Source organism: Semicossyphus pulcher, unplaced genomic scaffold, assembly GCF_022749685.1.
Source record: "Semicossyphus pulcher isolate SPU_LCO1_2020_fin unplaced genomic scaffold, fSemPul1.0.p SCAF_18, whole genome shotgun sequence".
NCBI classification, from domain to species: Eukaryota; Metazoa; Chordata; class Actinopteri; order Labriformes; family Labridae; genus Semicossyphus; species Semicossyphus pulcher.
This window is the reverse complement of record NW_027211691.1, coordinates 1,107,770-1,179,858: the sequence shown is the minus strand read 5'-3', so window position 1 is coordinate 1,179,858 and position 72,089 is coordinate 1,107,770. Positions and strand designations below refer to the sequence as shown.

The window sequence follows — 72,089 nt, the reverse complement described above, 5'->3', positions numbered from 1 at the left end:
GCAGAGAGACTTTGGAAAGATAGAAACTTTGTCTGAGTGTTGTGAATGAAACAATAATACTGTGTTTTCAGGAGTCAGTGTCATGCCTGTAAACGGTGTACCTGTGAGCAGGCAGGAGCTGTGTGTGCGTCTGTTTTCAGTTTCACGTGGAAAACAAAAAAACTTCTCTCCAGCCTTTTCTTTGTAATTTGAACAAATGGCTCCGAGCGTGCCGCCTCTCTCTCTCTTCACTCTCACTCCAAACAAACACTCGATCACAGCAGGTCATTTGAGAGAATATAGAAAATCAGGAGCTGGAATAGAAGAACACCAGGCGGGTCCAGGAGAAATGTGGCTGCACAGAGAAAGTAAATTACTGCACTTCATCACAGAGTAAGTCCTGGAACACACGGGAGAAACCAGCCTGTGCAAGAAGGCCACAATCTGTGATGATGTGACCACGCTCACCTTTCTCTGTGGATCCTCACATGATGTCAGCCGTCAGAGAGACCAGGACCTGCTGCTGCAGGTTACAGGATGGGGGAAGCAGGTGTGTCGAACCAGATGGACAGTTTTTCACATCGATGGTAAGAAGTCAAAGATTTATTTAAGCTAGCTGGGTAGCACATGGCCTGTACAGAGCTGAATGAATCTTTATTCAGTCCTGCTATTTTCTTTCCTCTGACTCGGCATCGTCACAAATCGGTTGTTTTGTGACATGCAGGGAGGAGAGTCTGTGTTTACAGGGCTGGCACAGGAGCTCCGGACCAGCGAGAGGGGAGGGTGACATGCTGAGGGACGAGGGGACCCGACAGGAGATGCTGACCAGGCAACACAGCAAACAATCCTGTAGCTCCATTTATATTAGACTTGAAGTATTATAGATAACGCCTGACTACTAAACTTGTCGCGGTTGCTGCCGTGTTGGTGCCAGTCAGAAGGTCAGTCTGACAAATGATGTAGGATTCTAAATTTAGCAGCGGCCATACAAAGGAGTTAGCAGAGCCTCCAGCCTCGTTCTCAAACAAAGTACAGCAGCAAAACCAGCAGCAAGCCAGAAGCACAATTCAACCCCACAGTGTATCATACAGCACGGACTGAGCTCCTGCAGTCTCCTCTTGTTTTTACCTGTTTGCTTCAGGTCAAATCGACACTTTAAATTTCAGCAGATCATCCAAACAGTAAAAGAACGATGAGGACACGACAGCTAACGATGACTCTTCATCACGGTTCCCATTTACAGTCTGACAGCAGGTAGACAGCAGGTGATCGCTCTGTGTGCTGAAGAGGCGTCCAATGACGTTCTGTGAGCACGCTCAGAGCCTGCAGCAGACGGCCAGAGTTAACAGAGAAGGTTCACGACCACTGTTAGCTCTAACCGGGTGATCCAGTTACAGGAAGGAATAGCTTCTACTTTGACAGATTAGACGCACAGATTCGTCTCGTTAACGAACACAAAACATGCCTCGTCGAGTTTTTATAATCACCTATTATCTATTTTTAGCTCTTCAACGTCTCGTCTTCGTCATGGAAAAAGTCGTTGACGTCATTATTTATTATTATTTTCGTTAATGAATGAACGCTGCCTCCGAGCACGCCAGCGTTACCTTCACTGCTGCGTGTGGCGGTTCCATCGTGAAATAAGTCTGGTTTGAGCGTATCAACGAATTCAGACAAGCGGACATTCTAACAAAGGCTGACTGACGGACGCACGGATGGACTGAACCTCATCCTGCTGAGCGAGCCGCCAGTGAGGGTGCGCCATATTGATTTTAAACACTCAGGTATTCATCGCCTTAGGGGTGTGAGAGTGACGCAGGGGAGGTGTGTGCACAAAGACGGCGGTCGCACAAACAAACTTTGGTGGTGTTGGTGCTGAATTTAGAACGTGTCGGATATTCAAAGTGTTTGAAGAGAGGGGGAGGAAACGTAAAGTGTTTTTTTTGGCTTAAAGAATCTTTGAAATGAGGAAATTATATTTTGGGTGTTAAACTGGAGAAATAAAACGTGTTTTGTGTAACGGCCATCAAGCAGGTGACGAGTACAGGTCAACAGCAGGATGGAGAGGGAGCATTTTATTGGTTTGGTTTATTCCGGTCTGTTCCACATACTTACTCTGTCTAAATGTGCATTGTAAGTTTTAGACAGCATCTGTTCTACTTTTGTTCCTGACTTTGTCCCTCAGCACAGAACAGTCAGACACGCGCAGCAGGATTTAGGAGGCAGATGTTACTGAACAGACCAGGCCAACAAGTTTCACATCGCTGTACATTTAATAATAATAATAATAATAATTAATAACAACACATTTAATCCCAACATTCCAGATTTATGTGACAGATGTAGGGAGGACAGAGGAACCTTTTTCCGTTTTATATGGAAATGTCCGAGAGTGAAGGAGTTTTGGGAAGAAGTGTGACCGGTGGTGCTCGAGTGTTTATGCATCAAATAGTGGTAGAACATGTTTTTGTTCTCAGGATCTATCAAAGGGACGTAATGTGAAACCCAGAGAACAGAACTTTAAATCTACAGCATTAACATGAAATACTGTTAAACATAGTTTCATGTCTCTGTTTACCTGTGGGGAAAATGACACTTAAAGACAAATGAGAAGTCTGTCAAAGAATCTGCGGCTGTTTCTTTATTTTTTTATGTCACATGTTGGACGAGGCTGGGGAGGGACAACTAGCATCTGTAATGCAGGTCATTTATGTAACTGCTATGTATTTGTTGAATATTGAGGTATTATAAATGTGCCTTTGATAATGAATCCCCTTTGATTGTTTTACTTCTTTAAAAAATATTTTTACTATTTTACCATTTGTGTTATGTGAGAATTTTTTTATTTTTAAAACTATTTCTATTTTTATCTTTTATATTTATTTATTTAGTAAACCTAATTATTTTTTAAATAATTGTTTAATTAATTATATATGTATGTCTCTATGTATATATAATGCATATATTATATATATACATATATATATATATATATGTTTTGTTGACAGGATTACAACACAAATGGGTTTTTTCTCCTTTTATATACATTTATCGTTTTCCTGTATTTGTTTATATTTCATTTTTTATTGATTTCACAAAAAATTAAAACTCATTAAACACATTGTTGAAAAAAAAAAGTCACAATTCTTGTTTTATGGAGAAACTTGTGATCGGTCAGCTTTGATGCAAAGACGTCGTGCGCGTGTTTAAGTCCTGCAGACACTTCAGAGTATCCCTTCTGAGAAAGTCCATGTGTTCAGCTCCACTGCAGAAACACTGTCGCCCTCAGGCTGCTTCTCCCTCTGAGTCTGTGCTGTCCTCTGCACTGCACTGTTCTGCTCTGTGAACTATTGATTGAATAAAATCTGAATGAAGGAAGTTAATAAAAATATTCTCCAGCAAAGAGAACAAGTTCAAGAAAAAGCAAAAGGCCTGGAGAGACGGAACATCTTACATCTTACACAGAGACAAAATCACACATTTTTTCATTTGCAAATTCTGAGATAAAAATCTCCACATGTGAGATACGACAAAAGGCAGCACATTTACAGGTGATAAAGATAACGACAGGTGAGCGATCCATCTTTGTCTGATTGTCGACGTGTGGCTGAGCCGGACGAAGACGCAAAAACAACAATAACAATCTGTTTTTTTTGGCTATAAACCTTTTGTAGATGTTTTGCAAAGACTGTATAAAAAGATGGCCGACATGACAGCTCCCAAAAGTGAAGCCAAACCCTCTCTGTCGCCCCCTGCTGACTGGCTGCAGTATAGCTAATAAAGCCCGCCTCCTCCATGTTAACAGATGGGACATGAGTCAAACTATAAAATCAAAATACACGTCAAATACATTTTTCTCCAACATGGTTTCTGTCATTATAGTTAGTTCTTATCCTGCTGATTTATGTCCAAGTGTTCATTTTTCTGACAAGTTTACTTTTAAATAGTTATTTGACGCTATAAAAAGGGGGCGTGGCCTAATGATTGACAGCTCTGTTGACAAATGGGGCTCCTACAGCGTTCTGTTCCCGAGTAGCAGAGTAGAGGAGGAACGGCGAGAGGAGACGTAACTAACACTAACACTACAGTCATTGAACTTTCCATCAGCGTGAATATCTGCTTCAGACCGACACAAGAAGCTGTTCTGCTGCAGACTGAGCCCACCTGAGGGCTCCAACACGCCAAGGACACCTGAGGGCTCCGACACGCTAAGGACACCTGAGGGCTCCAACACGCCAAGGACACCTGAGGGCTCCAACACGCCAACAACACCTGAGGGCTCCGACACGCCAAGGACACCTGAGGGCTCCGACACTCCAAGGACACCTGAGGGCTCCAACACGCCAAGGACACCTGAGGGCTCCAACACGTCAAGGACACCTGAGGGCTCCAAAGCGGCAAGGACACCTGAGGGCTCCAAAGCGGCAAGGACACCTGAGGGTTCCAACACACCATGGACACCTGAGGGCTTCAACACGCCAAGGACACCTGAGGGCTTCAACACGCCAAGGACACCTGAGGGCTCCAACACGCCAACGACACCTGAGGGCTCCAACATGCCAACGACACCTGAGGGCTTCAACACGGCAAGGACACCTGAGGGCTCCAACACGCCGAGGACACCTGAGGGCTCCAACACACAAGGACACCTGAGGGCTCCGACACGCCAAGGACATCTGAGGGCTCCAACACGCCAACAACACCTGAGGGCTCCGACACGCCAAGGACACCTGAGGGCTCCAACAGGCCAAGGACACCTGAGGGCTCCAACACGCCAAGGACACCTGAGGGCTCCAACTCCCCAAGGACACCTGAGGGCTCCAACACCCCATGGACACCTGAGGGCTCCAACACGCCATGGACACCTGAGGGCTTCAACACGCCAACGACACCTGAGGGCTTCAACACGGCAAGGACACCTGAGGGCTCCTACATGCCAAGGACACCTGAGGGCTCCAACACGCCAACGACACCTGAGGGCTCCGACACGCCAAGGACATCTGAGGGCTCCAACACGCCAACAACACCTGAGGGCTCCGACACGCCAAGGACACCTGAGGGCTCCAACAGGCCAAGGACACCTGAGGGCTCCAACACGCCAAGGACACCTGAGGGCTCCAACTCCCCAAGGACACCTGAGGGCTCCAAAGCGGCAAGGACACCTGAGGGCTCCAACACGCCATGGACACCTGAGGGCTTCAACACGCCAACGACACCTGAGGGCTTCAACACGGCAAGGACACCTGAGGGCTCCTACACGCCAAGGACACCTGAGGGCTCCAACACGCCAACGACACCTGAGGGCTTCAACACGGCAAGGACACCTGAGGGCTCCCACACGCCGAGGACACCTGAGGGCTCCAACACACAAGGACACCTGAGGGCTCCAACACGCTAAGGACACCTGAGGGCTCCGACACGCCAACAACACCTGAGGGCTCCGACACACAAGGACACCTGAGGGCTCCAACACGCCAAGGACACCTGAGGGCTCCAACACGCCATGGACACCTGAGGGCTTCAACATGGCAAGGACACCTGAGGGCTCCAACACGCCAAGGACACCTGAGGGCTCCAACACGCCAAGGACACCTGAGGGCTTCAACACGGCAAGGACACCTGAGGGCTCCAACACGCCGAGGACACCTGAGGGCTCCAACACACAAGGACACCTGAGGGCTCCAACACGCCAAGGACACCTGAGGGCTTCAACACGCCAACAACACCTGAGGGCTCCGACACGCCAAGGACACCTGAGGGCTCCAACACGCCAAGGACACCTGAGGGCTCCAACACCCCATGGACACCTGAGGGCTCCAACACGCCAAGGACACCTGAGGGCTCCAACACGCCAACAACACCTGAGGGCTCCGACACGCCAACAACACCTGAGAGCTCCGACACGCCAAGGACACCTGAGGGCTCCAACACACCGAGGACACCTGAGGGCTCCAACACGCCAAGGACACCTGAGGGCTCCAACACACAAGGACATCTGAGGGCTCCAACACACAAGGACACCTGAGGGCTCCGACACGCCAAGGACACCTGAGGGCTCCAACACGCCAACAACACCTGAGGGCTCCAACACCCCATGGACACCTGAGGGCTCCAAAGCGGCAAGGACACCTGAGGGCTCCAACACCCCAAGGACACCTGAGGGCTCCAACACGCCAAGGACACCTGAGGGCTCCAACACGCCATGGACACCTGAGGGCTCCAACACGCCAAGGACACCTGAGGGCTCCAACACCCCAAGGACACCTGAGGGCTCCAACACGCCAAGGACACCTGAGGGCTCCAACACGCCATGGACACATGAGGCCTCCAACACGCCAAGGACACATGAGGCCTCCAACACGCCAAGGACACCTGAGGGCTCCAACACGCCAAGGACACATGAGGCCTCCAACACGCCAAGGACACCTGAGGGCTCCAACACGCCAAGGACACCTGAGGGCTCCAACACGCCAAGGACATCTGAGGGCTCCAACACGCCAAGGACACCTGAGGGCTCCAACACGCCAAGGACACATGAGGCCTCCAACACGCCAAGGACACCTGAGGGCTCCAACACGCCAAGGACACATGAGGCCTCCAACACGCCAAGGACACCTGAGGGCTCCAACACGCCAAGGACACCTGAGGGCTCCAACACGCCAAGGACACCTGAGGGCTCCAACACGCCATGGACACATGAGGCCTCCAACACGCCAAGGACACATGAGGCCTCCAACACGCCAAGGACACCTGAGGGCTCCAACACGCCAAGGACACCTGAGGGCTCCAACACACAAGGACACCTGAGGGCTCCAACACACAAGGACACCTGAGGGCTCCGACACGCCAAGGACACCTGAGGGCTCCAACACGCCAACAACACCTGAGGGCTCCAACACCCCATGGACACCTGAGGGCTCCAAAGCGGCAAGGACACCTGAGGGCTCCAACACCCCAAGGACACCTGAGGGCTCCAACACGCCAAGGACACCTGAGGGCTCCAACACGCCATGGACACCTGAGGGCTCCAACACGCCAAGGACACCTGAGGGCTCCAACACGCCAAGGGGCGGGACGTCAACTCCCGGAGTGATTTTGGCATCACTAAAAGTATCTGTTATACATTTTTTAAGGTTGATTTTGTAGTTAAGATAATTTGAACGTGTTTCACACTTATGCCTGTGTCTCTTCCAGCTCTTTGGTTGACACAGGAAGTCCAGAGGGCGTGCTAGCCGAGTTCACATTAGCACTTGTTGTCAGCCTCGGTAAGAATTTCTTCCCTTCAGCGTTCATTATTTTTAATGTTCTCACTGGGAATGAAATTTTCCTCTAAGAAACTAACCTGGTGATTAAAACTGGTGTTAACGATGAATAAAGCAGCTTCATGGTAAAAGTCTTCTCCGACTGCTGAGCTGCTGCTCACTCGAGCTCAGATGCACAGAGAAATGCTGATCTTTACTCTTTCCGTTCACAAGACCAACTGATGCTTTCTGTTCCATATGCCCGTGCTGAATTGGGTAAAAAGCCTTTGTTCACTCTGCAGCTTTCGCATGGAAAATGTTGCAGAAAGACTGGAAACTAACTGAGTTCATCTCATTGAGCGCTTTTAAGTCCAAACTGAGAGTTCTTGAGGCCAACTCCACAACATGCACTTGTTTTTCATAATTCGCTGGTAAATTTAATCTTTTAATTTGTCTTTTTGTTTGTGTTTTAACTTTGTAGTTTTCTAACCGTGTCTTGTATTTGCTGCTGCCTATCCTGGCCAGGACTCCCTTGAAAAAGAGGTTCTTAATCTCAATGGGATTTCTCCTGGTTAAATAAAAATAAAATAAAAAATAAAGATGTTTCTCTGATTATTTTAGATGAAGACATTCAGGTCTCAGATAAAGCTTAAAGGAACCAAGTGACAGGAGGAAACGGTCAGAATAGATGAACACACACGCAGCGACCTGGCTGTGTTCCAGAGGAAGGTCTTTGTTTGTCTAAAACACTCTCGTCCCTTTGGACACCATTTGTCTCTGATGAGTGTAACACTGTATTAAAACAATGTTCTCTGTAAATGTATTTTATGGTAAAATGCTGGCGGCCCTGCGTACTATGGAAATTGTTTTTGCAGGTACAAAACAGGACTAATTGCCTCCTGACAGCGCGCCGGCAGGTCGAGCCTGTGGCCTGGATCTGGGGGAGAAGTTGTCCTTGTGTTCTTATTTCCTGGTTGAGTCTGCTGCTCTGTATTCCTCTCTATTTTCTGCTCCCTCGCCTGAGCTCTCTGGTAAACCACGGCTTGTTTCTGCAGCACACATGAATGCAAATCAGCTCTCTCAGTTCCCAGACCTACTTTATTTTTCATACTGCGATAAATTTTACAACATAAAGTTATTGGATGCCACGATACAATATGAAAACATCACATGTGTCAGGTTCAGTTTTCAACGTTTGTTTGTGCACGCAGGATGAATGCAACCTGTTCCATCTTACCTGAACACAAGTGTAACTGTGAGTTTTCTTATCAGTGCTTTTCTTATTTCACAATAATATACAAACAAACAAAAAGAGTAAAGCTTAAATGTAAGACATTTTATGATGCGTCCGCCCCATTCATTAACTCTGCAGCTTTGAAGGTATTAGAAAGCATTAGTGCTAACTCTCAGATGTTTGTTTTCCTGTCCTCAGCACTAAAGCTACGCCTTGAGTTGTAGCACTAAGTTAGAAGCAGCTCTGCAGGTACGCTGTGGCCCTGGTTGTCACAACATTGACTGTGGTCAAAGCTATTACAGCAGAGGTCAGAGTATTTGTGGGTTTGGCAGAAGGCTGCCTAAAACAAATGTGCAGTCAGAGTTTGGACCGGGAGCAGAACAAGTGAATTTCAGAAGCTTGTCTGTGCGTGTGGGAGGAGCGGGCTGAAGTCTGCAGGCTGGAGAGAGACTGCGGCAGCAGAGGGACACGTGAATTTGGAGATTTGTGCTGTGAAACTCAGAATGTAGATGAGAGGATGTCACAAGTCTGAAATGTACGATGAGGGGATTTAATTAGGGCTCCTGCTGCGTCTCCTCGAGCCAAACTTTAAAGTTTTTACATTAAATCAAAGCTTGTTTATCAAACTTTGTTGGTCATCCAACAGACATTCAGAGTTTCTCCTGCTGTACTAACCTCCCTAAATAGTGTTCTACAATGTTCCTTATTGGTGGAGTCCCAGTTACTGTGCTGCATTCAGACGACCTCATTACAACAAGTCCGTCAAAGCTCCAATAAGAAACAGTTAGGCATAATGAGATTGGCGCCCCTCACGATGGCAGACAAGATGCCATCATACCTGCACATTTGTACTGGAAAGAAACGGTTAACGTTGATAGTCAAGTACAAATGAACTAAAACAAAGTCCACATTGATTGTTGGTTCCAATGACTGTATATATAGATGGACGCCGCGTCTCCTTCTGCTCCCATTGTACGTAATTGATGCCAAAACAGCCCCTGTGATAGGAGCTGCCATCTTGCGATGGTGACGTCATACGGAGCCAGAGTCTGCGCAGTAGAGATCAGCGAGTGAAGCGGCCGTAGCCACTTCCGCTAACCCAAACACACACTTAACTTACCGAAACAACAGCAAGGATCCCGCACGCCGGCGTGTTTAACAGCAGAACAGCTTCTTGTGTTGGTCTGAGGTTAAAGTTCACAGGTATGGAAACTTCAGTGACTGTAGTGATTGTTTATGTTTCCACTCGCAGATCGTCCTCCACTCTGCTCACCTGGAACTGATCGGCTGCAGGAGCTGAATTGGTCAACAGAGCTGTCAATCATCATTTTGACAGCACCAAATAACTAATTAAAAATAAACTTGTCAGAAAATTGAACACTGTGACATAAATCAGCATGATAAGAACTAACTATAATGACAGAAACCATGTTGGAGAAAAATGTATTTGACGTGTATTTTGATTTTATAGTTTGACTCATGTCCCATCTGTTAACATGGAGGAGGCCGGCTTTATGAGCTATACTGCAGCCAGTCAGCAGGGGGCGATAGAGAGGGTTTGGCTTCACTGTTAGGGAGCTGTCATGTCGGCCATCTTTTTATACAGTCTGTGGTTGGTTCACATCGGACTAGAACTCTGGTCTCCCCGACGGCCACCATAAAAGGACTTAATCGTTCTTACGTCACCAAACGTCTAGACCAGTGGTTCCCAAACTTTTTGTGCCCAAGGCACACCAAAGGACAAGTAAAAATCTCAAGGCACACCTATTGTGCAAATAGCCCTTATAACACGTGTTATCACTCATATCATGTATAATATCTGTAAATGTGCATAATTATTTACTAATGTCAAATAAAATGTGACAAAGACAACTATATTACTCATGAAATATTTATTAACGAAATATTTCAAAAATGAATTTGAAACTTTATCAAATTAGGCTTCATCAAAGCAGCAACTCACTCATTCAAACCAGACAGGTCACAAAATTAAAAATGAGGCAAAGGAAACTCGGCAGAAATTCAGCACAGAGAACTGTCAATGCAAGGAAGCTGCACTGTCCATGGTGCTGAACTACAAAATATAAATGTAACATTTCAGCAATCAGCATTGAAACATGTGCTATTGTAAATATTTTTGCCTACTTACAAATGAGTGAGATACATGTGCCTGTCGGGGCGCGCAGATTTTTTTAATCCTTGGTGGCACTGAGGAGAGGGCCACTCACAAGTCCTGTTCAACAGAGAGCCGTGACCTCCTGTTGTTCTTCATGTAAACCAGCGTAGAGAACGCCAACTCACACAGGTAGGTAGTGGGGAAAAGAAGAAGTTGCTCAATTGCGTGGTGGGAGATGCTTGGGTACTCTGATGCAGAAGCCAACCAAAACTGATCCAGTGGGAGCTCACTAAATTTGAGTTTCAGTGTGCGGTCCACACGGAGCTCTGCGCACTCCTCTCTCTCTTTCATAGTGAGCTTTTCTGTTGAGGATTCCTGGTTGAATGGGTCTCGGATCCAGTCATAGTCCTCGATGTCAGCCACACATGGAAAATAGCGCTCAAACCTCTCGTTTAAGGTCTGAAGGTGTTCGGCATATATAGCGCACTCCCTCGCTGCCTGTGGCGCAGCTGATGCCAGCGGGAACATGTCCATGCAGCCCTGTTCCAAAGCCTCGCGCCACAGGGTAAGTTTGCCCACAGAGGACGCACTCGGGCTGCGGTTTGTTGACATCCCCGGTCCAACTGAAGCCATAAGACAGGTAACTGTCATGATACTGCCTGCTGACAGTTTTTTTCTTCTTTTCTTTCGATGGTGGATTGTCGGCAGTCTCTGCACTGGTGGTTGGTGGTTTGCTCCGCACAAGAAAGCGCTTCATTTTCCCTCTTTTTTTAATGTTGTCCTTCAGCCTTTGATGTGTCACAGTCTTATAATTCCCACTTGCGCAACTGCGTTAACAGCGAAATATGGGGTTCACTGAGGTTATTTTTTAAATAATTGTTTTTAGGTATAGAGTTTGCCTCTGTATTATGAAATGAGCGCATATAAAGTACTGATATAGTAATTAAAAATATATATTTTTTTGTGTAGTTGTATATTGCAATAATAACGTATGATTGTCACAAAATCCCACGGCACACCCGGACTTGCCTAACGGCACACCAGTGTGCCGCGGCACACCGTTTGGGAACCACTGGTCTAGACGACCCGTACAGTTCTATTTCCGGTGCGGACAGTCTTGCATTCCTTGCTGGTCATGCTTTAGATGAATTAGTCTCAAATACAGAGGCTCGACTGTGTTTTTGTATCTACAGTTAAAATCACAGTTAGTCCAGCCTTTAGCTACAGAGAGCACTGTGTGTGTTTGTGCCGTAGTTTGAAAAGAAAGTCATTGATTTTTTTGCTTCCTTACACGACATGAATATTTCCTCACCTTCATATGAGACATTTTATTTACTCTGGTCTGTAGAAGTTAAATCAGCTGTGAGATCATCGATGATCAGTCGTGACCTGAAGCTGACATCCAGCTCTTTTTCTTCTTCAGAGTGCTGCTCAGCTCGAGTCCTCACTACGACCAGGAAACATCACGCCTGAAGTCTTTACACTGGCGCCCTGTCTGTCAGAGACGCTGTTCATTTTGGATTCAGCCTTAAAATGAAATGCTTCTTCGTCTGAGTCATTTTCACCCTTCATAGTTTTAGTCCACAAAAACTCTCTTTAAACTAATTCAGTCTCACGGTTCAATCTGCTGTGAAGCTCCGCCCTTTCATTAATTGGTGTTCTCCTCGGGTTATATAGATCTTCTTCTTGATTTATTCATTTCTCTAGTATGTGTTCTTGTTCAGAGTCGTTTGGACACCTGTGGCCACGTTAATAACAGGTCTGTCCACTCACCTCGTCGTCACTGAGGTCTGACTGACGCTTGGTGCAACAGACTGCACTGATAGAGTTCTGGATCGAGAGGCTTCACCAGACTGCAGCTCAGTCATGCACTGAATGCTAAACACAGTTATTTATCTGGAGGAGATGCCCAAGAACAACTCGAATATCCTTTATGTGCACGGTGTCCAGGTGGAAACTTTGTGTTGGAGAGAGGAGACAAAGAGTTTCCTCACACAGTCCTGACAGTTCATAGAGCCGCTGCAGAAAAGTGGCGTCAACAGGCCTCTCAGGTGATTGACAGGTTTTGGCTGGAAGTCAAAGCGTTTAAAGATTCTGGGGGAAATAAAGAATTTACACAGACCGCTATCAGGCCGATCTGTCTGTGTCCAATACTGACAGAGAGAGAGAGGTTACACCAAAGGACATGAAAAGTTAAAGACCTGTACCAGACTAATAGATGTGATCTCTGGCCGGATCTGGACTACACCACAGCAGTCTACAAGCTCTCCTGACAATGTAATTAATCAGCACATTATGCTCACAGCTGCTGTTCAATGTATAGTTCTCAACTGAGCCAGACAGTGATGTTGAAAGTTTAAATACGTCCCCATCTATCCGTCCATTTTGTTCCACTTATCCGGAGGCGGATCGTGGTGGCAGCAGGCTAAGCAAGTTAACCCAGGTGTTCCTCTCCCGGTAATGTTTTCCAGCTCTTCTGGGGGATTGCGAGGCGTTTCCAGGCCAGATGGGATATATCATCCCTCCAGCAAGCTCTGGGTCTGCCCCGGGGTCTCCTACCAAGGGGAGGCGCCCAGGAGGCATCCTAAACAGATGCCCGAACCACCTCAACTGGTTCCTTTCAATGCATATTTCTAAGGCTGAGCCCAGAGGAAACTTATCCCTGTTTTCTGGGTGAGAACCGTGACCTCAGACTTGGAGGTGCTGACTCCCATCCCAACCCCTTCACACTCAAACTGCCCCAGTGCCTGCTGGAGGTCCCGGTTTGATGAAGCCAACAGAACCACATCATCTGCAAAAAGCAGAGATACAATTCTGTGGCCCCCAAACCGGAAGCCCTCCTCACCCCGGCAGAGAACGGAGGAAGTATGACAAAGACTATTTAAAGTTTCTGGATGTTCATGGATCCGTCCTGATGATGCTCCACTGCCGCAGTGTGTCAAAGAGATGCCAACTCATGACAGTGTAAGGCCAAGAAAACTCCAGCGTCATATTAAGACCAAGCAGCCAAGGTGGTCATCGCGCTTTTGGGGGGCGGGCACAGCTGTTTTTATGTTCTTTAAATGGAGGCTCACTTTCCCACACTTTGAAGCCCCTGAACTACACCACACCGCCAAATGAGCTAAAGTAGCAGTGATGAACGGTAGTGATTTAAATTGGCTGAACCTTAAGATGAATCCTAAAGTCTTTGACTCTTGACTTTCACTCTAACTCTAATACAAGGTTTAGATTTGTCAGATGGATGTCCAATACATTTGGAGACACGTCAGGAGGAATTGTTATACTCTAGACGCTTCTTTGCACCAATATCAGATCAAAGTTTTAATGAATCCTTTGTGAACAAATACCTGCAACAAGAAAACAAAGTCCAAGTAGTTAGCATGCTATTAAACAGCTAAGATGGTGAACATGGTAAACATTAGCTTGGCTTGCGCTGCAGTCGTGTGCTTGGCTTTGATTCTATTAGTATTTGATTTCTCCAACGTTTGTTCTCCTTCATCAGCTGTTGTTTGTTTATACATTTGAATTTGTGAAACTCTTCATGTAGCTGTTCTTCATTTCCTGGGTCAGTTTTTTTTTTAATGTTGCATCATTTTAGAAGATCTTTTAACAGAAGACAGAACAGCAGTTTTAATTTCGTTAACGAAAATTCAGTTGATAAACGTTTGTCAACGACTTTTTTTTTTCATGACGAGGACGAGGCGAGCTAAAAATAGAGCGTTAGGGTTACAGGTGACGATGTCCCAAAGCGGCAGTTTGACAACGACGCACGCAAAACGAACGAAGGTGGCTGTGAACTTTCTCTGTTAACCCAGTCTTTCTGCTTCAGGCTCTGTGCACGATGCTTCGTCCGCACAGAGGAAGGAGTTAATGAGAAGCAATGATACATTTATAAAATTTATTATGGTAAAAAACAACACTGCTGCTGCAAACAAGGCAAGAGAGGAATGTATGTAACGCAGCTTTGTTCTGTGGCTTTAACGTTACGTTCAAAACGTTTCCATAAACACATAAAACCTCTGAGGATCTTTATAACCCGTGGAGAACACGGTCAGAAATCACCAATAAAAGGACGACGCTTTACAGCACACTGAACCTGCGTGAGGCTGATTTAGTCTAAAGAGAGAAAACGTTTTGACCAAAATGTGACTTTTTATGGACTAAAGCTGGACTACAATGTTTTGAGTTTTTTTCGAATATAAAACTATAAAGTGTTAAAACGACTAAAATGTGAAACTAACTAACGTTTTCATTTTAACACTAAATCTAAAATAGCTGCCAAAATTACCGTAAAATCTGGAATATAAGACGCAGTTTGTTTTTAGGGCATCCCAGAGGGGGAAGTAGCTTTTTATTTAAAACAAATTATTTCTTAATATTTCAAACACATTCAAAACACACAAATTACAGCCTACCGTCCTGTTTCGGCACGTCGAGTTTGTAATCCTGCGAGCTCCCGGTGCAGAAGTCGAGCTCCGCCTACATACGATTGTTGTGAGGATGGCTACCACCCTGGCGGTCATGGCGCCGCCTGTCTGTGGTGAAGCTTTAGCTCGATTATAGCGCCATCATCTGGGTAAAATACCGTAAAACAATAAAATACCTCTCTCTGCATTTTATACTGGTATACTCGGCGCACTGGTGGATGCAGGTCACTTTATAGATGGAAAAATGGTGCATCTTACACACTGAATGTCACAGCAGCACTGCAGTACATTACAGTACTTTATTAATCTGTATCTCTATGCAGCATCACTACGTTAGCGTGTCCTCTCTGACATTACTAATGTCAGATAAATACCGTCATTAACGTGCACCTTTGGAGCTCTCCTTCGCTCTCTGACTGTAGCTGAAGAGACATCCCAGCCACCGACTGAGAAATGATCTGCTGCTAATCACATGCAGATATCACACGTAAATTAAACATGTTAATCTGGTGCTGCATGTTTATCAGAGGCGTATTAAATCATAACGTGTGGAGATTGAAACTGACTGTAGTCCAGGTTCCAGGAGTAAGAGCAGCTCTCTTATGTCCTCAGCTCTACCTTCTGGTTTCTATCAATTAGAGGGGAAACAATGTGAGACCACCCGTCCAATTAACACAGGAGTGAGTCAGGATGTGGCCTTTTCCATGCAAATGCAGCACTATTTGCATTCCAGCCCCCAGAATTAGCATTTATAGTGTTTCAGTCCGCTTGTTAAGTTGTGTGTTTAATCATGAGGGATGTTTATGTAAAGGAGACGCTCATTAGACTCTTGTAACTTCTCGTATCAATAGTGTTTTTATCAATGTAAACAAGAAGAAGACACTTCTGTTCTCAAAGTTTGGACCAGGTTAAGTTCAAACCTAAAAGCTGGAGAGTCTCTGAAGTTAGTGAGATTTATGACAATAATTTGGCTGTGAAACTGTGGACACGGTGGATGTAACAGCTGGAATGATTAATTTACTCCAAAAAGTGACACACGGAGCCGAGCGTGTGCAGAATGACGAGCAGGGCGGCGAATACATCACGTCAGATTTCATTATCAATGGAATTACTCTCCTCTCTGTTATTACAAGTGCGATAAAGAGCAGCCTCTGGGTTTCTGAACTCATCCGCTGCTCCTCTGCGCCGCCATACTGAGCAATCAGGCCGCTACATTATATGAGAGCGGCCGACTGAACTGTGTACGCTGCAAATATAAGCACATGATGGTTTTTAGAGACGTCCACCACAGAAACGAGTGCGATACTTGGGATTGCATTGGATTATAAATATTAACAGTTTATTCGTGAGCCTGTTTATTGTTTTATTCCGAGTCCTGTCTGAGTTTTAAACATGCTGTTAATTAAGCACTTGATGAAGTGAGCAGTGGTTAATTAATGTCATCCACTAGAGCCAAATATTCCTCTCCTTCAGAACTGCAGCTGTGTGCACGTCGCAGTGAAGAGCTTTAACTACTGAAAATAACTTTTAATAATGAGGTAAAATGATCAGAATTACGTCGCCTGCATCTTTAAATTTATTCACTCCGACTCCAAAAACACTTTTTAATGTGCATGCAGTTATTTTGAGTTTTATCTGTCAGTCGTGCACACATTTGTGTCCATCCGTCAGTGGAACCACCGAGCTCTTCCTTCCTTTGGTCTAACACTGTGTGTAAACTCTTCACACCTCAGCTGCAGACGCTCATTGTCCCAGTTTCCAGACGACCCTCTCTCACACTGTACAGAACACAGTCTCTGCCACACGTAGAATTAATCTCGTCTCATTGCTTTGTGAAAATAAAGTCGAAGGATATTTTTGATGAAACAATCTCACAGTCACAGAGCTCCCCGCATGTATCCGTTATTATGTAAGATAGTAATAATGAATCAGACCTGAAACACTAAAGAACTACTACATTTTATGAAGTTGGTTAAACTCTAGTCATTAAATGTTTCCATTAGTTTATTGTAATATGAAATGTCCTCCATCATTCATACATAGGCCTACAGACAGGTAAAGCAGTGTAGTGGTCACCTCTCATTATCTGCCGCTGTCTCTCTCTTCTCTGTCTCTCTCCACCATATGTTGCTGTCTGTCTGTCTGCCTGTCTGTCTGTCTGTGTCCTACTAAAGTATTGACAAATTATTTCAGATGCTAACATCTTACCCTTCCTTCTCTTCCTTCTCTTTTGGAACAAACAAAACTGTGTTGCCAACTCCTCAGTAAGGAAAGTAGCTATTGGCTGTCCTAAAAGTCGCTAGAGGTCGCTAAATGACGTCATCGCCTAATTTGCATAACTGCCCATTTGCATGTAATTGTAATGGACGCCGTAGGTGAGAGGACTGACGTCGAGGGAGAGACAGAACGTGAGTAAAGAACACCCTAAATCTGTTAGAACTATAAATGAACTTTCTTCTTCTGATTCTTGTTTGTTTTTGTTTTTTTATTTTGCCATTGAAATCGGCCGTCACCTCTCAGAATAACTTCATGACTAACGCTTTGTCTCGACCCACATTACAGAAATCACTTTTGTCCTGTGTTGTTAAATGTTAGAATATCACTCATTTACGTCCCGCTCTGTAAGCCGGGGCGGGATCAGCGGCGGCTTTGCGCACGCGCGATTCATTAGCAGTGTGGACGCGGAGTGGTGTGGGTCTCCTCTGCGCTCTGACTGCAGCTGGGACTGCTGCACGAGGCAACTGACAGACTGACGCCTGCGAGTGCTTTAGGACGGGGGAGGGGCTCACGGCAGCACCTGCTGCTCGATGAGGACAGTCACTGCAGAACGATACGTGCGTTCACATCAGAGTCTCCAAAACACCAGAAAAAGTCGCTAGATTTGTTGCTAGTCGCTTTTGACAAAAACAGTCGCCAAGACGATTTGGAAAGTCGCCAGATTCAGCGAGAAAGTCGCCAAGTTGGCAACACTGAAATAAAATAGAGTTATGTTTTTTCAAACTGGACCTGAACGCTCCATTGTGTCTCCTCTTGTTCAGCTGCTACCTGTGCAGTGTTGCCAGCTGTTTTCCAATGAAAGTCGCTAGCACTAGCTTCAAAGGTAGCTAGAAGTTGCCAGCAGGCGTCCATCACTAATTTGCATATTGGCGACGTCATCACATATTCATTTGCATGACGCTTAGTGGTTGTGAGGCGCCCCAGGCCAGCCCCGCCCACCCCTGACTGCCTGCACAGCACTGCTGTGAACGGGACAAGAGGAGAGAGGACAGAGAGCAACTGGCAGAACTGCAATAACTCTGAGCGGCACACATGGGAATGAATTACAATATAATATATTTCACTGGTCTGAAAAAGTCACTACATTTGTCGCTAGTCGGTTTTTAGAAAAAAAGTCACTGAGGGGGTCCAAAAAGTTGACAAATCCAGCGAGAAAGTAGCTAAGCTGGCAACACTGAGGTGCAGTTTGTGTGTGTTCAAGAGAGAGAGAGAGAGAGAGAGAGGGGGAGGGAGGGAGGGAGGGAGGGCAGTGAAAGAAAGCAGAGTAGATGGAGAGGTTTGGGGGAAGTTGTCGATCCGGCTGTAGGTTTATGTTACCGGTATATGCTGGGCTACATCCCCCAAAACATTTGAGGCTGAAGCCAGCACCCCTCAGAGCTCTGGGCCTGAGGCGACCTCCTCTATCGCCTGTGCTCTGAGCTGGCCCTGACTATGAACCGACCTGTGAGGTGACAGCGTGCGGCCCTGGGACGCACCTTTATGAACATCTTACATTAAGTCGTCCCTAAACTTCCTTTTCTCTGTAACATCGTGTCGTTGTGGGGTAAAAAGTCATGATTGTAATTGATGATAATGATTCCCTTGTTCCATTCATGTAATGCCCTGTAATGTTATATGTAATTTAGGTATAATTACACAGTTCAGTCTCTCGTGACTTCACAGTAAAGTTTTGTACGTGTCCTCAGAATGATCAGCGTTTAGATCTGCATCTTTCAGGCCGCAGGCTGTGAGACTCCGACAGCACTAATTTCTCCAGGGTTCAGGGACGGATTTTAATTAGCGTAACTGTAATAATTATTGAGCGATTCATTATTTTAATCCCCTCCTGAGAAACTGTGTTGGTTATTTTTCCAGCTCAACGCTGGCTGTAATTCCAGCCCCTGTTGTTGTCATGCCCCTCGAAGGTGGTCCAATAACCTGAGACCCGTCCTCAGAGACTCCTCAGGGTTTCATTTCATTTGCACATGATTTGGGTGTCAATCACAAGGCGACGCTTCCCGACTGCCAAAGAGCGTCTCGTCTGTGAGAATGAAGACAGGCTGACATTAAAGCGGGGGAACAGTCACTTTCTAATTTAACTGCTGGGATACCATCTCCTGCTATGCGCCCTGGGAATCAGCCTGACATGACCCGACTGTTTTGCAAATGTGAAGTCGTCTGGAAGCTCAGATTTTTCATTTCCAGGGGGCATCGTCAGAAATACCTCTGGACCACAGACTGCATTTAAAAAGTGGACACAGATTATTGGTATAAAAGTAAAGCCAAAGCAGAAGTGTCTTAAACCTGCATTCTTTCTAATGTCCAGCAGGGGGCGACGGCGACTGATTCTATAGAAGTCGATGAGAAAATGGTGCTCCTCCTCTCCTGATTTATTCCCTCAGTAAACATGTTCCGAACGAGTTTATGGTCTCAGTCTCTAGTTTCAAGTCTCTCAAGCCACGACAGCAACATGTCAGGACAGTGACGCAGCGATGCTTTCACCCTCTCGTTTAAATATGGTCACTTCAGGCTCCAAACAAACAAGATGGCGATGACTAAAATCCCAAACTCAAGGCTTCAAAGTGGTCTACAAACCAGTGGCTGACGTCCTGGTGGCTACATCCTCTCCTTTTCTTCTCTGGACAGGCCTACATCTACTCAGAGCAACTAAACATGTGACATAGCATAGACAGAGCTAGGCTAGGTAGCTACTTCTAACAGGATATAGTTTCAAAGTCAACATAATACATGTCTGGCATGACACGATGCAGTGGCCAGCCCGCACCGTTTGTACACGAACTTCCTGCCTGTTTGTTCAATAGTGACATGACTGCTGATTCCAAAAGTTCCACAAAAGCATCCGTCCTGGTTGTTTAAGAAAATGCTGCCTCACCACTTCTCCTCTGTACAGCCAACATAACAGACCCCTCTTCCTTAGGGGTAACAGCTTTGATTGGCACGCTCAAAGGCAAGTTGGCTGTCAATCTGTCTTCAAGGGACGAGGACCAAAGGCACGCGCCAAAGTGAATCTAACATGAGCCTGCAGGTGAGTGTGGTTGCCAGGGTACGTGGGAACCATTAAAAGGGGATCCCTGTATTTTTAAGGCCTGGGCCTGTTTTTATGAATAGTGTTTCAGTGTGTCGTTGTGTGACTTTGGTGAGTAGTTTGGATCCAACACAGTATTTGTGTGACACTAAATAACAAACTGATCGAGGCAGCAGGAGACCAGAAACTCCCGTGTTCTGTGAGGTAACATTACTTCCATCTTTGTGACGCTTTCTAGAATATTGTCAGAGACTTGAATAATAACAATCTGAGCCTGTCAGTGGAAAAAAACTGTGAGGGCCTGTGTCCACTAACAGCATGTTTTTGTGCTGGCAGCACTCAGAACCACTATATCAGAGTGCTTCTCACCGGCGCGTACTGTTGCTAGGTTACAAAAGTTGTCTGGTGGCACTTTCACTTCCCTCAGGAGTGACCATTAAGTCTGTTTTATATATTATTATATATATAGTATTTGCTTTTATTTACTGAGATTTTACAAAGAACACTAAAACAAGGTAAAGGTATTTTCCTGTCCTCCTGAAGATGGACCAACCTGAACTCGACAGCAAGCCAAACTCCATTTACAAGTCAGGGTGTCGCCTTCAAGCTCCATATTTACTGCCGACTCACGAGGCACAAAGTTGTGCAAAGGGAGTGAAAGTGAAAAGACAAACAGCAGAACCACCAGAAGGCTAACATCAAACAAATAGCAATCAGAGCAACATGAGTGTTAAACATATAAAAATACATTTAACAGGGTTTATGACGGTGCTGCTTTCATAAAATATCTCTTGATACAGAGAGTCAAACTACTTCTGCATACATTCCAAATGACTGACAATGCTTCCTTTGCAGAACAACAGGATGCGACAGATTAACTTCCCCTGTGCTGGTTTGGCTGAGCCTCCTTTGGCATACATGTGCTTTCTCCTTCCTACGTCCTGTTTACCAAGGAAGGCTATAGGGGGCGCCAGAAACAACAGAATTATAAACTACTGAAAATAAATGTCTGAAGGGCAGGATAGGAACCGTGTCCTGGCGTTAGCAGCTCTACACCTGGAAATTGTACCTAAGAAAAAACGAAAGGATTAGCTTCTCCTCCGCCATTGTTGTTGACAAAGTTGATATCTGATGTCTTGCCCCGTCTGGATTCTGATTGGACGGTGAGGGAGAAGCGACATTGTTCCAAAAGTTGAACTATTTTCAACCGAGAGCGCAGCGACAAAAAACAGCTGACGCTGAGAGCCTGTTTGTGCAGAGGATGCTGAACGCTGAAAACGCTCAACTGCATTGGTGTTAAGAAAATAGGCGCTGCCAGCACTGAAAAGTGCCGTTAGTGGACACAGGCCCTAAGTGTTTGATTGTGCAACGTTTGTACCTTTCATTGACAATCCAGAATATGTGAAACAGGGCCCAGGTTAACGTCCTAATGTTACCCCTTCAGACTAACACGATGTTATGGTCCTTTAACGGAGCTCGATCCTGCAGGTTGCTACGATGTGTCTGTACCTGCAGTATAAGCAGGTTTTCTGGCTTCAATATTACACCTAATACGATGTTTACCTCCTCAGCTGTTACTGTTGTGCTTTCATTTTTCTCAGTAATTCAATTTTCCCTTTTCTAATTTAATTTTCCAGGTGTACGATGCAGGAGCACATTAAAGGCCTCTGACACGCAGCTCAGGAGCACTGATTTGATCTGAGGGTTAAAGTCGAGTCCCTGAGCCTGACATTTTACTGAAATTAATCTGTGAATGTCTTAATGAATAAACCACGGCAAGCCTGTGCAAACACACACACACACACACACACACACACACACACACGGAGAGAGAGAGAAAATCTGCCCCACTGAATAACAGAAAAGACTGAAGCCTCTCGATTCTCTCTCACCAGTTTTCCTCTGTACTTCCGTCCTAAAGCGGGTGTTCAGATAAAGTTTCAGCTGTGTGTCAGGCTAAGTTAAGCTACAGTAAGTGACAGTGACATTGACTGCGGCTCACCCTCCATAAATCCAATAGAGATGGATGTAAGAAAAGCAGAGCGGCAGCTGAGGCAGCAAAGGAAGAAGAAATCCGATGAGGATGTCTCTATACGAAGCATATTGATGTGCTCTGGTTAATCTCTGGCAGCGTGCCATGGAAAAGCAGCGGCTCTGAAACTAATGCACACCTGTGGGAATAAATCAATGCTGCTATGACAGACGCTCATTTTTTACAGGATTGAATTGTAGGAGAATAATACCACGAGCGTACAGTCCCCAGATACATGTCATTAACTCTGTCTTCTTTCAAATGTCTTTAAGCTGAGGCCTAAATGATTCAGCAAACCTCCCTGTCCTCCTGCGTTCACACACACGGCTCTGTGTACTCACTGACTCACGCTGCTGTCTGTGCACATTACTCTGATTTAAACTGTTTAAACCAACAGCATCAGGCTGACACAGAAGAAGGAGATGACACAGGCGATCAGAGGAGATGATAAAGCTGGTGGACATGATTCACAGGAATGAAACACTTTGTGGTGTAAAAGCTTCGATAAATCTCCAGCGACTGTTTGCTGTGATTTGTGTCCATGGAGGTGTTTGTTAATTAATTAACCCCCTCAGCTCCTGTGTGAAGTCCATCCCATCACCTGCAGTATATCCAGTTGGGAGTCCATTCATCACCTGGTAAGGCAACAGGTGAGGTCACAGCAGCCAATAAAACAGTGGTTTATATATAAGCCGAGTGACACTACAAGACAGCCGAGGAGTTATGGATTCACGTCATCACGTCGGACGGACTCATAAGTGTTTGTCGATCTGTATTCCAGAGGGAAACACCAACGAGCAGAGATTGAACGAGTGATGCAACGAAGGCGAAATATGAGGCGATGCTCTGATGAATGAGAAACGAGTTATTTTTTCAGGATTAAAGACAAACTTCACTTCATAATTGATGAAACGCCCTGAAAGCTTCATCTCTCTGCTGTGATCCATCACCTCGGCTCAATAGCAGCTAAACATGTTGCACAGCGCCGGGCCTCGTCTCTGTTCGGAGGCTCTTTGGATTCACTCAGAGGTTTGATTTGTTGCCTCCTGGTGGAGAATCATCCCGATCTTTGATCCAAGTTTCATTCAGGCAAATAAAATGAATCTTATTTACGTTTGACGGTACACTTTTCTGGGATGTTATTCTGGCTCATTACACGATGAGGCTACTCGAGTGCATTTAAAAACATGTTTTTCTTATAGTCTCTTTAACGGAGTCTCACTGTGCAGAGTCGAGTAATTGCAGCAGAGTTTCCCTGCAGCAGAGCAGCACCTTTAATCTGAGTTTACAGCGTGTAACTATGAGCAGGGTTATTGACGTTTCAGCTGTCAATCACAGTATGAAAGCGTTCTGTGATTAACCTTCTGATAAGAACATTTGCACATTATTACATTATTGGTACATATTTTAAAGGTTCGTATTCATTAAGCGAAATGTATTCTGAGAATCTTTAACAAGGTCATTCAAACACCAAGCACACATTCCTCACAACAGAGTTTTTAAGTACATGAAATGAAAATGAAACCGTGTGTGGAGTGAATTTGAAATGCAGATCCTGCTCTCAGCAGCCTTCAGTATCTGGTGCTTTTGTTCCTGTTAAGACGGGTTTTAGTTTGTTCTGTTAAAGCTGACAGTCGGACAGTAGATAGAGTTCAAGAGAGAGGGGGTAACACGTGCAGCAAAGGGCAGAGGGTTGGACCTGGTGCCTCTATACATCGCTAGCTTTAGCTTGTGGAAGACTCTGCTCATGAATGAATGCAATGGCAGAGGGCATAAAGGTAGACAGGCAGAAGAGCCATCCAATCATTGCACCTGGTCCGAATGAAACCCGGGTAATAATTGCTCTAGAGCAGAGGTTCTCAAAGTGGGGTCCTAGGACCCCTGGGGGTCCGCGAACCATAGCCCGAGGGTCCACAAAATAATTCTAATAAATTATAAAATTGTGCTGCATCATTATAAACTGCATGAGGACCATTTGCACCAATGAAACAAGCATATTGTGTCCATTACTTGAAAGTGTGTGTGCAAATGCATAACTGCAATAAACTACCAATACTGTTTAGTTTGTACATTTTGACAACAGGAGTAATTAGTATTAAAATGAGTTTTGTAGCAGGTGATACAAGTCGAACATACTCTGCTCTTTTGAAGGAAAACGCAGTGATTTCCACCCGAAGGCCCAGAAGCAGTGCAGCTGGAGAGCAAGCCTGAAACACCTGTTGTTTCGTCTTCCCCGTCCAATCAGAACAAAGGCAGCTCTGTGTGTGCGGTGTGATGTAATCCTGTATGTTGCTCCCGTGCTGTTTACACAAGTCAGCCTGGCAGAATCTTGTTATCCGTCTGCAGAGGTGATAAGGAGCCAGGTAAGCACCTGCTGGGCCGATCGGAGGATGTGTTGATGTGGAGCGAGGGACAGACTGACAGCAAGTTAGAACTTTTAATGAAACACACTGACGTCAAGCTCTTACATCACGACTCCATAGAGACCACTCAGAAGGGCAGACTTTCTATTGAAACGGAGAGTAGTAAACTGCTTCCACTCTGGACCTGCTGCTGTGTCATCTCTCCTTTTATTTGGCAACGACTTACTAATTTGTTTACACCCCTACATTTATAAAAATGTGAGGCTGCTTTGGTTTCAAAGCTTTATTAAAAACCAGTGTCTATGACAGTGATTAAACTCATAAATCAAAGCATTCGTCAAAGTATTTCTCGTACCGTGCATCATGCCAAGTCTTAGAGCTCTCCTGACAGATGTTGTTCTCTCCGCAGCAGAGCCAACAAGAACAATCTCATAGACGAGTTCAGCACGTAAAGAGAAGTTTTGGTATTTCAAACGTTGTCCCCTTTTCTAGCTGTGTTCATCCTGCAGCAGTGAAACAGGCTGTAATGGCTGCAACATAATCCTTCATGGGTCAAAGGTCGTCCACTAAAAGTTCTTGTTGTTTCCACTGACAGGCTCAGATTGTTATTCTAAGTGTGTGACAACATGACAGAAAGGATCCCTACAGAGATAGACCTTTTTGTTACAGAGGAAGATGATTGTTTTAACCACACACAGACGTTACATCGCTCTCTGCACACACACCAGACTCCATTCAGAAAAACACTGATTTAATGTTGCAGCCATTACAGCCTGTTTCACTGCTGCAGGATGAACACAGCTACTGGAGCATTTCTACAACTTTTTCTGAATAAAAGTCATTTAAACCCCGAATCTGTTCCATAAATAGCAAAGTTCCCCTCTGAGGTTCTCAGGATCTGCCTGAGGAAAACACAAATAGCATCTGTAACCCCGGCAGAGGCCAAAACAACAAAGGATGTCTGTGATTTATATGGAAATCAGCAGAAGACCTGGACTCTGCAACATGAAATGAAAATGGAACCTTGCTGCTGATACGAGGTTTCAATTACTTTTGTTTTGGTTTTGTGAGGCTGAAGTGCACATGAATACTTTCTCTGATCTGGAGCGGGAGGGAGGAAATGATGGAAGGTAAAAACACGTCCCAGCTCATTGTTTTATATCTGCAGCTGTGTTTTTCCCCTCGTCAGAACAGAATCCAACATTTCCTTCAAAGTAAAAGATGCTGTTTTTTATTTTTATATTTATACACTTTCTAAAAATACAACATTTTACTTGTTATTTATTTGTTTAGCACCGAGAGAGCTGTCTAAATGCCACTTGGCATCAAGAGCTGAATGTGCCTGTTAGATAAATGACACTCGAGTGTGGATTCAAAAGACGCTCGTTCCTTTAATCTTCAGAGGAGACGATGATAAGAGTCAAAGGAATCATCTCCTTCGACCTCGTCGCGGCTCGTTCAAGGCCGACATGAACTCTGATGTGTCCTCTGAGACATGAAGCGTCGTTCCCAAAGGACTCGACTCATTAGATCGTTAGAAGTTTGATCAATGCTCTCTGTGAGCATGTTCACATCAACACAGGATTCTGGGTAACAGCGTGTGCCGATGCAAAGCTTATGTGATGCATATTTCCCGAGGTCTAGTACAAGAATATCCACACAACAATGAAATAAGGAGAATATTATAAACATTACCAAGAAACCAGGACTCATACAAACACTCAGAACACTAAATATGATTATAGGCATGAATTTGAAGCTTCACTATGCTACACGGGACGGGTTCGGGTCCACGTTTTACGTGGTCAAATGGATTACTCGGATTAATTCTTGAGAGTATCTTGAGAAGCAGAGGAACCCCATGAAGAGTGTGGTAATGTTATTATAAAGTTAGCTGACTGTTTTCAGGAGAAGTTTCAGGAAATTCAAATCATTCAGTTGCCTGCTTCTCAGTGTTCCTCGTGTCCGCGGTGTTCTACAGCATGCTGTCTATTAATATCTGCGGGGATGTAAGAAATGTAATGTGATCATTTGTTTTCCATTCGCCCTCTCGCCCTCTCATAGTGACGGATAATGTTCCCGCTCCATCACGAGGCATGTCAAAGCGTCTCACATTAAAAGACACAGTACTACAACACTTACTGCGCTGACGCGATAATTATCTGCCACAGGGACTGACAATGCTGGGAGGTCAATACTGCCATGGTGGGTAATTTTCCAGCCCTTTCATGACGATGAAACTCACAACAGAGCGACAGAAAAGAGCACAGATATCTCTATCAGCGCACAGAAATGAGAGTATGATTTGAGCCGTGGCAGCGAACCTCTCACCGCGCCGAGTGGCTGTGGATTCCTCTCATAAAACATATATTACATCAGGGCTTTGGGGAGATGAGGACGGGGTTTCACAATGCAATTATAATCTATCACAGGAAGTTTAGCCTCTCCTGTTGACGTGTCAGCCCAGATACAAGTCGTGTTTCTGTACGTTAACTCAAACCCGGTCTGGCAGATGTTTCCTTCTTCTTCTTTCCTTGACTTGAATTTACTGCCTTCCAAAAGTGAGCCACTTTAGTTTCCCAGCTTCTGAGGGAGTTGGCATACAGTGCACGGCCCTGAGCAATCAGACCTGTGCAGGTGACGCAGACAGCAGGATGATGCAGAGAGGTGATGCTGCGTCTGAGCTGAAGCACATCACGGGGAAAGTTTGACTGGAATTGGGGGGAGAAGTTTTAATGCACCTGGTCTTATTACAGCATCAGGTGAATTTGAAATCAATTATGAGCTCAGTGGGATTATTGACAGGAACCCAGCCAGTCATTATAGCAGGTGAACAAAATGGCTTTTCTGGGGAACTTCCATTAATCTAGCTGGAATGTAACAGCAGCCGTGCAAGGCCACCGTCGGATCAATGAGGAGCCGCAGAAGCACCTCAGAGAAGGTCTCTGCTCACACACAGCAGACGGCAGAGTTACGCTGAACAATGTGTTCAATTAGGATTCCTTAAATTCTTCACTCGACGAAGGACGTTGTTAATAAAAAGGTTTGCAAAGAGAATGTGAAGCTTTTGTACCTTTCACTTGGTTTTGATTGTTTTGATCAGTTTGCCTGCGTGGGTTTCCTCTGCTTCCTCCCACACTCCATAGACGTGCTCGCTAGGTTAATTGGTGACCCTAACTTGCCCGTAGGTGTTCGTGTGAGTAGCTGTCTGTCTCTGTGCATCAGCCCTGCATGTTATTGATTGGTGATCTGTTCAGGATGTACCTCGCCTATCACCCAACATCAGCTTGGATTAGCTCCAGCCCCCCACAATCTCTGTAAGCAGTAGAGCTAATAGGCTGATAGATGTGCCGCATGGTGCCACAGGTGTTTGTAAGGACTGGAGCTTTCTGCCAACACAACCTGTTTTTATTGGACTTTCAGATGGAGTCACATCGATCCATGTTCAGCCATTTTTAAAGGGCGTGGTTAACGTAAAAAAACATTGCACTTCAGGAGGATCATTTAACACAATAGAAAGCATGCAGATAAAAATGTACAACTTTCACTTTGTACAACAGGATCCATAAGACACTGTTTACCAGTTTAGAGAAAGAGCTGTTTGCATGCATCTCTCTCTCTCCCTCGCTCGGCCCGTCCAGTCTCTTCAGAAGTTCACCATGAGTCTGGTTCTGCTCGACGTTTCTGCCTGTTAAAGGAGGTTTTTCTGTCCCTGTGCTGAATGTGGCTCAGTGCTGCTCATGTGATTCATGTTGGGTCTCTCTCTAAATAACATAAGGAGGACGGTCTAACCTGCTCTGTTTGTAAAGTGCCTTGAGATCATTTTGGTTATGATTTGGTGCTATGTAAATAAAATTTGATTGATTGATATAAAATCGTACTTTTAGTTTTGATCTCAGGAAACTGGAGGGGCTGGAGGTAAAACAGGTTGATGTGTTACCGACAGGTCGCTGGTTCACTGGTGTGTTCCAGCTCATTCTCCTGTGCCCACCGTGAAACTGCCTCAGGGGCTCTGCACTTTGACCTCCAGGATGAAACGCACGTGTGTGCAATTGTATGAAACTAGGAGAGTTTTGGAAAAGATACACGTCAGTTCCCTCAGGTACATGAGCAATAAAGTATTTATCTTATCATGACTTTTTTTATTTCCATGAAAAACCATATTCATTTGATGTGTGAAGAAAAACCTGAGTACTCTCTGTATGCTGGTAACCGTGTGTTTTTAAGGTCATATACTTTAAAATTTGTAAAGGATTCCTTTGATATTTTTAAAGATTCACTCTGTCTTACACTTAGAGATAACTGTGTGCAGAGCAGGGGATTTCCAGAGTGCACGCTCATCACGAGCAGAGTGCACGCTCATTGTGCGCAGAGTGCACGCTCATCACACGCAGAGTGCACGCTCATCACGAGCAGAGTGCACGCTCATTGTGCGCAGAGTGCACGCTCATCACACGCAGAGTGCACGCTCATCACGAGCAGAGTGCACGCTCATCACGCGCAGAGTGCACGCTCATCACGCGCAGAGTGCACTCTCACCATAAGCAGAGTGCATGCAGAGTGCAGAGTGCATGCTCACCACGCCCTTTTGGGTCGGGACATTTTTGACTAGACAATACTTACTTCAAATCAAAAGGGTTTTTCAGGAGACGCCCTGAGACGAACACCTGAGAAGCTCCTCCCAAAATATGTACAAATGTACAAAGGTTTTTTCTCTTTGCATTTGCAGTGTCAGTCGTAATACTGAAGTGATGTAAGCTGCCAGACATCAACCACAACAACAAGATGGAGGACGCTGTGGTTGGAGCTGTATGTTTTTGTGTGTGTTGTGGTTTTCGTACTAACACAGCTGGAAAATAAACCTGCAAATTGAGACTTCACTGATGATCCTTTTGTTTACGTTGTGGTCCATTTTTTAAGGCTAAAGTAACGAGGTGTTGCTCAGGGTTTTAAAGTTGATTGTCCATGCTGCAATGGTTCAAGACACACAGCCCTCAAGGTTCCTTCTGAAAGACCAACTCTGAAGTAGGAGCTAAAAAACGTCTCCTAAACAGTGTGTGTAGACCTACAATTGTTCCCAGTTACTGTGGTACAAACAAGAAAAGGCCGCCCAGTTGGAGGACAGTCCTTGAACAATGAAAATGTTCTTCTGGTCCGAGAAAGACAAACAAGTTTTTGCTCTTCTAAATGTGCTGCCTGAGAGATCACCTTCTCCCTGTGTTTCTGAGCAGTGTTCAGGTTCTGACCTTCAAAGAATCCAAATGAGTCCAATCAGAAACACATCACAGGTGAGTCGGACAGCCTGACGCAGGATACAGGCTGCGTCTGATACTGTCTGTTATTATATGCAACCACTGTGTGTGTGTGTGTGTGTGTGTGTGTGTGTGTGTGTGTGTGTGTGTGTGTGTGTGTGTCCTGTGACAGACGCTGAGCACAGATAAAGACGCCTGGTCAAACATGCACACTTTGATCTGATGCTCGATCTCTCTGTGAAAACGCGAGCAGCCATCCAGCGACGTGCTGTTTACTGAGACAAAGACCAGGACGATCTCTGATAGAGATGTGACTTTATTTTAAGCAGACCAGCTGACGGGACGTTTGGGGGCATTTTATTCTTGTTGCTGGTGTTGGAGTTTGGGATACTTTGATGCTTCTGCTTTAACTGAGTCTTTACTTAAACACCAGATTGGAAATCAATCAGTGGCAGCAGTGAAGGGAGATAAAAAAAATCCAATTACACAGACATGTAATATTGTTTAACCTACAGACAAGTTATTTATAGTCCCGTTCACACTTTCCTCCCACAGAAGTTCAGCTGCACAGGCTAATAAAGCTTCATTCTCAGGCCAAATGAAGATAATTAAAACATTACCTCCAGTCTGTAGACATGCTTCTAAATCTCTTATTTCATGAGTTCACTTTCTGCCTTTGGAGCTAAAAATCTAACTTTCTGCTTCATGTAAATTAGCAGCCGCGTGTCAGAGGCCTGTCAGATAAGTTGCAGCTCCCTGTGATCGCTGATGGAGGCTGATGAAATGAACAGATTACAGACCACCTCCAGCCGTGTGTCAGTGTTTGTTTATGAGCCTGCATGCAAATGTTCTCCGCCTCGGGCGTGTTTCATTATTCGTGCATGAATTTGTGACTGTTTACCCATAAAAAAGACGGACCACACTGTGACAGATTCAGAGCTCACCATCGGGTACCATAAAGCAAACATCTCCTGAAGACACAGAGACACGACGGCGAGGAGGAAGTTATAATGAACGCTGTGAATCATGTCAGCGGCTCATCGCCGCTTCCTGCTGATTGAAATGCCAGAGGATGAATCTCCGGCCGTCACGGGGCCTCGTGTGGAGGGCAAGAAAAATCCTCTTCTGCGAGATCATTTACCAAGATGTGTTTATATCTTTCCTCAACTGAATAAACATAAAGGAGGTTATTATGTATGAGCATTCTTAATGGTAGCGCTGGTTTTGTTTGTTCCGATACCAATATATATCGGGACTCATGGAAGATCAGCTAAGCTGTAGACGGCCAGATTGAAGACGTCAGGATGCATGTTGTGGTGGATGACGTGTATGTTTTTTTGAGCGCACACAACACGACGGCAGCATCGGAGCAGCAGAGGGAACGTCGACTAATGTGTGCTCACAATAATGGGAAGGTGATCGCTCAGACAGCTCTGCTCTTTGACGAGACAAGTGATTAAACAAGAGAGGAGTAACTGATCCCTTTCCTGTTTCAACAACAGAATTGATCTTCATAACACCAAACACAGAATCTGTCTTCCGTTGTTGGTATCGATGAGACCGAATGAAACGCTGGTTATTTTCCTGAACCAGCAGCTGCAGATTTCAGTGGTATTGGCCGTAGTGACACTTCTGTTAAGAGTTTCTCAGAAGTAAAAGATGAAAAGCTCTGAAGCTCATACATGACTCCTACAGAAATCATTTGGGGGAATTCTGTTGTTAACCTGGGCTGCACGGTGGTGCAGTGGTCACCTCACAGCTAGAAGGTTCCTGGTTTGAGTCCCGTTTCAGACGTAGTGGGCCTTTCTGTGTGGAGTCTGCATGTTCTCCCCATGCATGCATGGGCTCCCTCCGGGTACTCCGGCTTCCTCCCACAGTCCAAACACATGCTCGTTAGGTTCACTGGTGACTCTAAATTGCCCGTAGGTGTGAGTGTGAGTGTGAGCGTGAAAGGTTGTCTGTCTCTATGTGTCAGACCTGTGATTGACATGCAACCTGTCCAGGTGTGACCCCGCCTCTCGCCCAATGACAGCTGGGATAGGCTCCAGCCCCCCGCGACCCTGAACAAGATAAGAGGTGTAGATGACGGATGGATGCTTTGTGTCCCTTAACTACACAACATTTTAGCCAATGCTAACTGTTGTTACCTGCCTTCCCTCTGTAGTCAGAAGCAGGTGTGATCATGTTGCTTCATTTGAGCTTCAGCTCTGCATCATTGATCTCCATAAAGCTCTGTGTTAAAGAAGACATCTGTCGCTGATCGCTTCATTATCTGCACCACTGTGAGACGAACTCTTCAGAGTCACAGCGTCATGACTGAAATCAAACTTCTGATTCTCCAACAGATGCAAATTAAACAAGCTAAAACAAAGTGAATGAAATTTACAATCACTGAGTTTTAATGAAAATGAACAGATTTTCTCCTTTGATTTCATTTTATAAAAAATACAAATGTTTTCCTCCACAGAGACAAACATTACAGCAATATGTTACAGGCCTGTCTTTAAAAGAACGGCAACGCTTTGTATCGTATAATCAGTTAGCTTAGCATGGTAGCAAATATGCAGAAGAGGTCGCCTTAAAGACTTTAATACTTTTAAATAGATTTGTAAATATACAAAAATGCAAACACTGTAAGCAAAACAGATTTGCAACAAAAACACAGCTATTATAGGAAATCACTGCAGACAAAATGTGGACGTTCATGCAAAAGCTTCAGAAGTCTTCGTCCAGCAGACCGACACAGAGCAAATAAGGCAAAGCAGTCCGGTGAGCAGCAAAGGAAGCGTGTACAAACTGTAAAACATGGCTTCCTTTGAGGGAAGTCAGTGGTGTCCATGCTCAGGTCTCTAAAGAATCCAGAGCCACATCACAAAAGTTCAAGTATCCCTTAAAGATCCCGCGGTCCATTTCAGACCAGGAAACACGGATCGTTAGGAGGTCTCTGTATCACAAACGGCGGCGCTTCATCGGTTTAAGAGTCGTCATCAGTTTTGATGACGTGGAAGAGGGTGACGTTAAATATGACCTGGTGTCCGTTATTCCAGGCGTACAGCGCTCTCTCTCTGGCGTTGTAGTCGAGCATGGAGATGTGAAAGTACTGGTTGTGGAAGGGGATGTCTATGTACTCGTAGGTGGACGTCTTGGTGGAGTAGGCGTAGTACACCTTTGCTCCGGACAGGTGAGAGTTGGTGATATAGAGCGTCCCACAGATCATAAAGGATTCCCCCGCGTTCCTTTTGGAGTACTCCGTGTTCCAAGTCTTCAGGACCTGCAGGGTGTCCGGGTCGATCTGAGAGATCACCACATTTCCAGCATTCTGATTGGTTGCGTACACGACCCACATCCCCAGCTCGTCGGCCATGACGTCGATGTCGGAGTATCCCCCCCACGTGTACGGGTACATGTTGTGGAAGCCGGCGAACTCTAAAGCTCTCTGTGCCAACACGCTGCCCGTCTCGAAGCTGTACTTCACGATGATGTTGCTCTGGTACTTGTTGTAGTAAAGAGATCCGTTGTAGACGATGTGATTGGTTCCCTCCCATTTAAAGGGGAGGCTGTAGGTCCTGGAGACCACTCCTGCTACAAAGTCGTCCATCGTCTTGTACTCACGCACAATCTTGCTGTTGGTGTAGCTGTCCATATACCAGACCTGCATCAGAGAGGAGGGAGAGGATGTGAAGAAGCAGCTGATGAACCGTATAACCATGTTCGTCACCAAAATACACTTATTCTAACAAATGATTAAAGTCCAAACCCAGAGAATGTTTTCATTGTAAGTTCACAAATAAAAATATTAAGATGTTGATGTATGACGACAGTAAACACTGCAGGTCACACGTCTTCCTCTAAATGTCTCTAACCCGATGTTTCCTGGCTGTTAGCACAGTTAGCAAGTTAGCTCAGTTATTCCCCAGATTTGGAGTTCGGAGCACCTTGGGTTCATGTTTACATGGCTTGCACAGCAGTCTTGAAACATCCGGTCAAAGACGTCTTAAAGCTCAAGGCATGGAAGAGCTGCCACAGAGCACCTCGACTGGAGACAGGTGAGAGCAGAAGCCGACCAGCAGCTTCCAGATGAACAGGGCTGGACTGCACCTGGAGCAGGTGAGCCTCCGGGTGGCCGGAGCCAAAACCAAGAAAACCACCTTGTTATGTTAAAAATCCTCCTCCTCCTTATATCATAGTGACTGTGTGCACTTACTGCACTCATGCAAAGCCAGGGTGATGCATTACATCGGACTATTAACCCCAGCCCCATTCTCCTCTTCAAACAGAACACAGACAACTTTGGAAACAGTGTCTGGAGTTGGACCTTAAAACTATAACTTTAAATAATGTATACGATTCTATGCAACAATAACACAGAACCCTCCCTTCTCTACATGTGGATATCTAAAGTAAAGCCCTCGATGATACCAGTGAGTCGGTCTGCAGCTATAAAGACATTCTGCCTACTTTGAAGACACAACATAAATATTGCACTGAGCACTGCAGAGAGCCCTCCCCTGCTGCCATAACTCACCCTGTTGTTCCTGGTCGCTGCCAGCGGATCAGTCATCCACGCCCCAAACCGGGTTCCAGATGTCTTTATTGTAACAGGTCCAGTGATTTTCATTAATTTCCCACACGCTGTTAATAGAGAAAAGCAGCGATAAGATGTGCTGTGGTGGTTTTTGTCTCTAACTAGATTTCTAAAGCCAATTTCATGCCTGTGCCACCACAGTGTTCGCCCTCTGTGCATACTAAGATAGCTGCTGGATTTGACTGGAAGCAAAGTGGTGCAACTGCAGTTTGCAGCTTTCTCAGGCTCAGACCAGAACATGTTTATACAGTCCTCACAGATCACCTCCAGTTATGAGCTGATTGTTTGGTAAACCAGCACAGACTTGGTTTTGGTCTTTAAATGCAGATATAAAGTAATGTAGTAACAGGACATCAAACATCACCTGCACCTTTCACACAAACTCTACGGTAGTCATGCAGCTTGCACATTAATAGCTTCCTCTAAATAAACGAGTAAACATATTTCCACTGTATTTTCTTAACTCTGTCTTCACTCTGTGGACTTTTTTAAGCTGCTGCCAACAAAATGATCGCACAGGAAAATAATTCAGTAAATGGTGAGCCAACGGAGCCAGACAACCTCCCTGTAGGATTAATGGATGCCTTGGCTGCAGATATTCTGTCGACTTCTCTGCCCATTATGAGGCAGTTAGGAACAGTGTGTTACTTTCAAAGGGTTTGAACATTTCAATGTTTGAATAAAGAAAGGCTCCAAATAAACCAAAAGGTCCAAAAGAAGAAGAACTAATGGTTTCTTCTCCTCCCTGACCTCCCCGGAGGTCGAGGTGAACACACATTGCACAAGAAAACAATCTTTGTGTGCGCTGTAACGACGGAACAGCAAAGTTAAGTTCTGCAACTGAAAGCCGTTTTGTCTGATGGTGATTTCTGACCGAAGGCGAAGCAAACCTCGCCTCATGTAACCCTCACATGTTTGACTGCATGACCATTTCTTCATGTTCCCATTGGTAAAACACAACCCGCAAATAATCGTCCTCCTGAGCTGTGTCTGATGAACTCTCCTGCTGCTTCCAGCTCCTTCAGGCTGACCAGTGCCCAGTGTGCTGAGCTGTTAGCTCGGATCGGTACCAGGATTTCTCTGATGGACACCAACTATCGGCGTTCTGTTTCAGCTGTGGAGCGCCTGTCCATCTGTCTCTCTGTCTGAGTGGCAGTTTCACTGTATCTAGCAAGTCACAGGTGGGCTGAGATCTGTCTCACTACAGCGCTATGAAGCCACAACAAACAGATGTTACTGAGATTTAATGACGATAAACAGGCTGAGAGGATGCTGAGAGAACTACATCAGGAGGCAGGTTAGTAAAGAGGCTGAGGTCATGCTCTGTCAGGTCTGTCTGTGAGACGACAAGAGCACTGCCTTAAAACGACTGTTTTTTGAATGGAGTTTGGCTCCATCATTTTGGATGCAATCTCAGGATGTTAGGAGAATCTCAGTGCACGTTTTGGCGGCTTCTTATTGCATCTTTAATATGACTTTGTTTGAAAATATGTTTTGCTTTTGGTCTCTGCACGTTTTACTTCTGAAACAAGGACCAGGAAGTCCTCCTACATTTATCTTATTTTCTTCTGTAGCGGCAAAAAAACAGCATTCAAGGACGATAAGAAGATGTGGCTGTGACAATTTAAGATATCAGTTAGGAATACTATTGTTAAGCAACTTGAGATAGCATTTTTTTTTGCAAGCAAAAAAACAGATGCAGTGTTCAGCACTTACTTAGTTTGCCCATGCAGCTGCGCAGCCGGCTGTCCAGTCTCAGGACGCGCTGGTAGAGCTCATCGTAGTCGTAGGCTCCCAGCTCCTCTTGGATGCTCGTCAGCACCGCAGACAGGTTCCTGATCTCCTCCTTAAACTGGGAGATGAGCGCAGCATCCATCTTGTACTGCTCCAGCACGGGGATCAACGGCTTCAGCTCATCCATCTTGTCCTTAAGCTCCTGCAGACGCGACAGTGACAGCAGCAGGAATGTTACACAGAGAGAAGTGGAAGGTGTGTGCGAAAGGTGTGACTGTCACAGACAAAGACTGCTGACAGAACGATGAGCTCTGATTCAGAACATGTTGAGTATTTACTATCAAAAGAAGTACTGCTAGTACTTATTGTGCTCCCTGCTAACAGGTTAGCCTTGGCAGTAACCAGACTGACCTTACACAGCATGAAGCACTAATGGAACTGTGTCCAATAACCCAATCATTTATCCGTCCATGCACATCCATTTAAACCCTTTATGCTTGTGAGAAACTCTGTTACTACTACTTCAGTTCATATTGAGATATTCAGATGTGTCGGCGGTCAGCCATCCTCCTTGGCGTGTTAATGAGGTTCTTCTCATGCTGGTGGAGGTTCCACGGTTGTTTTTCCGTCTCTTTCTGTTTCTTGCAACACACGAGAGGAATTCCTGCTCCCATACCAGCTGTCCTGTTTAAACCACACAGGGCAACTGCAGCAGCACAACAGCCTCTGAAACAACCAACACTGTTATCACAATCTGAGAGAGCTTCTGAATGTGTTGTAGTGTATTCTTTATTGTCATGCACACACAAAAGGTGCGCACACTGAAAAATAATTTATATTGGTACCTGAGCGTGTGTCAAGGACTCGCTCTGAATGAAGGGATCGATCTCTTTGTCAGATGCATAACAGAATAAAACAGTGGAATAATACATGCATGCTGAGTACTACTGTTGGGAGTCCTGGTGCTAACAGATATTAGATAGTTTTAGTTGCTGGATATTAGCCAACTCAAAATTGCGCTGGTACAAAAGAGTCTCAACTTTTTGGAAATCTTCTTTTTTTGCGTTCCTGCCGAGATTCTGACGATGAGATGAGCTGAGATCACGATGCAGCTAAAGAGAGAGACTCCACATTTACTGGGATGTTTCCAGGAACGCCCTCAGGAGCTACCACGACAACACGAGGTCAGAACCTCGTATGTGGCTGACCGCATCAGGTCAGTGTGTGTCACAAGGACTGTCATCATGAGGCCGATGATAACATGTTTGAAAGCAGGTGCGGATGTAGGTGAGCGGACAGCGGACGAGCAGCCCCGCCTACTTCCCGAACAAAGTATCCAGAGCCATATAGACAGAGAGTCGCGTCAGGGGAGGTCTAATATGCTCCATGATCCGCCATTGAGATGTCGCAACTCTCTCTCTCTACGGCTTTGAAAGTACCGTCACTCACTCAGTCACTCACTCAGTCACTCACTCAGTCACTCACTCAGTCACTCACTCAGTCACTCACTCAGTCACTCACTCAGTCACATACAGACCCGTGTGTAGGGCTGACCCCGGCAGTCAGCCAAAATATCTAACTAGGGCTAAAAGAATTCTTCTAAGCTCTTATCGACACCCACATAAACGATCCTCAGAACTAGAGCTGCACAATTAATCGAATATTAATCACAATCATGATTTTGGTTCCCACGATTAAATAACATATTGACGGTGATACTGACGTTTAAAATGCTCCGCCCGTAGAAAACTCTGCTGCACATCAAATGAAGCGCCTACCTTACAGCGGCAGTTTAAAGTGGAAACGACAAGAGTGAACAACAGAGACCGGTGTTTCGGTTTAGCGAGTGACGATGTTACGTCCGACTTCCAGCCGAATGCGTGTGTGGTTGTCGTGGTTACAGCAGCTGTTGAAAACAGGAAGAGAACACGGAGCTGTCGTCGTGAATGCCTCTTGTTGTTTTTCATTACGATCTCAAAATAAACTTCTCTGTTTCGTCTTTGAAGTGTTGTTTGTGCAAACGTGTCATGAAGGCGACTAACGCTCAGTCGCGTTTTGAACGCTGCTTGTTGTTATGCTCAAACAGGAAGAGAGCGAGTCACTCAATAATCCGAAACACTGGCCCCCTGAAACGGCTCGTCAGCGCTTGTTTGGAGGTATTTCAAAGCAAGAAACAATAATCAGCAGAGAGGTCATGAAACCTGCGTCTGCACCGCAAAGCAACACGACTAACTTGTTGAAGCAGCTGAAAGAACAAAGTGCAGCATGATGAGTGTGTGAAGGCCGAGAGGAAGAACGAGCTGCTCCCCGTCCTCCAGCGTCACGTCTGACATCCAGAACAGAGACGCTGTACAGAGACACCCTATAACTCCTAGAGACACTCTGACATTACCCATGATGCACCACATTCAGGTAAAGAACCTGATTTTAAGTCTTATTTTGATGCAGAATTTGTACATGAGCCTGAACGCAGCACAAAGTGGAAGGACAATAAAAAATAATCGTGCTGTACTCAGAACCTCTCAACTATTTATTGACTCATTGACTCACGTCATGTGTAGGCCATAATATGCACAATGAATAAATCAGTAAATTGATTTCAGTCCTTTGTAGTTGTTCTGACGCACGTGGACTGACGCTTCCTTCCTTCGTCCTGCTCCTCTTCATGATGCACAGCCTCATGGTGGCCCTGTTTTGTATTTGCCACCTGTCTTCTTACTTTTACTCAGATGCAATTATCTGGTGCTTAAGAGAAAACTGTGCGCTGAGTGCTACACCCTGAAGAAGTCTGTTTGTGCAGCTTAGCGTGGGTTGTTATTTGTTTGTAGCATGAATTGCCCATGCTTTTAGCTTTTCACCATGAAGCAGAGTGCATAAAGGCTTTTTACTTTTTGCTAGAAGAGTGCCTTCGGGTTTTTTTTCATTACTTTTTTATGTTCCCCACCACAGAGCACCTTCATCACACTTTCAAAGCACTCATGACTTTTTTCTTCAAACTCATTAGCCCCTCTCTGACTCTTATTTCTTCCAAACACACCCGGCCCTCCACAGATGTTTCTTCAACTACCAAATACAGTGAATTCAATCATTCTGTCAAGACACAAGTGTCAACACAAGGCACAAAATCACAACCACCAGCTTCACAATGATGTCCAAGCTGGAAATGTTTTGTTCTAAGAACATTCTGAGAATGTTCTGTGCGATGTTCTGGTAATGTTTTGAGCAGGAAGTTTTTATTTGGTCCCCAGAATGTTCCTTTAATAGCAGGAGAACGTTCTCTGAAAACATCTTCAGAACGTTGCAGTGAGAATGTTCAAATCACATTTCAGGAATGTTTTATAAATCACGTTCATTCTTAACAAGAACTTTATGTGAAATGATAAACATCCTTAAAAGCTTCTTTGAACATTAGATTAAAACGTTTTCTTTCTAACGTAATGAGAACTTGTAGGTGATGTTAGCCAGTTATGGGAAAGTTCCCTGCTCGCTGGGATATCTGCACCACTGCGTCACAGCCATCTAAAGAAGTTGTCCAGTGTTGACTTCAGAGGTATCGTTGCTGATGCTATAAACCACAAAACATCAGACAATATCCAGTCAACACTAAACTGTTCTCTTCAGACTAATACCTTTAATGTTGCACACTAACTGCTGCAATTAGAACTCTTGAATCACCAACTTCACCTTCCTAAGATCACTAAGAAGTTTGGATGGAAGCAAACCTCCTTTAGCTGAACAAGGACAAACAGAGATCACAGTTGTGGGTGGTAAAGCACAGAGACAGCTGGCCTGCATTACCTAGAGTCCATATCACTGGAAAGTACTGTCCAGGTTTAAAATCAAGGGAGTAACCATAGAAGTGAACTCATCTTAAAGGATTGTGTTGGCTCTATCACCCAGTATTCATTTGTCTGGACTGGTTCAATTACCTATTTATGGGTGAAAAACATCTCAGTCACTACTTATCTGACCTTCCAGCAAACAAGCTCTAACCAGGACCAGAAGATCAGACCACATAACTCATGTCTCTGGACACCCTCATTGGTTACCTGCTGCCCTCAGAGCACAAATTAAAACCCTTCTTCAGGTTTAAAAAGCACCTGCTGGTCTATCTCTAAAGTCCATGTCAGCTATTCAGTCAGTTTATAATCGCAGATCTCTTTTTAACAAGGTGGAAATCTCCTCCATGCACCGAGAGCACGGCTGTCACAGTCTGGTAGAAAGCATTTAGTATTTATGCACCTAAAAAATGTAACAGTGGATCTGCCCTCTGATCTTTGGACTTCCTCCTGTTCTTTAAAAAACAAACTGAAACCTTCGTATATGTACCTCTTTGTTTCTATGTGTGTGAGTGTGTACTGTCTCCGTTTGTTTGCACTCTTCAGCTGTTTTTAATGCTTTTATCTTAAGCACTCTGCTTTTGTATGAAACTGTGCTATACATATAAACTTGAGTGGGAGTGAAGCTGATTTAATAAAGTCGAAGAAATATGAAATTGAATTACACTTGAAAGCATGTTTATGTTGTATTTGTTAAATGAATGTTGCGATGTAACGTTTCAGGTAAATACAGAGAAAAATCCATTTTAAACTCGATTAAACTGAGCTACGGATAAACAAGGCTCTAATACCTGGAAGTTTCTGGCCATGATGGATTTCCTGTCATCCTCAATCTGTCTGAACTTGGTCCTCAGGCCCTTCATCTGGTTCTCCATCTTCATGACATATTGGAAATCCCTCTGAGTTCTCAGGTTCAGCACCTCAATCGACTGAGACATGTTCTGCACCTAGAATAAAACAAGCCACATTAAATAATCCCGTATAAACAGGGTTACCATTTGCACATGTTTTCATTTTAGCAGCACAGCACAGCTCAGTATAATGTAGTATGGTTAACTTTGGGAGTGAATAAATGATGCCTTTCTTTTCCCCTTCCTTCCTTTCACTGCAGCTAATTGAAAGGCACTTTGATGGGTTTTCCCCGGCGAGCCAGCGCGTGTGCCTGAATGTGAAAAAGGCTATTGTTGAAAAAGAACAAAGGAGGAAAAGCCGAGCAGCAGCACACCTCTGTTAAATGCACAAGAAAAAACATCTGCTATCAGTCGGAGTGTTACGATCTAAAAAGGACGCTTGAACTGACTTGTTCGTTATCATTCCCACCAGGAGAGTGGACATGCATGCTGCACTCCATACCACATGTATGTATTGTATGTACAATTGTCTGTAATCTTTATTACATTATATTATACAAAGTTTCTGAATTATTACAGCAGATATTATTGTATCTAAGTTTAAAACTCTGGTATTGTGACAACCCTACACTGTGGTGTCGTATATCCCCCGTTATATTTGCTCACCTTCTCGAGCAGCTGGCGGAGCTGTCTGCTCTTTGCATCTCTGGAGCACAGGCTCTGTTCTGGTGCCACCACCGTGCAGATACATCGCCCATCAGCATCCTGTGCCGAGCTGTACACCTGCCAGCCCTCCTTTGGACCGATCGTCTGCAAGTACAAACAAATGCAAATGTACACACACTGAGGTCATTGACTTTCATGTGAGACCGCTTCTCTTGGGAAAACTGTTACCTCGAATCATTTAGAGCATAGCAGCACGGACACTCTGCTGCACGTGTCCACTTTCACATTTAAAGGCGTACCCCAAGGTTCAACGTTGGGTCCCCTTTGTTTTAGTGTTAGCGTTAGCAACAATTTAGCAGTGAAATATATAAATGAATCTAAAGCTGTGATTAAACCTTTGCAAAATACAATTGCTTTGATACTGGATGTTTTTTAACTGGACACAGATCATTTGTTACTGAGATAATCAAACATTTGGGCATCTGGATAAAGTCTCATTTCAAGCACCTGAAATAATCATTACAAAAAGTGGAATGGAAAATTATGAGAGAAGGTTTTTTAGGAAGAAGAAGGGTCAGGGCTTCTCTCTGGATTATGAACATAATTTATTGGCTGTGTGGCTGTCTCCTCTCTAAAAGGCCTGGAGGCCGTCTGCCTGCATCCTGCACATTTATTACAGGCGATTACTTAATGTTGTAAAAGGCAGCTCATAAATGGATGTTGTTGGGAAACGTTGTATGGTTTTCTGTCATTGTTTAAAGGTATCTACAACCCAGTGTCTCTGTTGTCAAGGTCTCTGTCAGTATGTGAACTGCAAAAAATAATCTATTGTCATCTTTAGATATAAAAGACCTAAGGTATCCACACTGTGCCTCACTTCTATTGATCCTCTTACAATGTTACAATTTCATGTAGCACAGCTTTGTCCAGGCCACGCACAGAGTGTAAAGAAGCATCATCAACATGCTCAATATCAGCATCATTAATATCATCATCATCAGTAGCATCAGTATCATGAAGGTCAGAGGTGTTCATAAAGAGCTGGGTCTTTAGCTTCTTCTTAAAGGTGAAACTCTGCGGACCGAATGGAGTTTGGTAGCTCGTTCCACCACCGGGGGCGACAGAGGAGAAGAGTCTAGTTAGAGACTTAGGGCCCTGTTGTGATGGGAGTACCAGGCGCCTTTCATTGGCAGAGCGATGTGGGCGGGACCTGGATGAGGGCGTTCAGGTAGGCAGGAGACGTTTCTGTTGCTGTTTGTAAGCGAGCGACAGGGTTTGAATCTGATGCGAGCGGCAGCTGGGAGCCAGTGGAGGGATACGAGCAGTGGAGGGATACGAGCAGTGGAGGGACTGTAGACCAGTCATGCTGCTGCGTTCTTGATCATGCAGGCCTCCTGCATGCACAATGTTAAAATAACAAAAGGGGCCTTGAAACAAATTATCTTTAAACTATAGGTTAAGTTACGTGACAAGTTACGTGGCTGCTATGTCACTGAAATGCCAATACGACGTTCACAATCAAACGTTCTTCATTCCCATGAATAAAAATAAGACCTGAACTTTGAGTAACTTTTAGCAACTTCTTAGGACCTGTGGCCGTGCGCTCTTTAGAAATACAGAGATTAAGCTGACACTTCAATCATGCACAGACAAACCATCCTGCAGTCTCTTTGTATAAATATTAATGTACTTTTCCACCAAAGACTCTGCCGGTAAACCTCGGCATCCACTATAATCCCAGTGACATATCAGAAGAGAAGCAGGTACATTTGGATCAGGGGGGGTTTATGAACAAACAGAAGAGTTGAGGAGGATTTTATGAAAGTAAATAGTAGCTGGAGAAAAACAAAGAAACGAGGACAATGCTGACAGAGAACAAGAACGAGGACTTGACTGTCAATTAGAGGGAAACAGATAAAGGCAGAAAGTATGTACACAGGCAGAAATATCAGCACAGAGAAGTGCAAAGACAGCAAGCAGAAGATGGTGAGATGAGGGGAGGGATAAACAGGGAGAGCTTCGACGTGTAGTGACAGGAAACAAACAGCACGGTCCATCAAACGGCTCAATGATCGATTTAAAGTCACTTATGAGACATACATGTATGTAGAATAGTGGCTCTATACGAGCACTGGCTAACACGTCTGCCTGGATAAGGCCGCACTATGACTGTACAACCTTTCTCACTGTCGAGCCGTCAAACAAGCAGCTCGTCAGTGGCCCAGTGCTTCAAAGTTTGACACTGTAGGTTCCCCTGTAGACTCTTTAGCACACGGAGGGCTTTGCAGTCGAGTAGGCAGCATCAATATAGAACGGCCAGTTAGAGTTAAAAAAAAAAAAGACAGTTAGCAGTAATACATTTGCAACGTCTGGTTAGACTTTCAAAATAAAACAGTCAATAACCGATTTTAAATATGCAACACCTTTCTGCATGTTCTCCCCGGGCATGCGTGGGTTCTCTCCAGGTACTCTGGCTTCCTTCCACAGTCCAAAGACATGCTGGTTAGGTTCACTGGGGACTCTAAGGGTGCATTCAGACCTGACAGCTTTGCTCCGGACATTTTCTGACTTTAATCGGAAAAGTGTTTGTTAGGACAGGTGAGAACACAAACTCGAACTCTGGTGCGGATCAAACCACCGGATCATGGTTCGCAAGAAAAAATGGGACTCGGCCCGTTTCCACATGAACCACGGTCCGGTTCGATTCAGGTGAGAACATAAACCTTAAAGTAGGACCTGATACAGGAAGCAAACCAAAACACAATGCATTGTGGGATATCTTCACTGGCAGAGACAGACACGCAGCCAGGCAGCGAGATGAGTAGACGACAGACGTGGGGGAGCGACGAGGAGATAGAAATATTGGCTGACCAAACAGTTTCACAAATAGAACGCACGAGAACACGGAGGTGTTCAAAGTGTTCAGTGAAAAACGAAAGGAGAAAGAAACTGATCGATCTGTGGAACAGTGTCGGTTAAAAGTAAAAAAACAGACAACAAAACATTAAAGTCCGCAATCGTGTAGAGTGTGATGGAGGAGTGTGCTCTCTCTCTTCAGGGAGTTTTCCCACGTGGAAATTCTGACCAATCAGAGAACACAACCAAACTGGAGGCAAAATGTAACAATGTAACAAGTTGGCCTCTCGCCCAATGACAGCTGGGATAGGCTGCAGCCCCCGACGACCCTGAACAAGGTAAGTGGTGTCGATAACAGGCGGACGTCTGGCAGGAATTTCAAACTAAGGTGGTCAGTTCAGTAAACATGCAATAACTTGATGGACTTCTAACTGTTGGTAATAAAGAGGTTACACTGGGAAATCACATATTAGTTTGGTTACATTAACTTGGCAAGGTTAAGACAGAAGATCATGGTTTGGGTTATAATTAGTACCAACTAAAGCACGTACTTTAGTAACGTAGCTAACTGACATTACCTAACTGAAGAATAAGTCAAAGTTTAAAATGTGTTTCACAGGAGAACTGAATCCTGGTCTCCTCTTCGACTTCATCCATCCTCTGTAACGAGCAGACGTTTGTGCTCTTCAGACGTCACCTGACTTTAACAGCAGAAACAGTTAGCTAAAGGACAGTGTCCAGAAGTGACGCTCGAGGGGAACGCACAGCGTCATATGTTTAAGGGTGGGGTCTCCGACCAAGCCTCCATATATAACAAGTGAAGAACAAACTGGATTATATGATGCATGAAGAACAACATGTTTTATCTAAAGCAGTTTCTTAACTCTTTATTTTTCTTATTAAACTGAGCTGTTAATGAGGCAAGGACTCATTTTTCAGCCCTTTCCATCCCTCCCTGCCCGAGGAGGAGCTCAGACTCCAAGGCTGCGCTGGTTTCACAGAGCTGAGCACCAACGTCTGGTCATTAATCATCCTCACAAAACAGCATCCAGCCGCTCAAAGCTCTCCCCAGCCGCCCAGCAGAGTTCTGCTCTCTGCACAGGCGCCACACACAAACACAAACACGCATGAGTGGTTACATACTGTATGCACCGCGCGCACACACACACACACACACACACACACACACACACACACACACACGTTCCCTCTGTACTTCTTTTTCTTCTTCTTCTCTTTCTTTCAGGGTTTGACAAACGGCTTTTTAAAGACTGATGCAGAAGTCGTCGATGCTTCGCTGTGAATTTGCCAACAGACAACATTTAGTAACAGGACTCAGTATGTAGTAGAAAGAAGCTCTGGATGAGCTCCACCAGATGATCTCCACCAGATGAGCTCCACCAGATGAGCTCCACCAGAGAGCAAAGAACGTTAAAATCTACTGAATGTTGAATTCACAACAAAACCATGTAAGTCAGCCCAAACAGAAACATGTGACGCTCTCTGTCAGAGTTTCCTTTTAGAATGTGAATCACCGACGGGCTGTAAATGTTTATTTACTTACCTTTGCTGCTGTAATCACTTTGTGCGTAATGGACACTGGGCAGTGTGTATTAATTATCTCTGGGCATAATATCTGGCCCTATAACAGATGTACCTCTTTGCAGTGTGTTTGCGTGTATCAGGTAGAGCCAGCGTCACAGAGAGCAGACGGACTCTGGTTTGAGTTTTATGGCGTGTGCAGGGCTCGAGCTGAGAGCTACCAAATCCTCCCATTCAACAACAGACCTGCAACCACGTCTAGCTTTTCAATGTAATGTCTTTAACGTGTGTTTCATTGTATCTTGTTGTGTATTTTCTTACTTCTCTGTTACTAACCTCTCTGTTTAGGGACGCGTGTTGCAGACACTATAAACCCTACTTGCATTGGATGGCTGTTCTCAGGTTGGCTGTGTATACTGTATCTGTCCCTATCAGATGAAACGAAGCAGGTGAAGCAGACTTAGGAGGAGGAGGTGGTGAGCGTGTCCTCGTACATATAATAATGTAAAAGGAGAAGAAACACTTCAGCTCTGTAAACAACTCCATGTGACTGCATTTGAACGAATGCACTGATATTTAAGCGAGGAATGGGAGCCCTGCTGCGCATCCCCGTGTGTTTAACAAGCAGAGTTTAAATGTTTTGGGAACCTGCCTGTGACGCTGCATCTCACCATCTACATAATGCTCTTTTTAAAAAGCAGGGAAATACGGCACTGTTCACTTTAGACCAGGGTTCTGTTGGTCTGCGGGGCCGTCACCGTCTGCTGCCTCAGGATAGAAACACGCTACAAAATGCACCTGACCACACCTCATTTTAAGACCAACACATCCAGGGGCACACAGAAGTCAGTACCTATGAAGTCAGGGGCGGAGCACCACTCAGAGGACGTGTCCTCACTGCGCTGCATGATTATTAACTGCTCACTGTTGGATCATATTGTTGTAAATTCTGTTAAACTGCTTGTTGGATCATCGTTCTCTGACCCGCGCCGTCTCTGACCCGCGTCTCTCCCTCTAGTCGGATTGTGGGGAAAGTGGGGACGGGGCAAGAAAGTGATGTCAGTGGAAATTAGCGATGACTGCCGAGCTGCGGTCTGAGCTGCTTTGCTCCAGGGGTGAGACAAAGACCCTAATCTCACTTCCAGAGGATTCTAGAAGTTTCTTCTTTTGAAACAACTTCATGTACCATACTGACCTCCTACAGTCTTTAAGACAACACATCTGTATCTGTTCATCAAGTCTTTCTACAGTCTTTAAACACGACAGATCTTTATGATACAACACAATTCAAGAAGGACTGACGGCTGGTTTTAGTCTGTTAGCGTCTTCATGTTTTGACTCAGCTTTCTTTAGGATCACATGACTCTGTAACAGCATCACAGAACAGTATCACTGATAAAGGGCAGCATACTAACCGCACTGTGCCGTGTTTGTGATGTGCTGTCACACGGGGTTATCTAACACTGGCCTCTGTTATTGAATGATCTAACATAAGTGAGTGACTGATGGCCGATCGGAGCGTCCAGCAGCCTCTAATAATGACTCATCACGACTTTATTACTTTTATAGCTGCGCACAAGGTCAGCCGCACTTCTGCAGCCTGTTAATGTTGGACTTTTATGAGGGACCTGATTGAACTGTGAATTAGCTCTCAAAGTTTCCACGCCTCAGTGAAGCAGCAGTGACATTAACAGGAGTGTGTGATATGAGTGTATCTGTCATCGGGCCAGCAGAGAAGAAGCAGGGGAAGGATGGAGGTTATTAACATTATAGGACACAGAGTGCTCAGTTACAGGCATTAATATACAGTTTATTGTTCAGTCTTATGTGTCTGTTGTTTATTGCAGCGCTAGTTTACAGTAAGTGCTCGACTTTCCCGAATACTCCAGAAAGGAAGATTTTTTATGAGGTGATTTTAAAACCTATATTTCTGAAGTGGCTGTATGAGCCTTTACTGGCCCGTGTTCTGCTGTAAAGCTGCCTCTGCTGAGGCTGCTTGTATTCACATTGGGAGGAAGCTTTGATAGCATCGTTAGCAGCTCAGTGAGTCTGTTCTTTCAGAGGTTTGATCCACAGAAAAATATCTCCACAATGTTTGGATGGAGGGCCATGAGACATGTACAGCCCATAGATGATGAATCCCAATGACTCTCATTTTACCGCCATGGGATTATTTAATGACGACATGTAGCCGAACACAACAACTTTGTCTAGTGGGATGCATCATACACACCAACAGCAGCTGCTATTTGCTGTTAGGCCGCACACATAAACGTCTCAAACCTGTCCCATCACACCTGTCCCATCACACCTGTCCCATCCCAGCACGTGAAGCTGGGGAAACACGTCTCTGACTCCAGGACCTTCAGCACCGGCTCCCCTCAAGGCTGCGTTCTTTCCCCTCTGCTGTTCTCCCTGTACACCAACAGCTGCACCTCCAGTCATCAGCCGCAAGCTCCTGAAGCTTGCGGACGACACCACCCTCATTGGACTCATCTCTGGTGGGGACGAGTCTGCCTACAGGTGGGAGACTGACCAGCTGGTGACCTGGTGTGGTGACAACAACCTGGAGCTTAATGCTCTGAAGACAGTGGAGATGGTTGTGGACTTTAGAAAGACAGCAGCCACACCCGCCCCCATCAGCGACTCCACTATTTCAACTGTGGAGTCTTTCCACTTCCTGGGGACCATCATCAGCCAGGACCTCAGGTGGGAGCTGAACATCGGCTCCCTCATCAGAAAGGGACAGCAGAGGATGTACTTCCTGCGGCAGCTGAAGAAGTTCAACCTGCTAAAGACAATGATGGTGCACTTCTACACCGCCATCACTGAGTCCATTCTCACCTGCTCCATCACCGTCTGGTACGCTGCTGCTACTGCCAGGGACAAGGGCAGGCTGCAGCGTATCATCCGCTCTGCAGAGAGGGTGATCGGCTGCAATCTGCCATCTCTCCAGGACCTGTACACCTCCAGGACCCTCAGGCGTGCAGGTAAGGCCGACCCCTCTCACCCCGGTCACAGTCTCTTTGAGACCCCCCCCTCCGGCAAGAGGCTGCGCTCCATCAGGACCAAAACCTCCCGACACAGGAACAGTTTCTTCCCCTCTGCTGCCAGCCTTGTCAGCAAGGCCCCCACCCCACCCACCCCCCCACGTGACATGGACTCTCATCCAGCCCCTCAGTCACTCAACATACACGAATGTTTAATAGACTCTAATTCAGACTCTATGTGTTACATTCACGCACACTGGACTTTATATTTTAACTTGATGCTGTAAGCTCTTTGCACTCACTAATATCACCTGTACAGTTTTTAATCGCACCTGTTGTACATATTTGGTATTATACACATTGCTGTTTATACTTTTATTTGATCTATTAGAGGTAATTTAGAGTCACCTATGAACCTAACGAGCATGTCTTTGGACTGTGGGAGGAAGCCAGAGTAGATGCATGTATGTATGTAGTGTTTTTTAGATTTAAATGTGAAAGACTGTTTGTAAGCCAATAGATAGCACCGTGTTTGCTCCCAGCTGGCACGTTGAACAAATGAATAACTGACCATCACAGTCCTGGATTAGGACAAACTTCCAGAGACATGGAGCAGCTACGGAGCATATCATTAATGACAGGTTTCCTGCCTGATGAACGTGATCGAATCCATGTTCTGTTTGTTATTCTGCCAACATGCTTCACTTTGTCTGAAACACTCTGATCATTAACTTTGTCCTCATCAACCTTTGTGTGATTGAGAGAAGATGCAGGGGGCTGATGAAGCAGTGAGAGCGAATGAAAAGGTTAATGTGGTTAAGATCGAGTCAGTAGAGGATGTCGGGGAGAGTTAGCAGCTGTCATGTGATCTGAGTCACTTCCTGTTCCCACTCTGTGTCCGAGGGAAAATGATGCTCCTGAAAACACGGACGAATATCAGGTCTGCAGTTTCAATTAGAAGAAGCTTGTTTGGTCTCGACCTCTCAATCGTTTTCTGTCAGTGCTGCAAATGTTCACAAACATAAGATGATTTACACATTTAGAACATTCTGGTTAAATCACAGCACTTATAATGTAGTTTAAATACATGTTGCTGCTCTTGGTTTGACTCCAGAAAGATTCCTCTGCAGTGACTCACAGTGAGTCCTCGTTCTGAATGTGAGTGTGTGCTCTGTAAACGAATCTCCTCCCTGCAGAGAATAACTGAGGTCTGTTGATCTAATTTCTTCTGCCCGTCTCTTCACGACTGATTCTGTTTCTGAGCTGCAGTTTGAGTGTGGCAGTGTGAGGAGCTCTCAGGGGGACACCAGGGGGGAGAAAGTGGATCTAAAAATTAAAAGAGTGTCAGCTGCAGAGGCAGAAATCACTCAGTTATAAATACAGTCCTGATAAATACTGAGAGAGGACACAAACTCTGCACAGCATCAGCTGGGGCTACAGAGACGATGCAAATGATTCTAAGTGGACATTATTACTGTTTAAATTTAGGGTATCATGGCGCTGTGTCCTCGCAGTCACAGCAGGAGAATGAAGGTGTGAGGGGATACACATGAAATGAGCCAGACAATTTAGACGTGGCAATGTGCAAACTCTGCTCCCGAGAGTTCCCTGTGAAAGGTGGAAATATGTTTAGTCTGGTGGATTTACACATACCCCCTTTACCCACTGAAATTAGCACGTTAATGCAGGTTTTTCAGACCCTGGAAGACCCGCTTACAGATGCTGATTGTCTCTTTTCCCATTGCCAGTGAAGTATCCTCCTGTCGGTCTCTTTTCTGCTGCGTCACCGTCTGACGTCACAAACGCGCCGGAGACAGGGTTAGTAACCAGTGAAGATGTTACGGTGGTTAGGTCTTTATTGTATCTATAACTCATCAGTCTGTGTACCAAACTCAGCACAGACCAATTTAGAACGATGTTCAAGCGCTGCTCCGACGGAGACGGGCGGAGTTTGTAGCTGAGATGACGAGGAGTCGCAGAAGTTACCGACGGAGCATAGCATCGCGCCGGAAAGGGGGCGGAGATTTGACCTGGGTCTGAATGCCGATTGTAGCCTTTCCCACTGAGCAAAGAAGCCAGGTGTTAGCGGGTGTTAGTGGGTTTTTTGACCAGTGGGAATCATACAGACGTCTGAGGTCCACTGCCCCCTCCCTCCCCTGCAGCCACATCAGGAGCAGCTCAGGTGCCAGATGACATGAAAATGAAGTAAACAGTCGTTATGATCCTCAGGTTCCAGTGTGTTTGTTTCGTCTTTTTCTGTCATCTATCAATTAAATCCCCTGGGCAACGCCTCCAGACCGCCCACCTGCGGCAGTCATACAGTCTTAACCAGTCTTCCTCGTTTCTTCTGCCGTCTGTTCCCTCAGTGTCTCCCGCCCTGACGTTAACTGATAGTTAACTGGGATTAACTTCCATTAATTAATGTTGTCTTTTAATGAGGCACTAGACCAGTGTTTGTTTGGGGAACTGGGCGGATTAGTCTGTTTATTCATTTGAGATTCTGGTTCACATTAAGATCATTCCCTTTGTTACTGTCACACTAGTTTCTGGTGGCTGCTGCGGTTTATTTTGGTTTGAGCAGTAAAGATAAGTCAGTTATTTCATTACATTATGTTTTGTTCAGTCAGTGTGAAACAAAAGATTTGTTTGTTTTATGATTTAGCGCCACCTGCTGATCGGTTCTGTAGCACAGTCTTACACTAGAAGCGTAGCTCTGGTTTGAGACAAGCTCAGTGTGTGAGAGTGAGAGAGAGAGAGAGTGAGAGAGTGAGAGAGTGCGGAAGCGTGTGTGTACGAGTTACGTGAAGTGTCGGTGAGCAGATCAGCAGAAGAGCAGAGTGATCTGTGGCTGTAAACAACAGAGCTAACGTACAGGTTAGGTGCTGCTGGCGTATTAAAGTTACGGGAGAAGCTAGCTACAGCTGGAACACAAGGCACGCTGCTTTAAACGTGATGCATTCTGGGAATCTGCACAGCAGATCACTCATTTGTTTGTGGGCAGCGTTTCTGCTGTGCTCCATTGTTACAGTTTGAACTGTTCACATTTCACCAGGTTCCAACGATACATCGAATTTGGATTGCAAAGTGACAGCATAGTATCATGTAGTGTAAAAAGTGCTTTGAGTGGTCACGAGACTAGGGAAGCGTTCTATAGGTGCAGTCCATTTACATTTAACATGCTGTGTTGTGACCAAGTCATCTTTGCTCAAGTCTCAAGTCTTTTTTTCCACCCAACATCCAGCACTCTTACCTGTAGTATCTGGTCTTTATAAAGAGGAAACACAAGGTGTCAGCAGCCTGTCTAATAATGATATTATTGGCCAGTTTATATAACCTATTCACAATCTATGACAGTGAATTGTATCTGTGTTATCTTGGCACAGACGCAGCCGTGATGATGGTCTGCTCCGAGAGCGTGTTGAGTAGTAACGCGTTCGACTGATGAGGATTCTCTCTGGGGGCTTTGATGTTGCGTGTTGCCATAGCGAGCAGTTTGACTGACAGCCAGTCATCCAATCATGACAATCACATACCAGGGAGCTTTTTGAGTCGTCCAATCATGACTCCCAGTTTGTGCTGCGTACATACTTGATAGACAGAAACATTCAAACTTATGAACACACACAAGTCATCGGAGTCATCATGCCTCAAGTCAAGTCGCAAGTTATCAAAACAGTGACTCGAGTCGACTCGAGTCCAAGTCTCTAGTCCACATCTCTGCGCTATAATAAAAAGCAGTTACAGCACATACTACACTGTGCGCAGTTACCACAGGCTTCTTCATTGTCACATGTCTCACTTAGATGATCTCTCTAAAGTGAATGACTAAGATAAATGAAAGAAACATGTCTGTATTTGTTCAGTATAAAACAGGAAACTTTCATAATGCACAAAAAACATAAACTTTATAGAGACTCATTTTTATAGAACAGGTGTCCCACTTTTCCTCTGATACATAAACTTATGAGACACGCTGGAGGAATTTGTTTTTAAACTCGTGTTTGCAGTTTGAAATTGTCATTGTGCGATAACAAAAGTGAGAAGAATCCCTGTAAATAAATGTAGAAGCAAATGGAGGCGCCGCTGACGCTGATAAAGCTGAACCTCATATCTCAGCGCCGCTGCCGTCCTGCCTGCCAGCACACACAGAGCTAAACAGATGCTATCTGTCCACCCATCGATCAACCTGTCCAAACAAAGAGCCAGCAGAGGATTACAGGCATGTCAGGACTGTAACTGATGATCATACGGCTTAAACCAGTTAACATTGTAGCTCTAATGGTGGGGACGATGAACTCGCATGTGCAGCTGAGCTGATGCCGACATTAGAGACGGACATGACGGATGGTGACGCCCCTGAACACAGCAGAGACAGAAAATCAGGTAAAAACAGGCTCTGTGAGGTCCTGACAAAGAGATGCTGCAGACGATGGAGGGACAGAGAGAGGCTGAAAAGACAGAGCAGAAGACAGAGCCGTCTTTTCCCTCAGGTGTGACTGCCATGAAAGGCGTGCAGGGAGATTAATTTCCTCTAGGCGTGCCACCTCCTTGCCTCTTTTGACCCCGGCGAGGAGCAGATTGAATAGATAATTCTGCAGCAGCTCGGCTCGTTCTGCCCTCCACACTGTCTGAATGAGCTGCAGAATTATCTGGTTCACACCCTCTGCTGCCTCTCTCCGTCTGCTTCAATGAGTTTTCTGACTGAACAAGACGACACGTCAGTCAGAAGCAGGACGGAGGACGATAATGAAACAGTCATCAGACATTATCGAGGAGAAAAGCCAGTGGACGCTTCAGGCTGAATGACACAAGCAGAATGCTGAGCAGCTGAGACAGTGATCTTACTGTCCTTAAGTCTGTATGAAGATGAAGTCACGTCTCAAGCTGTGACGGCCATCTCTGAACTTTTATTACTTGTTAGTAGAGAAGTATCCACGCCAAAAGTTTGTTGGAATAAATCGGTAAATCAATACTGCCAAGTTAAAAGGATGATGAAGTTCTATGCTGGTATGATCGACCATCAACCTCAGCATTGCACGTTTATGAAGTTTTACCAGAGGATTCACTGTAATCAGAATCTTTACTTATTATTAGAGATGTCATATTACCTCCTGACTACCTCCTACGATTCAAAACGATCAGATAAAAATAAACTATGACACTTCTTCTGAACCAAAGAGGGCGCTGTCTACTTTGGACGTCGCTTGCTTGATACATTGACTGTATATAAAGATGGCCGACGCGTCTCCACCTCCTCACAATGTACAAAGTGAAGTCTTAACCCCCCCGAGCGGGCGCTGCCATCCTGTCCATCTGTATCCAGAGTGTGTGCAGTAGAGATCGGCTGGTGGAGCCGCAGGATTGACGTCCAGCCCCATCCTCTACCTGACACACACCTTTACCTTGTGTCCTTGGCGTGTTGGAGCCCTCAGGTGTCCTTGGCGTGTTGGAGCCCTCAGGTGTCCTTGGCGTGTTGGAGCCCTCAGGTGTCCTTGGCGTGTTGGAGCCCTCAGGTGGGCTCAGTCTGCAGCAGAACAGCTTCTCGTGTCGGTCTGAAGCAGATATTCACGCTGATGGAAAGTTCAATGACTGTAGTGTTAGTGTTAGTTACGTCTCCTCTCGCCGTTCCTCCTCTACTCTGCTACTCGGGAACAGAACGCTGCAGGAGCCCCATTTGTCAACAGAGCTGTCAATCATGAGGCCACACCCCCTTTTTATAGCATCAAATAACTAATTAAAAGTAAACTTGTAAACACTGTGACATAAATCAGCATGATAAGAACTAACTATAATGACAGAAACCATGTTTGAGAAAAATGTATTTGCTGTGTATTTTGATTTTATAGTTTGACTCATGTCCCATCTGTTAACATGGAGGAGGCGGGCTTTATGACCTAGCTGTCATGTCGGCCATCTTTTTACACTGTCTGTGGCTCGATATCATTATTTCACTCGGATCAGGAGCTAAAGTGAAACTTCTTTAGGTTGAAAGGATTCACCGTCGTGTTTCGGAGATGTGAAGTTGTTCTGGCTTCACCAAGTCAGGCAATGCAAACAGATGAGAAGGTAACAAGACAAACCAGTGCGCACATATTTACAGAGTCTGGTAAAATACAGAAATAGAACAAACCTGCAGCTCTTAAAATGGTACCAAAGAAAAGCTGGAGAAACCTCCGCCTGAACAAGAAACACATGAAAGTCTGAACCTGGCTGACAACAGGATTTGTGACTCCTGTGAAACAAACAAGAGAAAGAGCCAAAGAGATTACAAGGTGCACCGGTGTTTTCTCAGAACAAGCGAGGACATTTTCTAATGTGAAAATTCAGTTTTTCAGCTTTTGGTCGACACGTTGAAGCCTAAATACTGCACGACATCACAAACATAATGCAGAGGCAGGAACACAGCCCGAGCCCTCGCTTTATGTGTCAAACGGAAACATTGAAACACTGAAACACAAAGACCGTACCATGAACCACGAATCTTATCACATCATGCCACACTTATTGTGTTGGTGGTCCCAGAGGAGAAGATCTTTCTTTAATTGATGCCCACATGAGTTCTGTGTCGTCAGTCTGCACACGTCTTTGCAGCCTCTCAGCCTCAGCGGTTTGAGCACGCTCATTAGCATTGTTCAGCTTCCCACTGTTGGAAAAGGACATTCCTGCCATATTAATGTCACAGAGCGCTGCGACTAAGTTCACCTGATTATTTCTTGCTCTCAGCGACCTTTGAGTTCTCCTCTAATTACACTCTGTAGTGGTGTCAGTGTGCGGTGATGATGACTCTTTACTTCAGGCTCTTTCTGATGTAGAAGCAGAAAATGAGATTATGCAGAACTTCAGGATGAATGTGTTCAGAGGTTTGGAATCAGAGGGGCAATAACTGCAATTTAACACGTACTACTGTAAAACTAACTGCTTTAAACTTCCCCTCACAACACCACATTAATATGTTCGGTGTGTTCAAGCAGCTTCTTTGAAGTTCATTCTGCAATTTATTTTCTGTAACTACTTTCCTTGAACATCCTTCTGCGTCAGATTTCCTGTTTGTTAGACGCCGTTCAGCAACTTCCAGAGACTGTTTCTGATTGTTTTGGCTTCAAATACAAGCAGGGTGAATGTGCATCATGTGCATCGTGTGCATCATGTGCATCATGTGCTGCGAAGACACAGAGGGTGGCTGAATGACCTGTTCTGACTCTCTCATGTTTCCTGAGGCGACTGTTGATGAAGAATGTGGTCGAGAAAGAAAGAAAGAAATGCTTGATGTTAACAGTAAGCATTATAGACTGATTTGTATCAAACAGCACATGAACTGGAAATCTCTAACTGACACCTATCCAAACCCCGCCCCCAAACAGTGACTGTCCAATCATAGCTGAGCATTTGAAGCGGTGTGCATGGATCTGTTGCAGAGTGACACTTGACATTTAAACAGTGCGGAGGGTGGTGTCCTGTTAGCCTTCCTAATCCAAAGAAAAGAGTAGACGTGTAGGGAATTGTTAATCAGCTCATTAACTCACAAAGCACGGCAGCATACCATCAAATATATATTGTTAGTTTCTGGGGTTAAAAGTTATACTGAACAAAGCTCCGTTTATGTCAAACACAGTACTACACATGAGACGTGCCGGAGCCCGTCCTGGATGCTAGCAGACAATAAGTTTAGAACTAGATTGCTTTAGCCTGCAGCAGTGAAACTACAGCGCAGGATAAAGGACAAAATTAAGACTATTGAGAGGCCTAAGGAGGCTACATCTTTGCCGAAGCCAGCTTCTGATCTGGCCAATGATAAGCCAGCGCAGGTAACTGAGAGGCCGGCAGTGGTGAATGAGAAGCCGCCTTTTCATTCGACCAGGGCGGCAAGTCATGCGTCTGACATAGCAACCCACTGGATCAGCTACTGGCAAGGCTGGTCATTAGCTTCCGAGGCTGGTAACTAGCCCACTGAAGCTAGCAACCCACTGGGTCGGCTACTAGCAAGGCTGGGCATTAGCTTCCGAGGCTGGCGACTAGCACGCCGAAGGTAGCTACATTAGCTATAGACTTGGCTGGTCACTTTCTTCTGTTGTATTTTAGTGGCGTATTGGAGCCAAATGCGGAGCGTGACCGACACCAACTGTCGTCACGTAGGATTTATCTATATTCTTTAAATAAGTCTATTTGTTGTTCCCAACAAAGAAAGTGTTTCTTCTTTCCTTTGCTGACAGTTTATGTTCGGTACTGCTGCTTAGAACGTGCATGTGCACAGACGTATCCATCTGTATGTTTAATACTTGCTAACTTGATAATAGTTAATTTGTTAGTTAAGCCCTACTAGTCCTCTCCTCTTCTGTTATGTAAAATCAGTGTTTTTATGAATGGAGTCTGGTGTGTTTGCAGAGAGCGATGTAACGTCTGTTTGTGGTTTCAAAAAATCATCTTCCTCTGTAACAAAATAATTAAGAGACCAAAATATGTTAAAAAAATGTTTTGAAATGCTGGAAATCTTGCGTGATTCCTAAAATGAAATCAAACTGTTTCATTTCTCAACTACGTGAGCAAACAGCGATACGTTAGAACGAAACAACTGTCTGGTTTTACATCTTCATGCTTATAAAATGAGCATTAACTTACTTTACAGTTAAGCAGAAACAAATAAAAGTTTGTGGCATACTTTAATCTGACTCAAATCAAATCAAACTCTGCTCTGGTTCTTCAGCGTCAGTCTAACTCACCCTCTCTGTGTGAAGCCGCTTTATAAGTCACATTTCATTTTATCTTCACTGGTGAGAAATTAACAAGCACGGCCCATAATCATCTCCCTGGTTGATTGAGTACAGTATAAATTTATCGAGACCACAAATGTCTCCCACTCCTCTCGAGTCCTCCTTTCAGCTCTCATGCAGTGATACGTGTCTGATACGAGGCTGCTCGGGCTGTAATTAGAGGAATCATGAGGGGAGCAGGGGGAGGGGCGGTAACTCTGCCCCCGCTAGTTTCAACATCATGTCTCAACTCCTGTAATTACTCTTAGACTATTATTAATTCAGATGCTTTCACCCACAGGAGAGAAAAGAGCTTTAAACAGAGAAAGTCACTTTAAAGAGTCATTATATGACAGAACAGATAATTATACATATTCATGTTGTTTGGCTGATTCAGACTGAATGTTTTTCACGAGAAGTTAGAAACTGTTCAAACAGCAAAAACACAAAGAGCTGTTCAGAGGTAAGTGGTGATTATCTGTCTTCGTCAGTGGAAGACGTCTTATTATAAGTTAACACATCGATTAAGAAGCCTGACGAACAAAACCAACAAGAGCTGGGCGATCAACAGATCTCTGTGAGGGAGTCACCTTTTCACACAGCAGAAACAGGGACTGCAGCCGTAAGGGTGCACGTGAAGCACACACCGGACTAGACCCCCACTCCCCACTACAAAGCATCGTTTGAGCTGCTGTTGACGTGGACGTCCTCTGTTAAAGAGAAACTTTTAGTGCAACCGAGAGGCACGAATGATACGGTGAAAGTCATCTCCTGTTGTCCTCCAAAAGACATAACTTCGGTTGCATGGACGTCAGTGGCGGCTCAGCTAGCAGCCCGCTCGCATCATGTGTCTGCTACAGAGCATCAGAGAGACGCTGATACTCAACATGAAGCTGCTTCAGTTTGTGCTTTAGTTGGTTATTATCAGATTTGTTTGTTTTAAATCTCTATAAGCACATAACTGCTTATGAATGCAGACAGTGTAGATGAAGGACAAGATTCTGCAGATGATGGAGAACAGTCTGTAAGGAGAACAATACAGGAAGAACTTATTGGCTGTAATGCAATGTAGGAACCTTCAGCTGTCATCTCAGGAAGCCTTTAATGAATCTCTATAAACATGCATGAGTGTAATCTCGTCCCTCAACTCTAACTCCATGTAAACAATGAGCATCACATGGAACAGGAATCAATTGCTGGCTGCACCTGAAGCCGTCCTCCAGATTCTAAATCATCGGTACATGATAGCTAATGGGTTCCACCATCAGTTTAAAGAGGAGACCTCAGCAGATTATTCAGCTCCTGTTAAAAACCTTGTGAAGCACAAAGACTGAAGGAATCTAAAAACCAGCTGAGCTCAAGTTTAGCTGATGTTAGCGACAGCTCGGCTCTGCAGCCTACGTGAAGCTGGATTGTTTTTTACATTGAGATAAGAGTGCAGCCTTAAAATGTGAGTTAACATCAGAGCATGTGGATGAACTACATTATAAAGTTTAAGTAATAAACCCTCTGTTTTTTAAAGGGAGGTATTATGCTAATTTCAAGCTTCATATTTTACTCAGTGATACCTGTGGAGTAGTTTAGCATCTTTTACAGTTTAAAAAACTCCTCGTGTTTCTCACACTGCTGCTCTGTGCACGCCCTCATATGACTCAGTCAGCTCTGTCCCTTTAAGAAACCCCGCCCCTACAAGCCCACTTCCTTCTGATTGGCCTGCTGAGGCTGCAGTTTGTGACGTCACAACGGGCAGCCTGCAGACTGAGCTTAAAAGCCTAATTACTCCAACATACTTTCACCTGCAGATCTGAAACTTCACCCACTTTAAGTCTGAACATCCAACATTGTAACGATATATATACGTGTTAAAATGTGAAACAGCATGACACACCCTCTTTAAGGCTGAAGTCATTATCAGAATACTCTTCAAACAGGCAGCATTAGCAATAATATAGACATACAGAACCACATGTATTTACTCTGCTGCTGGTAGAAACGATTCACGTTTATTGTCGTTGGACCTCTTTCTTTATTTCCAGTCCATCAGCCCTGACCCCCCCTCCCTGCCTCAGACATGAAACATGCAGCATCACCGTAACGACGGCAGACCGCCGGCTCGCTGTTTGCTTTCTTTGTGTTGACAGAGTTAGGAGGTGTCGTCTTTAATTTGGCCTCGGATGGAAACAGCAACATGAAACATGAAACCTCCTTTTGTAAATGTCTGAGTGTGTGTGTGTGTGTGTGTCTGTGTGTGTGTGTGTGTGTGAGTGTGTGTCCGCAGCATCTCTCATCTTCTAACGTAGCACCTGTGCCAGACAAATGTTCCTCTCACACAGGTACACGCTAATGAAAGCTGAAAACAGATTCTAACAAGCAGGAAACATCCGCCGCTGGCAGACGAGCCCTTCAGGTGTACAACACACACCTTCAAAGGAAGCTTCTCTGTGTTTAGTGTGATTAATGATCAACAGGAGGTTGTATCAGCGAGAGGACGGAGCGTTTCCTCCCTCATGCGCTGCTGTGATCACATTTTTCATGTGAGATCAAAACCTTCATCATCAAACCTGAAACCGAAGCTGAAACGGTTAATTGGTAACATGGTTTTTACATCACAGGTGGCTTAGACTCGAGTGTGTGCGTGTGTGTGTGCGTGTGTGTGTGTGTGTGTGTGTGTGTGTGTGTGTGACTGCTTGTGGGTGTGTGTGCTGCCTACCACCTACTCACGCAGCCACCTACACACAGCAGCACAACACAGAGGGCGAGTGCCTACACACAGCTCATCCCACCGATGTTTAAACTGCATCCAGCAGAGTAACTGCTCACAAACAGCCCCATTATTTACAGTAAATCAGGCTCTATTAAACGCACCGATGCACATCATCTGTTGTTTATCCAGCAGAACATACAGAGGAAGGAAGGTCTGTGATAATCAAAGGAAAGATCTGTTTTCTGAACACATAACGACAAAACCCAGAGAACAACAGGGCAGCATGCGGGACAAAAGTCATGTCCTTTCAACTAATTGGTTGTTTTGGAACAGCTAAAACATTAAAACAAATAATACAATATTTTCAGAGATGGGACCTTATTTTGTACATTTTAAAAGGTCTCCAGTAGATGTGTTCATCCTGCAGCAGTGAAACAGGCTGTGACGGCTCAGACAGGCTCAGATTGTTATTCTAAGTGTGTGACAACATGACAGAAAGGATCCCTACAGAGATAGACCTTTTTGTTACAGAGGAAGATGATTGTTTTAACCACACACAGACGTTACATCGCTCTCTGCACACACACCAGACTCCATTCATAAAAACAGTAAATTTATGTCACAGGAGACAGGAGCTGGTCTACAAATTCCTTGATGGATTAGTTTGTTTGTTTTATTGAGTGTTACACATACATTGTGTTGGCTCTGAACTAAATATTTAAAACACCATAGTAACAAAAAAATACAAACAAATTAAACAATCCAAGCAGCTGCAGACCATCAACTGCCCCTGTGTTCTGCAAGGTAAATCACTGTTTTTATGAATGGAGTCTGGTGTGTCTGCAGAGAGCGATGTAACGTCTGTGTGTGGTTAAAACAATCATCTTCCTCTGTAACAAAAAGGTCTATCTCTGTAGGGATCCTTTCTGTCATGTTGTCACACACTTAGAATAACAATCTGAGCCTGTCAGTGGAAACAACAAGAACTTTTAGTGGACGACCTTTGACCCATCAAGGATTATGTTGCAGCCATTACAGCCTGTTTCACTGCTTGACATTTGTTTGTCATTTAGACCCCAAAATATGTACAGAAAACAATCCCATAATTTCCCCTCCACTGCTCAAATAGTTAAGTCATGACTTTAGGTAACTGTAACTGAATTTCAGATGTAGATGGAAATATCATTCTCCTCTGGAGATACTGGAGGTACTGTAGAGCACTGACTGCAAAACAGCCGCCTGTTTTACATTAGTGGATCATAAAATAGAGATATACTGATAGAAAATGATGATAAAAGTAAAATGTAACTTACATAATCAATGTGACTCCACCTAAAATCTCCAAATGGCCATTTGCCATTAGCTGCTCGACTAAAAGCTCCCATGTGTCTGTGTTTAAAGTGGACAGTTGAGTAGTGGCAGCTCGTGACGTCAGACTGAAGTCTATTAAGTCCCTCTTCCTCCTGGATCGATACGTCCTCCAGGTGCAGGATATAATGTGTAATCATAAAACACAGACTCCAGTCATCATCCGGATCATGATGGGAGGAACACAGAGCCGTTAGCAGCCGCTGTGTAATTACCCGGCTGGCACAGACCATAAGGGAAAACTACACTATGCAAATATTTCATCTTCTCACAAAGGCTCCTCTGAGACCTGTTGTGTACACTGCAGAGGTAATATCTGTCAAAGCGGGTAATTCCACGCTACAGAGGGGAAATCCATTCCTTCAGCTCCAGCTTAAGCAGCTTTATCCGAAATAGATCTGCGTTCAATTAAAGTTACTAAACTGAACCTATGGGGGAGAAAATAAAAATGCTATGACTCACCTTTACTTGATGAACAAAGCTTCATGTGTAAGGTCTGACAGCCTGTTACTGACAGCTTAATCATTCCCAGCTTAGCGTAAAACCACGAAAGGTTTACTTTTCAGATCATTCTCAAACACTGGAGGCCTTTGGGTTAGCTATCTGCATGCAGCTCCTGCTCCAGTTATATCTCCTGCTCCTCAATGACGCTGATTTTATCGCAAACAGATGAAACTCAGCTGAATGATAGCCATCAGAGTTACACTGCAGAGACATCATTCAAAATGTAAAGAGAGTTGATATCAGAGCTCTCTGTTAACGCAGCAATGAAACCTGCAGACGACTGATGCAGCCGAGATGATTCTTTTCATGGCTGGTTAAATGATCAGCTCCTTTTTCACTGGTGAGAATTTAAAAATAACAAATAGAAGCCTTTAAATTGCTTTTCTGTTTCTGCCTCAGCAGCCACAGAGGAAAAGTGAAATCAAACAGGAGGAACTCATCGACACGTCCTGCTTGATAAACGACATAAAGGAAGAACTGATGAACGACTTTCACTGGTTCGTTTTCTCTCTTTGAATCGATTAATCACTTCATCGTCGATGCACAAGGACCTCACCCTGATGGGAAGCACAATCTTCCACTGAGTGGACTCTTGATTATTTTGCTCAGAAAGGTTTAGTGAAGTGCAAATGAAACAATGGAAAAGGTTCACTGCAGAGCCAGAGAGAATGCAGGAAGTTTCAGCACCACAGAGTGGACAGCTCCACACCGTCACCACCAGAGGACCCTGAGCCACACATTGATTCCTCCATTAATCATAAAGGGACTGAGAGCTGTAGGTGTCAGCTTCAGTCACGGTTACTTCATCTCTCCTTTAGCCAAAAACTACAAATCACTGCTCAGGCAATTTCCTCAGATATGCCTGAGGTGAAGAAGCACGGAGACACAGCAGCAGGAACAGAGAGCATTAAATTAAGACAGAGGGAGACCGTCATGTGAGGGGTGGGGGGGGTTACGTCTCTGACAGAACATAACAATGAACCTGCTGAGGTAAACAAGCACAAACAGAAGAATGAAGTGTCACTACTTAATAGACCCAAAACAATCAATAACCTAAGCTGCTGATGCTGCCTCTCACAATCACATTATAACACTCAGCTTACCAACAGAACACGATCCACAAGTGGGTGAGAAGGGAGGGTAATAAAGGTGGTGGCTGTGTTTCAGCCGAGACAGTCAGGTGATACTTTAAAGGGATGTTTCATGTTCTGCTTTTCTTCATTTTGTCTTTGAAGTTTGGTTTAATGCGTCAAAAAATAGTCTCATTTTTTCTTTCTTATCAGAACAAAAAAAACATTTGTCATAAAACAGAAATCCGAGAGAAGAATTAAAAAAACGACATTTTCACCAACTTGTATTTATATCGTGCTACATTTACATGTTCGGGCTGCAGGCATATTGATCATTAGTTATAAATCATTATAATGTAAATAACTTGCAATTCGGTGCATTTAACCTACACCGAAGTCTCGTTCTTCCTCTGGGTTTTTGAAGCTCCTTAAATCTTTTTCAGTCAGCTTCATATTGTTTCTGCTAAACAAGGCGACATTAAATTGACGGAGTTTTGAGTGAAGTTTGGCGTGGCAGCCCTCATAAGAGGAAACAGGCTCGTATCGGGGCGGCGGTTACTCTTTAATAGAGAGTAATAACTAAAGCAACACTCTGATATGAAACAAGTGACAGAGAGCGATGAGAGAATAATGTTAATAATTCACGGACTCACCATGGAGGGGTATAATCCGAAGACGGTGAGGGAGAGGACGGGGTACAGAACGCTCAGCAGGACCCGCATGCTGACGGGCTCCGGGGTGCAGTCCTGAAACATAGATCTCCGGTGCCGGGGTTCACCTCACCGCGTTTCTCCCGCACACAGAGCGCACCGACCGCGGTACAGCGACCTCACGCTCACCGGCATCACACCCACCACGCCGCGCGCTCAGACTGCAGGCAGGGCGAGGAAAAAGTTTTGTGTGAGGAGGAAATATTCAAATATCCGAGGAGCAGCAGACTGCAGGGGAGGCGCAACAAGGACGTGACATCACATCGCAAATATCTACACCATCTACCTGGTTAATAACGTGACGCTGTCAGGTTATCAGGGTTATATGACCTTCATGTTCACCTTCAGGCTCGGTCCGGCTGTCCTGAAAGGTGACAAAGAAAAAATGCTTTTCATTTTATTGTGCACATTTATTACCAACACTGTGCCCTCAAGGTTCAGCAAGAAATGAAAAAGAGGAACCAATAAATGTGTAATATTTATGAAAAGAAAGGATGTTTGTCCCTCTCTGAGAGTATCCATGACGATGATAAATGTGTCTCTTTACAAACCTGTAAGAGGTCATTCATTATCACCTTACACTGTGCACGCTGCTGACTGTGACCTAGAGGATTTGTGCTCAAGCTCACCTTTAAAAAATAGCACTTACCTTCAAGGTCATGATATTATATTATATTATTATTATTATTATTATTATTATTATTACCTGATAGTATTAATCATTCCCCAAACAGCTAATGTGCGTGCTTCAGTCTCTGTGCAGTAAAAACGTTGACGCACTGATGCCAGGAGAGTCTCTATGCTGACAGGCTCTTACATTACGGTCATGCAAATGTTGATATTGTAAATAATGTGCAGATATTGTATAAAATAAGGGCATGTAGCTCTGGGGGAGTTTACTAAGTTTACTCATGTGGACATCCAGTCTTGTTTTTTGGTGCACGTAGTGACCATATTTGGACGAGAGGACGGATGGCCAAGAGGTCAAGTTTAGTGAGTTCAATTAGCTGATGTGACATCTAGCAGAAAGCTAGCCGCTCTCAACTGTCAATCAAAGGGGCCACGCCCCTAATTATGCATCATTTTAAGCCTTACAACTTGTAAAGATCATTTTAACATGGGGCTCTATGGGGACTGACTCACTTTAGGAGACAGCCTCAAGTGGACACTTCAGGAACTGCAGGTTTTTTCTTTCAGCGCAGAAGCATGAGTCTGACTAAAAGATGTTATTCATGTAAAAAAGCTCATCCCCCGATCACTCGTTTTATATATGTATACATTTGGTTTACACTAGGTGTGTGTGTGTGTGTGTGTGTGAGTCTCCTCACATTTTCTCCAGGAGAAGGAAGCAATCAGGAGGTGTGCTTCTTTATGGCTCTCATTCAGAGCCGGAGCTGAGAGGTTTTCATTTACAAGGTCGACTGGCGCCTCTGACACATCTGTGCTTATACCTTCATATAGTTTCATGAATATCTCATGCCTGAGATATTCATGAAACCACCAGCGGAGCAGCGGTGGGGAGATGAGATGCCAGAGCAGCGAGTGTGACGGCGCTGCCTCCAGAGAAGCCGCGCTGCAGAGAGCTACAGGCAGCTGAAGTCTTTATAATGTGGTCATCAGCTGTGTGACACTCTGCTCCGGGGAATATCGCCCACTGTCATGCTGAAGAATCCCTTCAAACACAGAACATCCTCCTCTCTTCGTGTGTTTAAAAGCTTCTCCTACTTCAGCTGCTTCTATTAAACCGTCTCATTTCTCTCTTTATGAGTTTTCAGACTCTCCTAACCAGACAAGACAAACTGATGTGACTCTTAAAGCAGATTACAACTTACTTTGAGACTCCGTACGTCTGTTTCCCAGGCTCTGACTCAGCTTTTCATTATAAGGCTGCTGGTCGCTCCTCAGGCTGCTCTGTGGCTCCTGATATTCAGCGACACGTCTTTGAGAATGCAAAGCGCTCTCAGAGAAAGGTCAGTGTGGCTTTGGGGTGCTTATTTCCATCTTGTAGGTCCTCGAGTGGACCCTCTCTGCACGAGGTCTCAGGAATCACTCGATGAACATACAGATTGAAGTAATAAACCAGACGAAGGTTGATCTGTTGGCCACCACGGTCATCCACAGGTTCCTATTGGCTTAGAACACTTTGATTGAGAACACAAGAACTTGTCCACCTCATTACTTTCAGTTCAGTTTATTAATTTATATCAGGGATTGGGCACAGAATACATTCACCTAAATAAAGAGACATTGCTAAAACAACACAGATTAGCAGCTGGCTAATTTCCATCTGTAGTCCCTAAGCAGTTGAACACAAACAATCAGACTAACCTGGTTCCTCGTGGGACATCAGTCTCCACGGTGAAAGAGAAACTCTTTAGCAACACCTCCAAAACTTCACATACATTTCTGTCCGTAAACATAACAGTTCAAAATGTTGCAGACGGTCTGTTAATGATTGTTGCCTGTTCAAGGTTAAGGTGTTCTGGATGTGTCAGGTTAAAGACAAAGTCTCTTTGTCTCTTTCCCTTAATCAGTTCCTGACCTGTGACACACCATGATGCCGTTCTCTCTAACAAAGAGGAGGAGAGAGATAGAGAGAGATCTAGAGATCTAAAGAGATACACAGACATATAGAGATCTATAGTGAGAGATAGAGCTATAGGAAGAGAGAGATAGAGATCTAGAGAGAGAGATATAGAGAGAAGGATAGATCTAGAGATAGAAAGAGATATATTGAGAGAGAGAGAGAGAGAGAGAGAGAGAGTGAGTGGGAGATCAATCAAGATGGCGATCAATGATGTGTCTGTGCAGGTTCTCAGTCGTCATGGTGATTCTAAGCTTAATCCAAACGTCTTCCAACATCTTCAAGAACTTCAACCAAGTCCAGTTAGCTTTTGGATGAAGCTCAGAAGCATCAAGTGATGGTTAAAAAAATGTTGGATGGAGCCGCCAGAGTAGAACAATAAGAACGTGTGAGACTTGGCTCAGTGTTTGTCTGCTGCTTGTGCTGGCTTCACCTGAGTGGTACCTGCAGAGATCACAGCCTCTGACAAGCTGCTGTAGTGATTAGTTTGAAGTGACAGTTTGTTGGTCATTCTTGTGCAACTAGCTTGCTAGCTTTAGCATGTGGAAGACGTTGAGTTAGCACAGGCAGGTAAGCTGTCAAATGATAATGGCAGGCGTGTGGCAGCCACTGATACAAGATGTCTTTGTTGTGTCGGAACAAAATAATTGCATCTTAAATAAATCGTCTAACCGAGCAGTGAATCAAGATGCCAACTGTGTGAAAGATCTTCTTTCGTTTAAAACGAGTCCTTACTCAAGAAAAACTCTTTATAAATCAAAGTTCAGCTTTCAGGAGGCTTCAGGAGGCGATGCTGCAGAGGAGAACAGTGAGGGAACAGAGGAGAACAGTGAGGGAACAGAGGAGAACAGTGAGGGAACAGAGGAGAACTGTGAGGGGACAGAGGAGAACAGTGAGGGAACAGAGGAGAACAGTGAGGGAACAGAGGAGAACAGTGAGGGGACAGAGGAGAACTGTGAGGGAAACAGAGGAGTAAAAATTACTTAGGCTGGAGGAGTGTAGGAGGGCTGAACTGTCCTGTAACACCGAGGCTCCACCCGGACGCTCTCACAAACAAACAGAGCTGCTGCTGGAATATCAGAGAGAAGTGGTTACTGAGCTTTCATTTACTGCTCTCTGAGAGAGCTCATAACTCAGGGAAACTTTCTGCAGAACTGTCACATCCTGTCACACTCAGGATGCAGGGAGAGAGAGGAAACACTGGGAGTACAGTTCCTTCATTCGCACCCTGTTTTACCCCTGACCCGCACTTTCAGGCGAGAGACAGTTTGTCTCATATTTTTGTTTTGCGCAGTCTGCTGTTTTTGGAGGCCTGCTGTGTTCAGACTGCAGCACAGTGTTCCCTCCACAGCACAAAAACTCTGCTGTCATAGTTTAAAGCAACAGGGAATGAAACTGCTTTTCAACGCACCACTTTAGGCTCCGCTTAGCGACGAGATCTACAGCGGCCGTCAGCCAGAGAGGAAACACTGACACTGAGGGAAACAGGCGCATGGTCACTTGGTTTTTGGGTTACATGATTCAAAGGAGGATAATTTACACACCTAATCAAACGCTCATGGAGCAGGGTTAATAAACAGAGCTGGTTCAGACCTTCTGCAGGAGACCAGGCGTGCTCTATATTCAGTCACATGATCTGCTGTGTGTCATGTGTCGTGCTCTGGTCAAACATATTGCCTCTGCATTACTCACCTCACCATTTGAGGCCGTTTATCGGACGGTGCCATTTGTTCTTATCGCAGCTCTTTTCATCTTCCTCTTCTCTGGAGTCCTTGAAGGCAGCGACTCTTTTGGACTCATCAAAGACTGCAGGTGTGATATGACAGAGCTCAGGTGAGTCCTTGTCTGTGAGGTTATATGTAAGTCAGTGTGTACACACAGCATTAAATCCTGCACACACATGTTGAAAAGTTTGCACGTGTGTCTGTGCACTTACGAGATTGTCAGACGAGAGCTGGTGGTTAAAGGTTAATGCATCACTGAGGGTGTTTGAGTGTGTGTGTGTGTGTGTGTGTGTGTGTGCTCTTCTGCTTGCCTTCTCCCACAGGTCGTCTAATGAGCACTCTGGGGAGCACAAACGTGTCATGAGCTGCTCAATCAGAGTCTTGGTAAACACGGGGTCTGACCACAGTGTTGTCTTGCCTTTGGTCAGTAGTGTAGTTCTCCTTGTAGCATTAGCTTAGCACGAAGGACACATTGTATAGCCATCTCTTGAGTTGTTCTGCTTAAGAACACAGAGCTGGGTGGAAGCCTGAGCAGTAATCTCATCTTCACATGCAGACTCGCAGCATGCAGCATGCAGCACGCAGCACGCAGCACGCAGCACGCAGCACGCAGCGGTGACGGAGAAGCTACGTCTGCAGGACGGCCTGTGGAGTTTAAACAGAAACACACCGACGATCTGTTCTGTCGTAAAACTGCAGAAGCATCAGGCCCTCCTGTGACTCTGTGAGACTCTCTGTGAAACCTACGATGTGTTAGCCGCTTGTTTAAAGGCAGGTTCTACACAGGTGGCATATACTTAAAGGATAACTTCGGGATTTTTCAACCTAGACCCTATTTCCCCATGTGTTTGTGTGTAAGTGACGAGTGGAGACAACAATCATTGAAATGGATCCAGTATTCAGGGAGGGAGCACCGGCCAGCAGCCACCAATATACAGCCACTAGAAGGGCTTGTTTCTGCTCCTGACAGGCTCAGATCGTTATAAGTGTCTGACAACACTGTGGCGGCCATGCTACTTTACCTTATGCTCTCTGTTGTTGTCCGTAACCAAGTCTCGCTCACAGAGAAGTCTTGCGCTGAAATCTTGCGCGAGACCGTAGTTGTTGCAGGAAGAAGGAGAAAGGAGTGAGAGAAGACAAAGAGGGAGAGAGGATCTTCAGCCGTGACGATCTTTTAGAAAGCACTGAGCAACGCTTTCTGTACTCCAACACAACAAACGGCACTTCTCCCTCTTCGTCTTCGTCTCCTCTCACTCCTCTCTCCTTCTAGTCAATCGTCACTTACACACAAACACGTGGGAAAATAGGGTCTAGGAAGTTATCCTTTAACTTATATAAACTAGAAGAAGCACACACTACGTGTGAAGGATTTGTCTGCAGCATTCTATTCAAACCAACCTCAGTAACACAGAGGTAACACTGAGGTTGTCCAGATTAAGATGAGACATTCAGACTTATATTTTATATGCATGTTACTCATGTATATCGGCAGCATGCTGATGCCATGTTAGATATGAGTGACGCTTTTCACCAAGGTGATTCTCATTTGGCAGATTCGCCTCCTCCGTCCTCCCGTCGGTCTATCAGTATCTCACTGGGAGGACTTCAGAAGCGAGTGAGGGACACAAGGACACATGTTAGTGGAAAGAACCCTATATGTGTCAGCCCTGTGATTGACAGGTGACCTGTCCAGGTGTAACCACCTCTCGCCCGGTTCCAGCTGGGATAGGCTGCAGCCTCTCCCACGACCCTGAACAGGATAAGTGGCGGCGACGATGTTAGATGTTAAATATTATTTTACATTTTAAAATCTTTCAAACTTCAAAAACATTTAGATTTCCTTCGTTTGCAGAGAGAAATCGACAGTTTAACAAATCCAATGAAGACAATGCTAAACATTTGCACAGTGAGGGGGAGGGCTTCGACTGCATCATCTAGAACTGTCCAGGAGAAATGAAATGGTCGACACTGAGATGGAGAACATCTACAGCTGTGAATAAGTCCACGTGGTTATAGAAACTTCAGGTTGAGTGAAACCAGCAGGACTTCAGACATGAGACCGAGAGCCAGTTTGGTCCTCGGGTCCACTCAAACATAGATTTAACATCAGGTGGTGAATGTCCGACGATACAGCCTCTGGGGACACCTGTGAACATGCCGGGGCGTGGAGCCGGCGGTTAGCGATAAACCATTATTATTATAACCAACCTTTAACTAACTATTTTAACATGAGCAGCTTGTTGAGTGGAGGGCGTCGCCATCATTTATGATGCATTCAAGGAGGTCGGGAAATCTGAACGCTGAACAGCTTTCGTGATGCGGCGTCAGGGAATTTATCTCAAGTTGAGTTTTAGATCTAGAACAGATTGTTAGCTGTTAGCTGTTAGCATGCAAACATCTGTTTATAGAGATGAATAAGAAGCTGAATCATCGTCAGATGACGCTGATGGAAACCCCGATGTCATCACGGTGGATTACGCTCCGCCTGCTGTTGCTCTCCTCACGGACGGTGTTTCCTGCAGAGAACTGCGACCCCCCACGCAGACTTTACGGGTCTTTCCGCTCCGCCTGACTCCCCACATGCTGGACGGAGGAGCAGCTGAGCTGTGATATTGCAGCGGATGGATCCACATTAGCTCAGATATTATGTATTGCAGTGCGTTACTCTCCACAGGTTTGAGTCTGAATGATTAATAATAACAGCCTGACAGCTGAGAGTCAGAGGGATCTCTCTGAATGAATCAGACGGAGCTGTAGCTTTGTTCTAATTCTCCATTCAGAAAGGTAAATATAGAAACACACACGAAGCACCAGAGTGTTTTAAATACAGTCCAAGCTTATTACAGAGTTAGGAACATCATCCAGGAAGCCACCAGCCAGAACTTCAGAATGAGCAGCTTAAATTTACTGTGACAAATCCTCCACAAGGCAAGAGAGGGAGCAGAGATCGTTCCTCCAGTGAAATCAAAGTTTTATCTGAACATTATTTCAGATTTTACACTTAAAGAGCAGAAAGCTGGATCTGTAACACTGAAGACACAATCCCCAAAGATACCTCCTTACCTCGTAAATGTGACACAGAATAAAACAATGTATTCGTCCATTAAAAAGGTATATTAAATCAATAAATCTTAAAGTCACGCTGGTAAAATATTTCCATTATTTCATTTCTTTCTTGACTTTTACTTACAGCAGCATGAGAGTAATGCTCCACCACAGACGGACCGTCTGCAGGAGAAGAAGAACCACCCGGGTAATATCCTGTGACACTGAAAAAGTGTTCAATAAAGTCCGACATTAAAGACTCACACACACACACAGAGGGGGGTTTGCAGGGGGCACGGGCAACAGTGAGAGAGGCAGACTTGGGTTAGGGTGCGTGCAGGCATGATGACGAGAGCTTGAACAGATGCAGAACGCGTTCACACAAAGATCACATGAATAAATGCTGCAGGAACACATTCTTTACAACAGCACAGAGAAATGACGCGAGCATTTACAGGGAAGAAAAAGTAACGGTCTTCTGTGCAGGAAGCTTTTTTTTATTACATATTTAACCTTAATGAAGACGAGCTGCAGACACACAGAACATGCTCTGAAAAAGAAGAAATGAATCCTAAAAGAAGTAAAAAAGCAGAGGTCAGTTTTTCAGAGATTATTTAAAGAACA

The 72,089-nt window shown here is 44.9% G+C and overlaps 1 protein-coding gene across 1 annotated transcript; it reads right to left on the bottom strand.

The window, feature by feature from the left end:
* Positions 1-32,343: 32,343 nt before the first annotated feature.
* olfm3a (olfactomedin 3a) lies at positions 32,344-64,241 on the bottom strand. The gene is made up of 6 exons (XM_069667312.1): positions 64,056-64,241; positions 41,622-41,765; positions 40,896-41,051; positions 36,248-36,467; positions 34,472-34,578; positions 32,344-33,598 (listed from the first exon to the last, which is right to left on the bottom strand). The coding sequence occupies exons 1-6, from the start codon at positions 64,155-64,157 to the stop codon at positions 32,921-32,923; spliced, it is 1,407 nt and encodes a 468-aa protein (XP_069523413.1). The 5' UTR covers positions 64,158-64,241; the 3' UTR covers positions 32,344-32,920.
* Positions 64,242-72,089: the final 7,848 nt, after the last annotated feature.

Coding starts and splice junctions, on each gene's coding strand:
- olfm3a (XM_069667312.1), bottom strand. CDS start 64,157: ATGTTTCAGGACTGCACCCCGGAGCCCGTCAGCATGCGGGTCCTGCTG. Junction 36,468..40,895: donor TCATGGCCAGAAACTTCCAG/GTATTAGAGCCT, acceptor TCGCGTCTGCAG/GAGCTTAAGGACAAGATGGA. Junction 33,599..34,471: donor CAGCGACCAGGAACAACAGG/GTGAGTTATGGC, acceptor TCTCTGATGCAG/GTCTGGTATATGGACAGCTA.